The sequence below is a fragment of the Sinocyclocheilus grahami genome, unplaced genomic scaffold (genome assembly GCF_001515645.1).
Source record: "Sinocyclocheilus grahami isolate Dianchi unplaced genomic scaffold, SAMN03320097.WGS_v1.1 scaffold242.1, whole genome shotgun sequence".
NCBI lineage: Eukaryota > Metazoa > Chordata > Actinopteri > Cypriniformes > Cyprinidae > Sinocyclocheilus > Sinocyclocheilus grahami.
In genome coordinates this window covers 451341-523429 of record NW_015505421.1, presented here as the reverse complement: position 1 = coordinate 523429, position 72089 = coordinate 451341, and the positions used below count along the sequence as shown (strand labels likewise).

General features: G+C 36.5%; 5 protein-coding genes and 1 pseudogene across 11 annotated transcripts in view; 4 read left to right on the top strand and 2 right to left on the bottom strand.

Moving 5' to 3' along the window:
* Positions 1 to 194: 194 nt before the first annotated feature.
* Positions 195 to 9318, top strand: tlr18 (toll-like receptor 18). The gene is made up of 4 exons (XM_016289208.1): positions 195 to 370; positions 3501 to 4474; positions 5878 to 7054; positions 8374 to 9318. Exons 2-4 carry the CDS (start codon positions 3522 to 3524, stop codon positions 8761 to 8763), a joined length of 2520 nt encoding a protein of 839 aa, XP_016144694.1. The 5' UTR covers positions 195 to 370; positions 3501 to 3521; the 3' UTR covers positions 8764 to 9318.
* A 6806-nt stretch (positions 9319 to 16124) lies between these two features.
* On the top strand, positions 16125 to 17831 carry LOC107598020 (protein S100-A1-like). 4 transcript variants are annotated; one of them, XM_016289261.1, is made up of 3 exons: positions 16125 to 16404; positions 17353 to 17544; positions 17600 to 17831. In XM_016289261.1, exons 1-3 carry the CDS (start codon positions 16345 to 16347, stop codon positions 17747 to 17749), a joined length of 402 nt encoding a protein of 133 aa, XP_016144747.1. In that variant the 5' UTR covers positions 16125 to 16344; the 3' UTR covers positions 17750 to 17831. The 4 variants fall into 4 exon arrangements, with proteins under 4 accessions (XP_016144747.1, XP_016144748.1, XP_016144750.1 ...); XM_016289262.1 differs by having other exon boundaries at positions 16140 to 16404; positions 17353 to 17523; XM_016289264.1 differs by having other exon boundaries at positions 16396 to 16465.
* A 643-nt stretch (positions 17832 to 18474) lies between these two features.
* Positions 18475 to 23211, bottom strand: LOC107597980 (protein RRNAD1-like; annotated as a pseudogene).
* Positions 23212 to 35766: 12555 nt separating this feature from the next.
* Positions 35767 to 51162, top strand: LOC107597979 (brevican core protein-like). Of its 3 annotated transcripts, none has more exons than XM_016289206.1 (14): positions 35767 to 35912; positions 41750 to 41832; positions 42085 to 42465; positions 43082 to 43256; positions 43602 to 43729; positions 43916 to 44209; positions 44518 to 45510; positions 45902 to 46876; positions 48006 to 48113; positions 48270 to 48428; positions 49306 to 49388; positions 49525 to 49669; positions 49748 to 49930; positions 50012 to 51162. In XM_016289206.1, exons 1-14 carry the CDS (start codon positions 35908 to 35910, stop codon positions 50137 to 50139), a joined length of 3840 nt encoding a protein of 1279 aa, XP_016144692.1. In that variant the 5' UTR covers positions 35767 to 35907; the 3' UTR covers positions 50140 to 51162. The 3 variants fall into 3 exon arrangements, with proteins under 3 accessions (XP_016144692.1, XP_016144691.1, XP_016144693.1); XM_016289205.1 differs by having other exon boundaries at positions 49745 to 49930; XM_016289207.1 differs by lacking the exon at positions 35767 to 35912 and adding an exon at positions 41618 to 41656 and having other exon boundaries at positions 49745 to 49930.
* An 890-nt stretch (positions 51163 to 52052) lies between these two features.
* hapln2 (hyaluronan and proteoglycan link protein 2) lies at positions 52053 to 55125 on the bottom strand. Of its 2 annotated transcripts, XM_016289258.1 has the most exons (6): positions 55075 to 55125; positions 54895 to 54992; positions 54364 to 54723; positions 53923 to 54039; positions 53588 to 53770; positions 52053 to 52541 (listed from the first exon to the last, which is right to left on the bottom strand). In XM_016289258.1, the coding sequence occupies exons 2-6, from the start codon at positions 54986 to 54988 to the stop codon at positions 52264 to 52266; spliced, it is 1032 nt and encodes a 343-aa protein (XP_016144744.1). In that variant the 5' UTR covers positions 54989 to 54992; positions 55075 to 55125; the 3' UTR covers positions 52053 to 52263. The 2 variants fall into 2 exon arrangements, with proteins under 2 accessions (XP_016144744.1, XP_016144746.1); XM_016289260.1 differs by lacking the exon at positions 55075 to 55125 and having other exon boundaries at positions 54895 to 55062.
* A 16555-nt stretch (positions 55126 to 71680) lies between these two features.
* Positions 71681 to 72089, top strand: part of rhbg (Rh family B glycoprotein) — a 10306-nt gene continuing 9897 nt past the window's right edge. Inside the window, exon 1 of the mRNA XM_016289204.1 lies at positions 71681 to 71978. Within this exon, the coding sequence (XP_016144690.1) occupies positions 71789 to 71978 (190 nt within the window). The 5' untranslated portion in view covers positions 71681 to 71788. The remainder of the gene's footprint in view (positions 71979 to 72089) is intronic.

Genomic DNA, 72089 nt, shown 5'->3' with positions numbered 1-72089 from the left:
GTCATTCAACATTCTTCAAAATATTTTCTTTTGTGTTACACAGAAGAAGGAATTCATACAGGTTTGGAACGACATGAGGGTGAGTAAATGATGACAGAATTTCCATTGTTGGGTGAACATTAACAATGTTAACCAACCCCCCCCCCCAATAACTAAACCATTACGGGGCGGAACATCACCGCTTACACTTTTAACACAGACAGCACAACCGGGCACAGATTGAAAGAAGAAAATCTTATACGATGTGCTCGAACTTCCCCTGAACATTTTTGTTGATTCATCTAAAGTGTTCACTGCGGGAACCTCTGGACCAACTTTATGAGAGTCGACTTACAAGGTTTGAAAACTCTTTTTTTCCAGATCGACAGAGGTGAGCATGAATTTGTCTTATATACTGTATTATAAAAAGGAGCACGCTATGCTATGCCTGTTTTTGATAAATCTGCCTTCTGCAAAATTAACTACCGACTTTAAATCCATTGGTCCGTATATGTAGCTAACAGTCGCTAACTAAAAATCCACCTGTGTTTGTATTAGCTACCCGCGTGTTTGTCTTCAAACGTTTATCAAATTAATCAAATCTTAAAGACTCGTGTAGGCTACTAACGGAAGCAACTTTATAAACACCATTTTCTCCCTTCTCGTCGATTTTCTCCCTCCTGCTCGTTTTTATTAGCACAATATTTATTCTAGTGTCAGTGCAATATAACCTACCCAAATAAACGCTGAATAGCGAATTTTCGCGAGCTTGACGTCCTGAAGCACTGCTGAAGGACTCTTGAACAGGTGTGCGTGTACAAAGCTGAGTAGTGTTTTAGGCAGGGGAGAGTGGGGACGGTTGCAACAGTTTTTGCATTTCCTTCAGTTTATCAGAGACGGTTTGAATTGGAAAGCCAAAATTCTAATACATTAAAGCCACATCTGTCAGCTACCCACCTACACTGCTGAAACGTGTACATATGATAATATACATACAATGTATAGCTACTTGAATAGACAAAGTCAAATGTTGCAACTGACCCCATAACAGGGGACAGTTGCAACATTCATTAATATGTAATTAAAATCATTCTTAAATATAATTTTTCAATTTCTTTATTTTATTTGTGCACAGATATGATCTCCAATAAGTTAGACTGGCTGTATAAAAACAAAGAATAGTAAATGGGGGGGAAAAAACTTTCTAGAAACAAGTAACAACGATATTTTGGTTAATTATTACAATACGTTTGAACTACAAAATATTAATTAAATCAAAATCAAGACACTAAAATTTAATAGTAGCCTACTTCTGTGGCAGTTTACTGAACTGGGTTGCATAAACATAGCCACAATATTAAGACAGTTTGACTAACTAGCAGTTAACCAAGTGGTAATCAGTTTTACTTTTCAGATTCAAATTAGACAAATCTACCATTATTTATTAAACTGACTTTATAAGTAAGTGTGTGCGCGTGCATGTATGTGTGTGTATGTATAATGTTTGTGTGTGACAAAGAGAGGGTGAGAGAGAAGGAAATAAGTCCACATTAAACTAAATGATTAAAAAAAATTACTATTTACTAAAAAAAAAGGTGAAATACCTGATTATTGAAAGGGGTTCTTTATTAATCCATAAAATGACAATTTTGCAATTTTATGGCAAGCTTTTACATCAATGTTGTGGTAAGGAACAGCATGTTGGGACAGTTCCAACAACGTGTTTTAATTGTCCCTACACCAACAGCCATGATAAAACTTCTTATACTAGCTTGACACAAGATCTTTGACATGTCAGCTATGTCTTTACAATGCTTCACGCAAACAGCTTAGACAGTATGACAAAAAAAAAATTTACTTAAAAATTTAATTTTTTACCATGAAAATTATTTTTTGAAGAAGGAATGGTCACATGTGGCTGCTTTCTTCCAGGAAGGATAAGGGGCTAATTGAGCATGTGCAGTATGAACTGTAGATCATCCTGATTGAAGAAATAAGCCATGTTGCCCCTTGTTGCAATCATGCCCACTGTCCCCTAAATTATAAACAGAAAAATTGTTAGGTGGCAAAAAATGAAATGAAAATCCTGCTATGCAGATGAAACATTGAATCACTTAACAGAACTTGGCAAGGAACTTTTTTTTCTTTCCTGTAAAAATCCTGCTATGCCGATGAAACATTGAATCACTTAATATAATTCGGCAAGGAACCTTTTTTTCCGATAAGGAAGTAAAGACAATTATGAAGGGTCTGTTATAGAGGGCAGAGCTACTTTAGGTTAATAATTTCCTTTTTCATGTCCTTGGCAGAAATATTGATTTGCGCATTGTCACATGGCAAATAGGTGTTTAATTATTACTGTGCATAAGCATTGCACTCTCATTAGGACTCTTTAAGACATTTTGACTGACTATTCACTCTTTCCGAAAGATGAAGTTGGAAGGTTTATTGTGGATTGCTGCTTCTTCCACAAACCCAGACTTTGAAAAACTACAGGTTCTCATGTAAAAGGTAAAATATTTATTTTTTAATTTGTGGCATGCAGTATGATCTTTTATAGTGTAAAGAAAATGTAAAATAAATAAAGTATAACTATAACTATTAAACAGGATGTTTGCCATATTTTCATATTCGCATAGCAACATTAGGATTGATTTTGAGATATGCTCACATTTTCAAAAGTCAGCATTAGACATTGTTGTGAACAACTCTTTAAGACATTTTGACTGACTATTCACTCTTTCCGAAAGATGAAGTTGGAAGGTTTATTGTGGATTGCTGCTTCTTCCACAAACCCAGACTTTGAAAAACTACAGGTTCTCATGTAAAAGGTAAAATATTTATTTTTTAATTTGTGGCATGCAGTATGATCTTTTATAGTGTAAAGAAAATGTAAAATAAATAAAGTATAACTATTAAACAGGATGTTTGCCATATTTTCATATTCGCATAGCAACATTAGGATTGATTTTGAGATATGCTCACATTTTCAAAAGTCAGCATTAGATTAGTGTATTGTGAGAACATTACGTTTTTTTCCAACAACTGAAAACTGACACTGACTGATTCACGACTGAATAGAACCATTTATTGTCTGCCAACTTCTTTCTCATTTCCTCATTGTCAGCCATGCTTACATAGCTATTACATATATAAGTATGTTCCTGTGGCTCAGTGGTAGAGCATCGCGTTAGCAGCGCAAAAAAGTTTGTAGGTTCAATTCCCAGGGAACACACACACTGGTAAAAAATGTATAGCCTGGATGCACTGTAAGTCGCTTTGGATAAAAGCGTCTGCTAAATGCATAAATAATTAAGTAATAATAATTATACTGTAGTTATAATAATTTCTTATCCTTTCCAGTAAACACGGCATATTTAAGTGAATTCTGAGCTTGATTTGCTTGCTGCACCATGTCCATGTCATTAAGCATCCTTATTATTCTAACATAAATTCAAATGCTGAAACTGAAAGGTTGGGTTGCTAATAACGGAAATATTTTTCCATATCCTTTGTTTCAGATCTAAGCAAAGCCCACGAGAATGTTTGTTTCACTGGCTTTGCTTCTCAGCCTCCAGGCAGTTGTGCACATTAAACCAGCTAAAGCCAAGCTGCCCTGTACAATAACATCTGATAGGCGTTCAGCAGACTGTAAAGGTCTACGGCTGGACCATGTGCCTATAACAAATCTGCCTGCCTCTCTGGAAGAACTCGACCTGTCTTTCAATACCATACAGGTCATCAGCAAACAAGATTTTTTCAAACTTAGTCATCTGCGAGTCCTCAAGCTTAATTTCAACAACATCACTCTGATTGTGGATGATGCCTTTCAGGGAAACATTTTTTTGGAGAATCTAAACTTATTTAATAACTCTCTGACAGAAATTCCATTTAAAGCTCTTGAGCCGCTCAAAAATATGAAGGTTTTAGAAATGTCCAATAATTTGTACACTCAAGCATCTCTGGATGCTTCTTTTTTGAAGTTCACCCAGTTAAAAGTGCTGTCCATTGGTGGATCCCTGGTCAGTAGTTTGGGAAGCCGTGACATTTATGTGTTGAAGTATATCTCATTGGACAAGTTTGCTATTAAAACTGGCACTGGTTTTAAAAGTTATGAACCTGGGTATTTCAGCTACCTTAACACAAAAAACTTGTGGCTCGATATAGCGTTTGACAAAAACCCAGATATACTTCCTATGATATTGAAAGATCTGGCCAATAAGACTTTTGATGTGCTACGTTTCCGAAACCTTTTTGAATTTCAGTACTATACTGGTAAACAGGATATTTTTTATGGCCTGCGGTATGTAAAGACTCAACTCCTAACCTTCTATCGAGGTAAATTCAATGAGGGAGTTATGAGAATGGCTCTGGTAAATGTGGAAATCAGTTCAATCAAAGGCCTGGAACTGCTGCTCATCGACTTTGCTCGTTCACAGAATAGAACACAGGGATCCAGTGTGACGAACTTGACCTTGGAAAAGCTTGTGCTCTCGTAAGTTATATTAACTTCTATATTTTTCAATGTTGATTTAAAAATGCTTAAATATTTATCCTAATGTTAAGGGTTTTTTTTGTTGTTTTTGTTTTCTATTGTATGTAAGATAAAAAAAACAAACGTGTATATTTCAGGAACTGAAAACCAGATCCTTGTTAGAACCCTTTCCATTTTTCCCAAAAAACAAAAACGGGATCGAATTACGTTTGTTGTTTTTACCATTACATTGTAATAAAATACTCTACTAAGATACTGTTTTTTTTGTTGTTGTTGTTTTTTTGTGAATCATCAAATACAGTACATGCAACTTACAATTAACTGTGGGACTTAAATCAGTGAAGTCACTGACTAGTTGTTCATATGATAAAGATATACGTTATGTGGTATTTTTCAGTGGCATTTATTAAAAATAATATAATGAAATATGTTACCACATATTTCCTGGTGTATATCTTAACTAGAAGTCTTCTTAACTTTTGCAAGAAATTCTTAACCTTTATTTAACCAGGAAAACCTCTCTGAGAATAAAAATCTCTTTCATGGGAGTGTCCTGGCCAAAATGGGCAGCGATACAATTAGTTTCATCACAAATTTACAAAACAAAAACAGACCAAGAACACTTAAAACAATTACATATCATTGAGTCATCTTCCATTTGTTCGAATAACTGTTTTAAAATTATCCAAAGACAGCAAAATTTGTAATTTCAGTTGAAGAAGATTCCAGTCAGACGGAGCTGCATACATAAAAGCCTTCTTACCCAGTTCAGTTTGAACAAAAGGAACAGAGAGAGAGTATAACAATTTTGAGAACGAAGGAAATATCTCAAAATTTTTTCAGTTGTATAAAGCAACAAAGATATGGAGGCATCATCCCCAAGAAGGCTTTATAAATGATTAAATACCAGTGCATTTTTCTTCTGATAGACAAAGAAGGCCAAGCTACTCTGTTATACAAAGTACAAATTCACTTCACTTTCACTTTGTGTTGTCACAGAACTTCTTGTACAGCAAGTGGTGCAACTACAAACTCTTCTTTGCCCAACAATTAGTATATTTATTTCTTAAAAGTACAAAAATAATTGTTAATGGAACCATCAAGGAATCAGAATTATTAAGAGGAATTGGAACAGGAATGGTTTGTGTTGTCACAGAACTTCTTGTACAGCAAGTGGTGCAACTACAAACTCTTCTTTGCCCAACAGTATATTTATTTCTTAAAAGTACAAAAATAATTGTTAATGGAACCATCAAGGAATCAGAATCATTAAGAGGAATTGGAACAGGAATGATTAAATTCTTCATGATTCTCATTCCTACGTATAAATCTGTATGTATTTTTCATCAAAGAATTCTCATCGTCTTAATTGTTTTGATCTTGCTTGCTGTTTTGTTCTACAGGGACATCAGTAATCCAGATATAATGCGCTTCGACTGGAGCTTTACCTGGCTTAATCATGTCCGCCAATTCATTGTATGGAATGTGAACTTCAACAGCGTGCCGTGCGATTCGTGGCAGGAGATGAAAAGTGTTGAGCTTCTGGACATCTCTAACAACCAGCTGAGGGACAGTTATATTTATAACCCGCTATGTGACACTAGAAACACACTACACAAGCTTGAAACATTCAACGTCAGCCGTAATCGACTCACCAGCCTCAGTGACTTGGCATCTCTGACCAAAGACTTTGTCAAGCTGACTACAGTCGATATGAGCCACAACCAGCTGCAATATATGGGAAATCATGCCTGTTACTGGAGACAGACCATTACCAATGTAATCGCTCATCATAATAGTCTGACGAGTGACAGTTTTAAGTGCCTTCCCACTTCTGTAAGCTTCCTCGATCTTTCATACAGCAGCCTAGACAAGCTTGACATGGACTATTTTAATAAGGCATCCAATCTGACTGAGCTCCTCCTCAGCGGCAATAAGATCAAGTTCATCCCTTCCGGCTGGAGGAATCAATACTTGAGGACGCTCGCTTTAGATGGAAACTCTTTTGGACTTGTTAGCATGAGTTCTTTTAAGGACATGCCTAGCCTAAGTGTCCTGACCGCAGGCAACAACCCTTACCACTGTATCTGTGATCTCTATACGTTCATACAGGAAACCACAAACAAAGGCATGGTGACCATCACAGACTGGCCAAACAACTACAAGTGTTACCATCCCGAGCATCTTCTCAACACAATGGTATCTCAATACTTCCCTGGTCATTTAGCCTGTAATATTACACTCGTTATCATCATCTCTGTGTCAACAACAGTGGTCGTTGTCCTTGGTCTCATGCTTCTGTGCTACATTTTTCACATGCCATGGTACATTAAAGCTACATACCAAATCATCAGAACCAAGTACAGGGCCCATAAAGAAGGTTCAGGTCAGGCTGTGAACTACACCTTTCATGCTTTCATCTCTTACAGCCACGTGGACGCAGACTGGGTTCGAAACCAGCTGCTCCCTTGTTTAGAGAATTCTAAGCCTCCTTACCGCCTCTGCATCCATGAAAGAGACTTCACTCCAGGGAAGTGGATCATTGACAACATCATTGAAAACATTGAAGATAGTCACAAGGTGCGTCCACACACATTTATGTTCTTCAAAGATGCCTGTTTACAAAAGAAACATGCAATGTCAGCATTCTTGAAATTGTTGGAATAAGGATTATCCAAAATCACAAAAGTGTAGTTTGCATATAAATATCTAAGCCTTCGAATTATAGAAGCCTATTTCCATCTCAAAGTAAAAAAATAAAATGTTCATTATATATCTCAGAATTGCAATGTTATTTCCCATAACTATGACTTCATATCTCACAGTTGCAACATCATATACTACCAAGTGTAGTCGTTAGGATTTTAATTTTTTTTTTGAAAAAGTCTCTTATGTTCACAAAGGCTGTATTTATTTGATAAAAAATATAGCAATAAATATTGTGAAATATTATTAACATTTTAAATAATTCATATTTGATTACATTTTAAAATGTGGCTTTTTCATGTGATGGCAATGCTGAATTTTCAGAAGCCATTACTCCAGTCTTCAGTGTCACATGGTTTTTCATAAATTATTCTAATATGCTGCTTTGATGCTCATAAAACATTTTTTTATTATTATTAAGGGTAAAAACAATTGTACGGTTTAATATTTTTTTGTGGAAACCGCAAATTTTTTTTTTCAAAGGATACTTTGATGAATAGAAAGAAGTTATTTGAAATAGAAATCATTTGTACACAAATGCAAAAGTCTTTACTGTCACTTTTGATCAATTGATCCTTGCGGAATAAAAGTATTAACTTCCTTAAAAAAATCTAACTTCAAACATTTGAACAGTTGCGTGCAGTGTGATGCAACATGACTATTCATCATATCTGACACTTGTAACTTTATATCACATAGTGTAACTTTATGTCCCGGTTTCATAGACAGGGCTTAGCCTAAGCCAGGATTAGGCCATAGTTCAATTAGGACATTTAAGAAATGAAAAATGTAAAAAAAAAACATTACTGGTGTGCATCTTGAGACAAAACAAAGGCACTGATATATTTTAAGATCAGTCAGAGCAAGTTTCTTTCATTTGAAACAGCTCAGACTTACATTTTAGTCTAGGACTAGGCTTAAGCCTTGTCTGTGAAACCGGGGGTATATGTTGCAAGTGCAGCTTTATTTATATTCTTAACTTTATATTACACAATGTGACTTTATTTCATATTGTAAATTTCTCACAATTACTTTATTTTAATTTCTTTAATCTGAGGTGGAAATTAGCTTTCATATAAAATAACCCCTAAAAATAAATTAGAGAGCAAATAAATCAACAAAATAGGGAAAAAAGTGCTGAAACACTTTATAAATTCCCAAACAGCATCCTAACATGTTTTCTTGTTATTAAGGTAATCTTCGTGTTGTCACGGAACTTTGTGAACAGTGAGTGGTGCAACTACGAGCTCTACTTCGCCCAACAACGGGCCATTGGCAAGACATTCAGTGATGTCATCCTGATTCTGAAGGAGCCCATAGATCCCACTTCCCTTCCCAGTAAATACTGCAAGCTCAAAAAGATGCTCAATACCAAAACCTACCTAGAGTGGCCCCAGCAACCCACAGAACAGAGCTTTTTCTGGGTCCAGCTGAGGAGTGTTCTGGGCAAACCAAACATAGCGAGACAGCGTACGACCAGCCGACATAGCCGCCTGTCTTCAATGAGGTCTGTTTCCCTGATTGAGCTGCCACAGGACCAGAGTTCTGCAGATACTAAAGGTACAGATGAAGATGGCCACTAAATCAATGATCAGCCTTCTAATAGATGCCAACAGACTTTAAGAGAACTTGCTTGAAGGACATAAATAATATATTAGTGGCAGAGATGACCAAACAGAACATGCATCTTTTATTTTCCCGACATTCAAAATAGGACATGCATTATGGTAACTGATCTGCAATGATGTTCAGCTAAGAATCGTCTAAACCGGTTTGTCTGACACTCTGACTCATTGGTTGCGGAAAGACTGGAAAAAGATAATTCTGACTCATATTGAACATATTCAATATATGTAGGCAAAACAAACAACTAGCGAGATCTAGACAGTCATTTACTGTAGCCCATAGCATACACAACAACACACACGCTCACTCTGACAATCAATACAGCTCTATTTACTTTAGTATGCAAGTATATATACTTATCTTAATTAGGGTAGTGAACTGCAATACTGTTCCCTCACCTTATGCCAGTATCTAATTATGTCATGAAATAATGTTTTAATATATTTTAATGAAAATATTTAACATTTAAAACAAAAATTATTTTGTAAATAGACTATTTTCAGATTGTATACATCCACTTTCTTTGCCAGACTTTTAAATGTCTCTCATTTTTTTAACACACAAATGTATTTTGTATCTGTGAATTTGTGATTAAAAATGTGATACCTTCTTTTTTTGATTATTCTACATGAAATGATAAAAAACTAATGGTGTTGTCAGGACTATGAATAGATAGATAGAGAAACAGATGCTCAGAAAATCATTATATGATCAAGTTGCCATGGTAACAAAATAAAATAGTATAATTCTTGTAAAAAAAAAAATATATATATATATATATAAATCTAGGCATAATATAAATCTCAAGGCAGTTTGAATATCATTTCACTGTCATTTCATTATTCTTTATGATCTGGATTAAGCATAACCTGTGCCCCTCCCTCCAAATGTGATATCCCCATAGCTAACTTCACATTCAACTCCAGTAATGATATTTTTATGTCTGATCTATCTAGTTGTAAATCATGAATCATAAAATGTAATTTACTGAACAGATGGATCCTTGCAAATAAATAAGAAGCTATGACGCATCATGTTATCCGATTTGCAGCTTCATAAGTTTTACTTTCTCACATGATTTATTTCTCCGTGGAAACATTCAGAGTGATAAATGTGGCGGATGTTTAGTCATCACTATTTTGTGTGTGTTGGTGTGGGTGATGCTGCTTTTACTTTAGTGTTATTTTAATATCAGTGATATAGTATTACAGTTTTTGTTAATATTTTGAAGTAGTTTTTATTTTTATATTTTCTGTTTGTGCTTTACTTTTAGTAATGTAGTTGTTTTTGTAATTTTAATTCATTTTATATAATTTACATTAATTTGTATTTATAGTTTTAATTTATTTAGTTTGTTATGTTAGTACTTCAGGTTAAGCTAAATGAAAATGAAAAATGTAGCCTGAAATAAAATAATATTATAAAGTTTTTTTATATATTTAAATTGATTTTAGTTGTTTCTTTTGCTTCAATAATGGAAATGTTTTTGTTTTAAGTTTAGTTAACAATAATAACAACAATTGCAAAAAAAAAAATATTCAAAAACAAATACAGTTTTATGTCATTAATAGATTAATTCTAGTCACATTTATTAGTGTGATAATGAAACACCTTGTGCTGCCAGAAACATGCCTCACTCCACCTCATAACATTGCACAACATCAGATTCCTTTAGCCTGATATCATTTGACCTGGTTTAAACCTTAGACTGAACCAAAAAAATCTTTTAATAAAATGAAAAGTGAGTAGGCTACTTCAGGTGAGATCTGAGATCGAAGGATGCCAGGAATTCACTAGTTGGCCTCGAGAGTCATGCTTCAAGTTCCAGCACATAGGTAAGCATAGCATAGCCTCACACTTGAGTCTTTCCTGACAAATCAGCAATCATCAAAATCATAGCTTTGTGAATTCATTGTATCTTTGACTGGGTTAGTGTATTAGTCAAAGCCATGGCACCTGGTTGCACTATTGCTGCGTTTGATAAGGATCACACCGACACAGCGAGTAACATCAACTTATCGTATCTTTTTACTTAACTTCTCTGTTTCAGACCCCAGTAAACGAGCACATATATTGGTCAGGCATGACAGAATGCTTTCAGCACAATCAAACTCGATGCATCACTGAACACTAACTCGATGCATTATCAAACAACACTTGTGTGAGAACACAACCCCCCCCATGGGGTTTCAAACATGAAATGTTGACACAAAGTCCTGTAAGTGCCCTGGGCGAGAACAAATGCGGACAGGCCGTGGAGAAACACGGGGATAAGGCTGGGCAGCCTGTGATGGGCAGGCACACATCTCAGCTAGCAGGTTGATAGGCATGTCTGGAGCCTGTGCAGGAGCTATCTGAGGTGTCAGCTGAAGCTCTGGGGTGTCCTGCCAAGCTTGGGGTATGGCTTGAGGTGTGATGCCTGTTGCATGTGCCGGGGGTGGCACTTTGCGGAGGCGGCTTGCATGCCACTGTGTGCTGTCGCTGAGCAAGAAGGTGGCTGGGCCCAGCTGATGAGTAACTTGGAGAGGGGCAGACCAATATGAAGCAAGTTTGTTGTCTCTGTGGGGTCTGCGAACCCTGACCCAATCTGCGGCCTTAATGTCAGGGACCTTAACGCATGCTGAGAAATCGAATTTCTGTTTCATCCTCCTCTGCTGGCGGGTGACAGAGGCCCTGACTCTCGGTAGTGGTTCCTGAGGTAGTGCGGGGCTGAGCCTGTTGAGGGGAAAGTGGAGCTCACAGTCAAGCATGAGGAAAGCTGGAGAGACCCCCGTCGTAGAGTGTAGGGTGGCCCTATAGTGCAGCAGTGTGTGATGGATGACCCGTGAGAAGGTCCATCCCTGGAACAAGTGCGCTCTGAGAGTATTTGGAAGGCCCCAGCAGGAAAACAGAGAGTCCAGGATGTTATTTATGACCTGAGCTAGAGCTGGTGGCAATGAGCTCAGGCCATTTCAAATGCAGGTCATAGACAACCACTAGGAAGCGTTGGTGATGAGGAACTCCGTGTCTCACCACATATGTCCAGCTACAGGTGGTCCAAGGACTGTGATGGCCAAGCAAGAGGTTGTAAGGGTGGGGGGGCCTGGTGACCAGTCTTACCACTCAAGAGACGGGCAGCACAGTCTTTCACCAGGGCCTCGATTTCTTTATCTATCCCTGGCCACCAAACCCAGTCTCTGCAGTGCTGCTTCAACTTCACAATACCCAGGTGGCCCTCGTGAGCCATTGCAAAGACACGTGCACATAGGGTGCTGGGGATGACTGTGCAGAGGCTGCGTGCCACACAGGTGTCGGTTTATTCTGGAAAATGCTGCCAGCCCCTCTGGTACCTCCTGAGGCCAGCCATTCAGAATATAGACTCAGAGCTGAGAAAGGACCGGGTCCTGGTCCGATGCCTCCTTCAGTTCTTGTAACGATACGACGGCCTGGAGGGTTGTGTGTAACATCTGGACAATGTCCCGTTCCACCTGGTCCGTGTCGATGTATGTGTGTGTGGTGGGGTGTGGTGGAGCAGAGCGGGACAGTAGATCGGCCACAACATTGTCTCTGCCCGGGTTGAACTTCAGGTCAAAGTTATACTGGCGAAGACGATCGAACCAGCGGTGTAACCACATCATCCAGGTAAATGGCCATCCCCGGTATACCAGCTAACACCGACACCATGATTTTTTGGAAACAGCTGGGGGCGGAGCTGAGTCCGAACGGCATACGCGTGTAAGTTTCTGCTGTAAGGGTGGAGAGGCACTTGTAGGTAGCCCTGTCTGAGATCCAGTTTAGAGAACCATGGAACTAAGCCATGAGCTCTTCTGAGGTAGGCAGAGGGAACCTGTCTGGGATCACTGCCTTATTCTCCTCTCGCAGGCTGACACACACCCGTAGGGCCCCTGATTTCTTCTGAGCTACCACCAGGTTTGAGACCCAGGGCGACGCATCCACTGCTTCAATAATGCCAACATCCAGCAGCTGCTTAAGCTCAGCCAAGAAACCATCACAGAGAGCCAAGGGAATGCGTTGGAGTGGTTGGATGACTGGTTTAATGGCAGGGTTCAGGAGAGGTTGATGGGTAAAAGCAGTAAGGCAGCCCAAGCCTTCAAACAGGGATGGCCACTTTTGCTGCAAGGCTTCGTGTCAACTAGAGAAAATCCCAGAGCCGAGAACAAATCCAGACCCATCAAGTTGGCCCCGCGACGGGCAACATGGATGGTAAAGCTGGGCACCATCTTGTTGCCATACCCAACGGTCACTTGCAAGGAAGTCAATCTTTGAGTCGCCATAGCCACAGAGTGAAGCAGAGGGTGCCAAAAGTGGCAGTGCTCCGAAAAAAGTGCTGTATGTGTGCATATTCAGGAGACACACTGGCACCAGTGTCGAAAAGCAGTGGGATACACACATCATTTAGGTGCACTGAACATGCTTTAAACGAGACTGGTCCAGAGTAGACATCGTCAATGATAGTGGGTGTTTGGGCTTACACAGCTGGAGCGGAGCAGCAGACTGAAGCAAAATTATTGCGTTTACCACAGTTGCGGCATGTTTGGCCATGGGCTGGGCAGTTCTCTGGTGTCTTTAGCGGAACAGAAAACGTTGCAAGAGAGCACTCTGTGGGGCTGCAAAGTGTGCGGTATGTAGTTCCACGGCTGTGTCATAATCACTTGTGGATCCATCTGCAGCACCCGGCCTGGATGCTTGCGTACTCACTTTCAGATTCTGGGCCGAATCAACCGGACCAGATGCGACAGCCGTAACTTGCCGACACTGAGGCATCTAAGCCGGACTCGGCCTGTTGCGCAGCACACCAGACTTAGCACAGTTGCATTTCTATATCTACTGTACATTAATATTTCATTTAAAATTAATAACGTTACCTAAACAAAACGTTTACTTTCATTTTAATTATATAGATTATAATACATAAATAACATGACTTAACAAATCTATAAACATCTCATTATTATGAAAGCAATTTTAAAGTCCATTAAATAACTAGCTTGACCAAGCTGGCATGAGGAAAATGTATTTACAAAACAATTTATTTACAAAACCATGCAATTACAGCAAAAAAGCAGCAGTTATACAATAAGTGTAGATAAAATATTTAACACATTTTGCAAAATTACCCATGCATTTACTTGAATGAATGAGGCATTTATATGTACACTTGGACTGTAACATTTAATAAAGGTTAAAACATCAATTTAAAAGGTGTTTTGAGAAACACATTGGTAAATGGCAAAGTTTTTGAATTAAACATTTTGTACTTGGTAAAATAATTATTACCTAACTGTTACTATGAATAATTTTTAAAGGTAATCAGTGAATACTGTTCTTGGTTGTTGCTCATTGTGGGTCATTGTGCAGCATGTCTTTCCTCATCTTAGTCCAGTGAGTTCTTTGCTTGGGAGCTTTCATTTCTGCACCTGTAAAGAGTAAATAATGCACAAGTATCTATTACTAAATGTCCATCTGAATGCACCAAACTGAAAGTAAATGTATATATATTGTATCAAAGCACATGTTGTTTGAAAGACTATTTACTTATTATTTTCCCATTTAATTCTAGCACATTAAGTGGCTGTGTCCAGTATGATTGAAATGTAAAGTGTGTATCATCCTAATTAAAGAGATAGTTTACCCAAAAATGAAAATCATTTACTTCCTTTGTCGTCTACACGTGACAAACCTGTTGGTTTTGATTACCAGCATTCTTCAAAGTATCTTCCTTTGAGTTCTGCAGAAAAACAAAAGTCAGGGGTTTGAAAAAAAAATTGAGGGGGAATTGATGTAATAATGTAAATGATGACAGAATTCTGGGTTAACTATACTTTTAAGTAAATTAGTAGAAACACTTTTCACTAGTTATCACTGTGCAGAAAAATAACAGTGAATGCCACAATAAAATGCTTGAAAAATACACATTCAATAGATCCATAGCTTCCTGCTGGTCAGTTTGTCTCCTTAGTTAAGATTCCCCCAATTATTGCAGAAAACATTATATTACATAGTATAATTATGGTCAGTGCAGACATGTACTTGAACTTACTTTCTCATGGACTAACTGCTCCTTGCTAGTCCAGCCAGAGAAGTATAATAAAGATGAAGTCTACTGTCTGACTCCAAGCACTGCTCGCTGTTCACAGCTGTCTGAGGAACTACTGCCATTTCTTCTGCGATGACACTTCTCTTGGTTACTAAAAAACATTGCTAAAAGACATTTGTGGCTCATTTAAGAGAAATATTCAGTTATTCCTGTATGTTTCTACATGCTAAGTGAAGCAGCAACTAAAGTAGCAACAAAACTGTGATTCTGTGTTTTGTTGTAGTCAGTTACATGTGTTTTGGCAGTGGTGAGCACCTGAACATGTAAGTCTGCTTCCATTTAGTAACTGTAAAAGCAGGGCACAGCTACTGCATATGATCTCAGACATATTGATGCATATACATTTGATTGCAGCAGTACATTGCCATCGTAGAATCACTGCAACTAGCTTATTTAGTTAAATGAGATTATTTGAAAATAACGTTCTTCTACAGAATTATAATAGTAATAGTACAAACAGGTCCTCTTCACTCTAACATCTTTGAAGTAATTACATTCATAAAAATAAGAATGTGGAAACTAAAACTACAAACCTTTTTCCTTGTATGCGCTGGACCGTCATCCTCCTCCTCTTCTTCATCTGTTTGTTCGCGGATCGGAGTGTTGTTCGTCAAAGTTTAGTGCAGCGTAAACATTCTAGAACAGGGTTCCTCAAATCTTACCCTGGAGGTCCAACGTGCTGCAGAGTTTAGCTCCAACCCTGATCAAACTCAGCTAGCTGTGATTTTCTAATGATCCTGAAGACACTGATCAGCATGCTCAGGTGTGTTTGATTAGGGTTAGAGCTAAACTCTGCAGGAAAGTGGATCCCTGTTCTAGACTCACATAACTGTACTTAGATCAAAGATCAAAAACATCTCGTTGATTTATTAGCTTTAGGTGGAGCATAACGAAAGTTTTCTGGCAAATCAGCAGTCACGCACGCGAATTTAACCTTTTGCAAGCTTCATTATGAACTTGCTAACTAAAATGTAAACGAGAAATTTTTAATCAAAAGAATCCCATACATCCAATAATCCAGTAAATAATCCATCGTGATTTGCTGTTGTCACAGCCCAGAGCACAGCACAGCACAGCACAGCAGACTGACGGAATTGCAATTCGGTCCTACAAATGGCGGCCGCACCACTGTGTGACGTCACATGAAACCCTTGAATAGATATGTAAATGTAGATGCCTCATTAGCACTGTTTTAACCAGACGCCATTCACCATAATAATCAATGGATCTTCGAACATGCCACAATCCTAACGTCTATGGTTCCGCTCCTCTCTCGCATTCTCACCTGTTAAAAGTTATCCTGTTTCTTCGAGAATTTAAATCCCGGCGGTTTTTACACGACTGTGCAGGATTGTGGCATCTTCGAATATTCATTGATTATTATGGTGAATGACGTCAAATTGCGAGATTGCGGACAAGTCTACGTGCTTGGAGCTGTAGAATGAGGCATCTACCTATACATATCTATGGCTCCGCCTACTTGGCCATTTCCCCCGCACAGGTGAGTGGACGCTATTTAATGAATGAGAACTTCCAGCGCTAGTTGCCACTTCTTTGTCTAGGTAAGTTGATAATGTTGTTTGTTTTTGACTTACTAATGTTATGCTGATTACAAGAACTGTCTGAAAATATGGTATATACGCCATTAATTGCTAACGTAAAGTTGACAATGGTTTAAGAATAAATGCCACTTAAAGATCATTATTGACGTCAAAGGGTAATATAACGAGAGTCTTTTATTTAAGAATTATTACTTAGAATATAGATAACTCTCCGTGTAATACGAATGAGGCAGTGTTGGCATCTTAATAAGCACTACATAGGCTACTCGCATATTGTGACCAATATGAGTTATTCTTCTACCAACTTTAATAGCGCTGAAGGAAAGTTGTCGTTCATTGGCTCATTAGTGGATTGTTTTACAGTCTAAATGTTTTGATATTAATGTCTCATTCAGTGATAATGTCTGCAATATTGACCGATTCTCTATGAGACTTTAGATTTAATAGCTATCTAATATTAAATAGGCTAAGGCCTACCTGTCTTAATGGTGGATAAACGGTCTCAGAGCCTTTAGTTCATACAAAAGACCAATTGAATAATTGATGTATACCTGTCTTCCATCTCCCTCATGATTGTCATCAGCTTGCTCCCTCATATTAGATTCCTCAGTGGCTGTGTAACCTAGAGGGATGGCAGGGCCCCTGGGGTCAGCAGGTGTCTGTGCAAACAGTACATGCTTTTAAGAATCGAAAAGGGCTCAGGATTTTCACAAAACCGTAATTATGAGTACATTTTCATGCAATTATTGAATACAGACAATTAATTTAAATTAATATGAGCATATAGTCCACTAAAAACCCTGCATAGATTCTCAGGTGTTCAGATGTAGACTGTTGGACTTGGAGTGTTAGACTTATGAGATTGCAAATATATATATTTTTTCCAGAATATATTTTCTAAAGAGGAGAGCAACAACATGGTTTCTAAACTGGAAGACGCAATGGAAGGCCTGATTAAAGTGTTCCACACATACTCTTCCAAAGAAGGCGACAAGTACAAGCTAAGCAAAGCCGAGCTCAAGAGCTTACTTCAGGGAGAACTCAGTGACTTTTTAGCTGTACGTTTTAGCCATATTAAGTTAACATTGATGGCTCCCATGCATAATAGAAAAATAACTGTGTGTCCTGTTGTAGGCGAGTAAAGACCCCATGGTTGTGGAGAAGATCATGTCTGATTTGGATGAGAACCAGGATGGAGAGGTGGACTTCCAGGAGTTTGTTGTGCTGGTGGCTGCTCTCACAGTGGCGTGTAATGAATTCTTTGTACAGAGCATGAAGAATTAAATGTCTTCCATGTCTCTCTTCAGCTGTGTGAGAACATTTTGTAAATGTCATTTATTAGAAATAAAGACTCTAGTGACATGCAGACTAGTATGTGTGTGTGTGTATGGAAAAGTTTTGGAAGTGAACTGTCAAGTGTGCACAAGATGCAATGTTTTTAATTAGAGCCAGTGGTTCTTGAAGGCTGCAAGATTACTTAATGATTTACAATAAGACAAAACCAGCATTAAAAGGAGTTAAAACGCATTATCAAGATTTAAACTGACATTATATTTATTGTGTAGTTCTCTTGACCGTTTATTCTTATTTAAGAACCAGTAGGATTCCCACTGTATTGGGGAAAACCTAAATATTATGAGGGAATTTTGAAAGCGTGATTTCCAGACCTGGAAAAAAATCCTAAAAGATCTTGGAAATGTTAATGAATATAAGCTTAAGCTCTAAAATATTTTATTTGGTAAAAAAAAGTATGGTAGTATTAAAGCATGTAATTTTAAACCCTAGTAATCACAAATGACTAGAAAAGTCATGTAAATTAATTGATGTAAATCCTGAAGAACATTTCAGTTATTAATGTCAATGTAATTATGTAATAAAAATAGTTATTAAAGTTATTTAAATCGTTTTATTGAATCAATTTAATCAATACATCACCCCTTCTAGTTTATATAAAGTTTGAGAATTAGCATCTTACTAGAAATATCATGGGGCTTTCAAAAACGGTCTTCTGAAGGTTTGACCTGATTTTGTCAAGAGTGCCATCTATAGGTTAAAAAGACATGGCCTTTACATTAAACTTTTTATTTACAGATATAGCGTTCATGCACCTGCGATCATACAGTAGATTCTGTGTCTGAATGTATGTTTTTTGTAATAGAGGTGAACCATAGACGATAGCACCTTTGCCCACTGTTATATAAATCCTGTGCCTTAAAAACAATTAGAGAATTTTATGCAATAAATCCAGTCTGACAACTATGAAAAAAAACTGTTTGACTGTCATGTCTTTTTATTAAGGTTAAAAATATTAAAAGTTTAGAATTTGGAAGAAGTGTTTCCCTCTCTCCAATTCAGACAAAAAGTGACTGACAATGAGCCATTAATGAGTCCCTCTGGAAAATGAAATATCAGACCTCTAATTTCAGTTCCCAAATGTCTGATGGTCTGTGTAGCGGTTCATTTAAAGGCATTTCATTCATAATATGTTACTGTTAATCTAATTATGTGGTTGTGATTCAGAACTTGGATTCCAACATCTTGTTGCATGTTATTTCATTCAGCTCTGTGCTTATTTGGGCTCGACGGCCACCAGTACCAGGTTTCGTGGGGAAAAAGCAGCATCAAAAAGTGGGATGAGTTTACTCTGGAAACCTAAATATGAAAATACAAAGATGAATTATAATTATACAATAAGAGAATTTTGAAAGACTTATTTCTACACCTGGAAAAGTGATCATAGAAAAAAGACATTGAAACTTTGATGAGTTATGTCAAGATCTAAAATATTTTATTTGGTAGATACTGATATTTTTTAATTAAAAAAAATCCCTGTAATCACAAATGAGTAGAAACAGCATGTAAATAAATTTTAAATATTAATCATTAAGTTATTGAAACTTCTGAAACTATGGGATACTTGTATCTCTGTTAAACAATGTAAAGATAATAATATTACATATTACAGAATTACATAACCAAGCATGTCAGAAAAATACAGTTGTGTCAAAATAAGCTAATTTGGTAATTTTAATTCCCTCTCGAGTGACTGGCTCTGTTCTATGTACCTCTCTCTCCTGCAGGAAAATCATTCTGTCGAGTAACACTACAGTTTCCACCACAGGTGCAAGGAGAAGAACCAGACTGAAGTACGCCACCACTTTACCCTGGTGAGCTAGCATTGCATCCACACTGACAGGGTCAAATGGGAGATCAGTGGGTAGGCCCACCCGTGGCCATGCCAAACAAGCATACCTGTGATAAAACAAAAGATAATGTTATAATGCAGAAGTCTAGTATCTCAGATGAACTTAAAATAAGAGAGTTTAACATGTGTCATTGAGATTTATATTATTTAATTTAACTCTGTAGCAGTGGTTCCCAACCCTGGTCCTGGAGGCACCCCAACACTGCACATTTTGCATGTCTCCTTTCTCTGACACACCAATTTCAGGTCTTGGGAGTCTCTACTAATGAGCTGATGATCTGAATCAGGTGTGTTTGATTAAGGAGACATGCAAAACATGCAGTGTTGGGGTGCCTCCAGGACCAGGGTTGGGAACCACTGCTCTATAGAACTAGTTTTTATGTTCTAGGAACTGAAGCTCATCAGTGAGTCACAGATATGCCAGTCCTTTAAAGATATTATTATTCACAAATGTCGCAATAAAGACACTAACTCTGAAAATGACTGGGCTTTCCTAATAGTCTGAACTCCCGGTCTGCGCATATGAGGCCTCTCTGTTCTGATGATGCTTTCTAAGATGGCTCTGTAGCAGTGTGTTCGCAGTAAGCCGCTCTCCTCTCTCAGATGATGGAGATAGTCCTCTATTGCATGACATGCACCCTCTCATGTCTTATACGACAGCTGGTACCCTGGTAATCCATGTACCCAGTCACTCATAGGATAATCATATTCTGAACAGGAATCTGCCACTGTGTCTGAAGAAAATGGGGGCTGGAAAAGCCCTGGAGGGTTTGGGTTCTCCTTGGTTGAGATTTTCATGTAGCAGCAAGCGACAGATGTGATGACCTGAATGTGAGGGCAGTTAGCGAAATGACGCAGAAGTGTAGAGCTAAGATCTCCAGAAGCATGAAGACCTGTAAGGACAAAACTACCAGGTTGTTTGGCACCACAATCATTAACTGGTACAGTTTTACAGGTAAGCATTTCGGTTGTCGTCCCTGATGGGAAAACCCAACTGTTTATTTGTGCTACAGAGTCTAAAGTATTAATAGCAGTTTTTGAGTCGGCAGTGCATTTTGTAACTCCTCTGCTTTGGTTTGGCATGAATGCGGCTCTAGATGCAGCTCCTCCACCTGCTGTTTCTTTTCAATTGACCCAGTGGTTACTCCAATACTGTCACTTTCAGTTGCTATCACACCAAGCTGCTGAATGAAGACATCCCATGAAGCCTTTGGGTTGACCCAGCCCACCACATGACGAGGAGAATGAAGACTTTGAGCGTTTCCTGACTACAACAGAAACACTGATGAGAATTTTCACAGCACATCCAAAAAAACCTGTGGTTTACACACACACACACACACACACACACACACACACACATATATACAGTGGGTACGGAAAGTATTCAGACCCCCTTAAATTTTTCACTCTTTGTTATATTGCAGCTATTATTTATTTCTAATATATATATATATATATATATATATATATATATATATATATATATATATATATATATATATATATAGTAATCCAAAATAAAAAATGACTTCAAAGACATGGTAATAATGCAAGCTTAAAAAATGTATCAATCATTATGTAATATCAAATTATCAAAAGGATAATATTAATAGATTATTTCATAGAATAATTTATGAGGGTCATACCTTCTGATTCTCTTTGGCGAGTGTCAATAGAAGTATCAAATTTAGTAGCCATGGGAACAAGGTTAGGGTCAATTCCTGTGACATCCAGGCAGAGTCCAAAAGACAGAAACCGTGTCAAATGGCCCTGGAGGGATGGATCAAATTAAAGTGAGTAATTTGCATATTTATAATATAAAGATTGAGATATTTACAATAAGAAAATTAAGCAAGACATTACTGTACCTGCTCAGACCTAACATCAACCACACACTTACAGTTGCCTGATCACACAACTTCTTGATCAGCTAGAGACGGTTCAGCAGAAGAAACATTTTTGAAGAATCTTTAGATTATCAAATAATCTTAATGGAGTCATTTCTTTAATAATGGCATTCAGAATTTTTCCACAATGACATTACATGCAGTATAATGTACCCATACCGTGCCTAGTTGGCGGATTTCGTGCTGCTTCTTGGGCTTGACGTGTTTACGGAAAATGTGTCCTAACAAAGAACTCTGACTCTGGTTCAACTGAAACTCCTCTGCTGCTGCACCTGTGTCCTGACTGTGCCCACCTGGTGCTTTACGTGGAGACGAAAGCGCATGTGCTGCTGTCCGCAGTGCCAGTAAGGAGAGAGGCCACACAGAAGGGTACCTAAAAGACAGAATAAATACAACACCTTTCAAATTACTTCCATTGATATGTTTACAATTTAAAAGTTTTTTTTAAAACTATCATACGTTGCACTTTTTAAAAGAAAGCCACTACATACATTTCAAGGAGTTTACCTTTATACAGTATAGGGTTGTTTTAATTAAACTAAAACCATGAAAAAAAAATCTGTTACTTGTAGTAAAAACATTAACAAAAATAAAATAATATACACAACAATTGATTTTATTGCAAACCAGTCGTCTAGGAAACATTTACTTGATGTACTAAAATGACTGAAATAAAAAATATCAAAATTACAGACATAAAAAAAAAAGACAAAATTACTACAACTTTAAACTAAATTAAAATGAAAACAGAAAAAAAAAAATTCAAAATATTAATAAAACCCATAAAAGCATCTCAATGATACTAAAATAACTCTGGTACAATACGTAATTTTGGTATTGTGTTCGACCACCACTTCATGTCCAATGTAATATATTGGTCCCAAAGCCAAACTAGTTTTTGCAGACACTTTCATCCAAAGAAATTTCCTTGCATTCTAAGTATATATTTTATCACTTCATGCATTCCTATCTATCTCAAAGCTTTTTCTACAGGCAAATGCTCCTCATGGAAAGTGGATTTTGAGCAATGTCTCAAATTTCTCTTAAATTAAGGCAAGGTGATGTTAACATATAAGAGTAAACTCATTTACCGCCTGTCTTTAATCTCTTTATCCAGCAGCAGATCAGCGATCTGTGGGGGTGCAAGATCACCGAGGGCGTCCTGCCAGCTCACAGGCAGAGTATCCCACAAACTCTCACTGAAGAACTCCTGCGTGGACGGAGAAACAGATACACTTTCACATGTACATAAATATTTCAGCTGACAGAAACCCCACGGCTCAACTTTACGGATTTATTCGTTTACTGTTACACTCGCACTTGAATGCTTGACAAACATCAAAACATATAAGTTTATAATGCACAAACACTGAAATAGCAGAAGTTGTTGATTCATTACTATTATGTAGGAGTCTGATATGTGTCTGTAGGTTGACAGGAGCGAAATCAGCTTTTCAGCTAGATCTCTCTGCCCCTGCTCTGAAAAAGCCGCCACAAACATTTCTTCAACACTAAAAACACCATGCAGATTAAACTAGGTGCGCTTTAATACTCCGAGTAGCCATTTCATTCAAATTAATTAGGAACGTATTGAGACTTGTGTTTACATGTAGCGATCGACCCGTGTTCTTCTTCTGGTGTTTTATGGCGGTTTGGCAAACCAGCGAAAAAGGTGCATTACCGCCACCTACATAAATTTGGAAGAAAGAAATACAGAAGGGAAAAGAAAGAAAAGAAAAGAAAACTAGATTCTATCTATTGTTCCTATGTTTTTCAGGTATTTAAACACATTTTCTTGCACTCTTGATAGCCTCGACCCATTTCCTAACAATACTTTTAAAGAAATATTATCAACTCCCAGCCATCCTAATTCTTGAATTAATTGAAATCTCTCCCTTTCATATGCAGAACACTCAAAATGAATATGTTTCACTGTTTCTAATTCTCCACATTTGTCACACTTTCCCGATTCATGCTTACCTATTTTATAAAGACTATAGTTTAATGCTGTATGTCCGATTCTTAGTCTTGATAAGATGACATCTTTCTTCCTATTTCCGTATCTTTTCCTCTCATTTCCAACACACTCCTGAATCTGGAAAAGATGTCTTCCTTTAGACCCATTATTCCATAACTGTTGCCATTTCTTACTTACTTCAAATGATATCACTCTCTTGAATTCAGCTTTACTTAAAGCTAACTTAATTTCTATTTGTGTATGATTTAATGCTTTCTTTGCAAGCAAGTCTACTTCCTCATTTCCATCCACACCCACAAGTGCAGGCACCCAGAGGAATTTTACCTCTATCCTTAACTGCCGGAGGAATTGCTGGAATAGCAACAGAAGGAGCAATATCAAGGTCTTTCAACTCCAAGCTGTTTGCCTCCTTCCTTACTACCCAACCAAAGCTTGTAATTTCTTTGTATTCATATTCCCAACAATCTTTCAGAATTAGTTTAACTGGATGGTTTTCCAGATGTCCCTTTACACCATACCAGTACCTTAATCTCAGCTGAAACCTACGCTGTTCTAGAGGCAATTCTCCCATTTCAACTTGTAATGAAGCCACCGGAGAAGATCTAAATGCTCCACAGCAAATGCGCAAAGCTTGATTTTGTATTACCTCTACTTTTTTAAGTAAGGTTTTGTTCGCAGCACCATAAACTACATTACCATAATCTATATTTGACCTAATCACAGCACCATAAATAATTTTCAATGACTGACAGCTTGCCCCCCACTCAACTCCGGACAAGCACCTTAAGACATTTATTCCTTTTTTGCATTTTTCTATCAATTTCTGAATATTAATTTTAAAATTTAATTTAGAGTCCATCCACATACCCCAAAATCTTAGTACATTTACTTGTTCCAGCTGATAACCATACATTTTGACATTCAAATTTGGATTCTTTTTCTTTTTCGAAAAGCATATTACTTGTGTTTTTGCCACAGAAAACCGAAAACCCCAACAATTCGCCCAATTCTCCACCTCATTCACTGCTTTTTGCATTTTATTTTCTACAAATAAAACATTGCGCCCCCTTTTCCATAGTGCTCCATCATCCGCATACAATGATCTTCCTATTCCAGTATCAACGTTATGAAAGATGTCATTTATCATTAAATTAAAAAGAATAGGACTGCTCACACTTCCCTGGGGAGTTCCATTCTCAATTGGGAGAATCTGAGAAAAAGCAGTCCCTACTCTTACTTGAATTGTTCTTCCAAACAAGAAACTCAGAATCCAGTTATACATTTTTCCATCAATTCTCAAGCTTTCCAATTTCATTAAAAGCCCCTCTTTCCACAACATATCGTAAGCTTTTTCTACATCAAAAAAGACTCCCACAAGCACCTCTTTATTAATTTGAGCTTTTCGAATTTCAGCTTCCAAACACAATATTGAATCCATCGTATTTCTCCCTTTCCTAAATCCACTTTGACATGCTGAAAAAAAAATTCTACTTTCAATCACATAAGTCAACCTGTTCATAACCATCCGTTCCATAAGTTTGCATACATTTGATGTCAGCGCAATAGGTCTATAATTAATTGGCTGAGAATGGTCTTTTCCTGGTTTGGCTATTGGCACTATGACCCCATGCTTCCAATCTTCTGGCAAATTCCCTGTCTCCTATATTTTGTTAAAAGGTCTTAAAATCATACTTAATGATAATTCTGATAAGTGCTTTATCATCTCATAGCATATGTCATCCATTCCTGGAGAAGTATGTTTGACCCCTGCAAGCGCTCTCTTTAATGCATACAAAGTTAATTCTGAGTCTAACATACTTCCTGATGGATTGTTCTTTACATAAATGTGAGCATTCTCCCTAACTTTCTGTTCCCTATATCTCCTCATATTATCTGAAATATTACCCTTACTGTGCACCTTTACAAATGCTTCCACTAACATCTCTGCTTTGTCACTGTCTTTTATTGCTATTTTTCCATTATTTACTAAAACTGGAATATTGTTATTTCTCTGAATCCCTCCCATCTTCCTAATCATATTCCAAACTTCATTCATTTCAATTTCTTCCCCAACTCTATTACAGAATTCTCTCCAGAAATTTCTTTTTGCTTTCCTTACCTCCCTCCTCACTTTTGCCTGTGCTCTCTTAAAGTTAATGTACTCACTAAAGGATCCCTGTTATTACTCCTTTCACCCATTTCTTTTCTTCTTGTACTGAACAAATCACACTTTGTCCCATGATCGATTTAACTCCTAGAGCCTTCTTTTGTTGCCTACTATCCTTACAATATATTATCAATCTACCATCCCTCAACTTCTTAACACTTTCAATCAGTCCTATCACTTCCTTAATTGTTTTAGATAATTTCAGCGGATTAATGATACTGAAAGATCCGGTTTCAAGTTTCATCACTACCTTATACTCTTCCTTCTTCTTCTTGTCAGATGTGTTCCATTTTCACTGTCAGTTTCAGATGCGTTACTCCAGCTTTTCTTTTTTCGATTTTCTACTATACTCCATTCATTATTTCCATTCCCGCCTTCATCCGCGTCAAACACTTCATCCTCCATTTCCGGATCACTTCCGGAATCTACGCCACTTCCTACCATGCACTCTCCAGTCACAGATCAGCTGTTGCCAAACCGCCCCCACCAGTGAAATCAGCAACAACCGGGAAGAAGCTTCATTCCTCCCGACCCGTGTTCGCAAGCGCGCCGCCTACTAGTGATGTCTGATTCAAATCAGTGACTCGGTTGAACTGATTCACAAAACCGACATGAACGATTCGTTCACAAATGGGAGTTGAATCTTTCTCGATTACGAATAATGCAAGTGTGTGTGTGAAAATTAAAATAGAAATTTTGATATACCATAATCACCATAATAATAAAACTGGCGTCGAAAACTTAATGAACAGTAAAGAAACCTTCCCTCCCTGGATCAGGATGTTGCTCCAAACTGGATGAAAGAGCCAGGAGGAAAATGGTCAGATAAGCTACCAAGAGGTCTACAGCAACTCTGAAGCAGTTGCAGGAATTTATGACAAAGAGTGGTTATTGTGTGCATGTGACAACAATATCACAAATTCTTCACAAATGTGGCTTGTATGGGAGGGTTGAGCTTTGCCAAAATGCACCTTGAGGATTCTGAGGCCACATGTGACTAAATTTAATTATTTGGCCTCAACACTAAACGTTATGTCTGGTGGAAATCCAATACAGCTCACCATCCACATAACAGCATTCCTCCAGTAAAGCATGGAGGTGGTAATATCCTGTTATGGGGCTGTTTCTCTGCAGCAGGGACTGGAGCACTTGTCAGGATAGAAGAAAAATGGATGGGGCAAAATATCATCAAATTCTTGAGGAAAATCTGCTGGCCTCTGCCAGAAAGTTGTTCTTGAGAAGAAGGTTTACCTTCCAACATGACAATGACCCAAAGCACACAGCAAAACTGAGCACACAGTGGTTGAAGGAGAAAAGGTGAATGTCCTTGCATGAACCAGTCAGAGCCCAGACTTAAACCCCATTGAAAATCTGTGGAATGACTTGAAGACTGCAGTCCACAAACTCTCACCATCACGTTTAACTGAACTTGAGCAGTTCTGCAAAGAAGAGTGGGCAAATATTGCAAAGTTAGTAGAGACATATCCCAACAGACTAAAGGCTGTAATTAAAGCAAAAGGTGGTTAAACAAAATACTGACACAAGGGGGTGATCTTTTTCCAACTCTGATCCCGGTAGTTTTTTTGTTGTTTTTTCTGACATGTTGGTGTTATATCTTTCACTTGGAATGTTCTAAGTTGCACTGAATAAATACAGCTGTTGTTATTGTTGTTACTTGAAATAAATGCTAACTGAAATAAATTATTTAAAAAAAAAAGATCAGCATTTATCTGAAATAAAAAACTTTTGTAACATTATACACTATTCGATTCAGTATAATTTTTATTAATTTTTTGGGAAAGATTATAGAAATTAATACTTTTATTTAGCAAGGATGCTTAAAATTGATCAAAAGTGATGATAAAGGCATTTATAATGTTACAAAAGATTTCGAATTCAGATAAATAGTGTTCATATCGATATCGGGATTATATCGTATCGACCGAAATGAAGAAATATATCGTGATATCAATTTTGGCCATATCGTCCAGCCCTATGTCAAAGCAACCTTTCTCATTTCTATTTAGTTAACCTTTATGCACTAAAATACCAAAAATTGAAATAAAAAGTATTAAAAACTATATAGACAATTAAAAAAATTATTTTAAAAAAACAATAACTAATAAAAATGTCAAAAGCACAACAAAATTACTAAAACTGTAAAACTGGAAATGAAAATACAAAAATAAATATTTTTAAAAATGGTATAAATAACACTGGCGAACACTGCACACCCACAACATTTTATGAAGGCTTTGAGGCTTGAGGGTTTTTATTGTTTTGTTTTTTGTTTTGTTTTTCAGATCACATAATGTTATAATTTGTTTGTGGACATAATTATTACATAATATATGTAACATTCCCAGTGGATCAGTAAAACGATCACCATAGAAACATATACAACTGTTTAAAATCTTTTTTTTTTTCTGATTTAAAATTATAATTTGGTAGAACAATATCTTATCAGTTATCAACCAGTGTTACACATTTTTAAATTGATATTGTATACTTAATTGTTCATGCTCATTTCAATATTTTTACATTTAGGTTTCCTTTGCCATCATCCAATTCTCACTTTAAAGTTAATCATTGAATACAACTCCGTTAAATGTATCATTATATCCAAATGAGTAGGCCCTATCTATTTTCATTCTGTATGTTATTTGATGCCTAAATTCACAGCATTTAAAATGACTGATTTGAGATTTTATTGTTATTATAATTTTATTGATTTATTTTTAATTATGTAGACAAAGTATCATCATTTGTTCATTGTGCTCAAAACCAAGTAATGACAAACCAGTAATAGTCTGATTGTTTTTGTAAGTCTACTAAGCATTATTATACGTTTTGCAAACAGATTGTGAAGATAATAACAGGGAAAGTGGTTGTGGGCCATGCCATCAATAATGACTTCAAGGCCTTAAAATATTTCCATCCTGCTTGCCAAACACGAGATACGGCGCGGATTCCACTGCTAAACCAGAAAGCTGGGCTGCCTGTGAATGAAATGGTGTCTCTGAAGAGGCTCACTAAGGCTATTCTCAAAAAGGACATACAGGTGGGTTTAACTTGGCACAGAACATTGTAACGTGTCTCAGTGGATGTCAGTTTCACCTCTGCCACAAAGATCAGAGTGCTTAGAGGAGATCAGTTCAGCTGTCAGACATTTAAGAGAGGGTAAATCTGGAGTCAGTTCAAAGCAGCTCTTGGATCCTTGGATTGAAAGAGGACAAGACTATTTTTATAAAGAAAATAAAGATGGCTTTCATTTTTTTCCACTGAAAAACTCTCTCCTTATATTTTCAGACAGGGAAGAGAGGCCACTCATCAGTAGAAGATGCCAAAGCCACCATGGAACTGTACAAAGTAGTGGAAAGCATGTGGGAGCAAAAACTCTCAGCTCTCAGCTCTCAGCCTTTCAGCTAAAGCAGTGGATCTAGCTCTGAATCAAAAAGTTTTTTTAAAGATAAGATTTTTTACTTCCCACCTTTTATATCAGCTAAACATCTTAGCCATGCCTGGTTTTAAATTCTTCAAGGGGGCTCTTTAGTTTCTGTAAAAAAAGAAAAGCATTTTAAGTCAACTATTTTGGTTTGTTGGCTATTTAAAGCAATTATGTTGCAGATAATTAGACTTTATGCTAACTGTAGACATGATGTTTAGTTACGTTCAGAATCTTTACAGAAAGTGAAAAAAAAAAGCTCTCACTGTTTCACTCTCCGGCTGTCTGTCTTTCTGATGTCTGACGAACAGGACGAGTCAGCATTCCTCTTCTACTATGAATTCAACACCACCACATGAATTACTGCTCCTCCTGTATTTAACTGTCCAAATGAACAGGGCCTCAACTGCTATCCTTGAGATTATAGTTAAGCTTGTTTCCTTCCAAACCCACTCAATCATCAGTCTGTGTTTAAGAGTCCGGTCGCACCACTTTGGTGATGTTTGGGAAGCAGTTGGATGTTCCTTGCCCACCAGTTTCCCAGCAGTTGAACAAGCTTGTGATGGACTGATTTTTAGCCTTATTTGGGATTCTCTTTTGCATAATCAGAAGGTTTCAATCTAACAAGCTGTAGAACACAACCTGATACTTGCATTACATGCAGTAATCTCACTTTTTGCATCTTTTTTGTATGTTTAAGGATAAGTATTCTCTAAAATATGCAAAACTGATTTAACAGAACATTTAGGCCCACACATTTAGAATGGCTGTAAAAACCTTTAGTGCAGTCCTAAAAAGGGTTCTCTGGTGACAACTGTTATATTATCCGTGAGGTTTGCCTCAGCCTAAGGACCAGTGTCTTATTCTAAAGCATGTGTGTTTTTGACATTATAGTTCAAGTTTGTAATTTTTCTTGTTAATGTCTGTATCATACCAACATTAAGTTTGATTGTGTCACCACATTAAAAATAAACCAAATTGCCATCAGATTTGAACATGTTAATATTTATTATTGTTAAACCATGATATATCCATCCATCCAATACAGCGTGTTTATATATATATAATTCTAAAATCATTATATGTAGATTTGCTGCTCAATAAACTTTTCTTATTCATTTAGAGAACATTTGTGCTGCTTATATTTAATATAAAATTTATATGAAAACCTTGGTCATTTTTTAGGATTTTTTTTTTAAATCGAAATGTAAAAAAAAAACAAATTTGAAATATAAAAATTGTGTAAAAATCCCGTTTGATCCATTAAATTGAGATATTAAATATGACATTTCTCTTTAAATACTCTTAATGACTTGGTATATGATGAAATTTTAATTATTTTAAGTTATATACATTAATATTAGTATTTATAATTATTAGTATTTGTCTTTATAAAAGATACATTTACAGCATTTATTCATCTCGGCTAATATTAATTTATGCGTTAACATTTCAAGTTGTATAAATAAACTATAAACTAAGTATTATACACAAAGTGACATTAAATATAATTTAATATGCATAACATATATAAAAAATTAATAAATGCTGTAAATTGTTGTTTTATGATACCCATTTCATTCACTAATGTTAGTAATTTGAACTTTATTTTAAAGAGTTCCTGATTAAATCAGGCTTAATGGGATGTGCTGTAGAGAGACGGCAGTCTGCGACCTCATACTTTCCCACTTGTGGCTTGGATGTGGATGGTAGTAATGTCTGTAAAATAGTTTAAGTATTAAAATTCTCAATGGCTGGCAGGCAGAGGTAACCTTGCTCATTATTAAAGGATTACCATAATACAAGAGCCCATAAACAATGTACTGTTGCTTTTATATAAACTTAAGGCTGTTCATAATGCATATAGTCATTTACTGTAGATGTTCAGAGTGATATTACCTGATTTCTCATCTTCAGCATGTTTTAGGATTTCTGAGACTGTCATCTGTGTTGATATGTTACATTCCTCTTGTATATGACTTGAAGAATATGTGATAAGCCATATTCACCCTCCTCTCTCTGCGTGCGGAAACTATTATTTGCTTCTATCATCCAGCCTCTCATCTCTGAAAGTTTGCTACTGTTTTAACAGGAGGCTAGGCTCTGGTCTGCTGTGTCCACATGCGGTTACCTTCACAGACATGACTCAAATGGATCAGATTCAAACTTACAGATGTGAATCAGCAATGACTCATGCCTCAAAACCAATTCAAACTGGTCGTTTCTTTGAATAAGCAGTTGTCTCATCATTACTGAGTTTGAATTGGTTATTAAAGCTCACCAACCTTGACACAAATTTCTCCTAGCATTGAGAGAGTCAGCACAGCGAGTCATGGAAGGTATACACCCTTTACCCTGCTATACAGATGTGACAGAGAGTTGCACTCAGTTTCATCACTGTGTAGCTTATATTTTTATCCATTACATTTCCACGAACCGGTACTTTTCGGACAGATCGGCTCATTGAACCGGTTCAAAAAGCCGATTCATCGGTTCCTGACGTCATCAAGCAATAACGTCTCTACGCATTTCTTTTCTAACAACTCATTTTCTTATACTGAATGCAAAATTGTTCATTTATAAGCAAAAATGGCTTAAATCTCCTTTGTCTTTCCCCATTTTTCTTGTTGAATTGGACTCTCTTGTTTCATCTCTTAGACTTACTAATAACAAAAAGAGTGCCAAACTTTTGATGTATTAAGACAACTTTTCTAAAAGAATGTAAGTTTATTTTTGCACTTTTATGTATCGATAATAATTAATTTGACATGCAAATCCAGAATATTTGTTTTCTGTTCTTATTTTTAATAATTGCTTTTTGGTGGAATATATTCATGTCTCGCTTCCCTGTTTCTGTATGTTTCTACAAGTTTTGTAATAAAAAAATAAAATTTTTATTTTTTCTAACAACTCAGTGCCATGTTGTATCAATGAACAATTCAAATAAGTCATCGGAAACTATTATTTGCTTCTATCATCCAGCCTCTCATCTCTGAAAGTTTGCTACTGTTTTAACAGGAGGCTAGGCTCTGGTCTGCTGTGTCCACATGCGGTTACCTTCACAGACATGACTCAAATGGATCAGATTCAAACTTACAGATGTGAATCAGCAATGACTCATGCCTCAAAACCAATTCAAACTGGTCGTTTCTTTGAATAAGCAGTTGTCTCATCATTACTGAGTTTGAATTGGTTATTAAAGCTCACCAACCTTGACACAAATTTCTCCTAGCATTGAGAGAGTCAGCACAGCGAGTCATGGAAGGTATACACCCTTTACCCTGCTATACAGATGTGACAGAGAGTTGCACTCAGTTTCATCACTGTGTAGCTTATATTTTTATCCATTACATTTCCACGAACCGGTACTTTTCGGACAGATCGGCTCATTGAACCGGTTCAAAAAGCCGATTCATCGGTTCCTGACGTCATCAAGCAATAACGTCTCTACGCATTTCTTTTCTAACAACTCATTTTCTTATACTGAATGCAAAATTGTTCATTTATAAGCAAAAATGGCTTAAATCTCCTTTGTCTTTCCCCATTTTTCTTGTTGAATTGGACTCTCTTGTTTCATCTCTTAGACTTACTAATAACAAAAAGAGTGCCAAACTTTTGATGTATTAAGACAACTTTTCTAAAAGAATGTAAGTTTATTTTTGCACTTTTATGTATCGATAATAATTAATTTGACATGCAAATCCAGAATATTTGTTTTCTGTTCTTATTTTTAATAATTGCTTTTTGGTGGAATATATTCATGTCTCGCTTCCCTGTTTCTGTATGTTTCTACAAGTTTTGTAATAAAAAAATAAAAATTATATTTTTTTCTAACAACTCAGTGCCATGTTGTATCAATGAACAATTCAAATAAGTCATTTGTGTCGACGCATATTGAAACATTCAAAAATAAAGTTATTTGTGTGAAAGCATATTGCCAATTATTGCCATATAATTCACTTAAGTTAATGGTGTTTGTGGTCACAGTTTCATTCGCGGATCCTCAGATATGACTGACCAATATTGACTAGCCTACAACTTGGATAAGATTCCTAAAAGTTTCGCACCTACAGCACACATTACTACGGTGGCCGAGAAGTGCAAAGCAAATCACAATTCTGAAAACAAAATAACAAATTACAAATGCAAATGCAAGTCTAAAAAACTAAATAATAACAATTCAGAAAGCACAACAACAATTCAGAAAACATTATAACAAGTCAGAATGTTGTTGTCATGAGTCAGTCCCTTTTCAAATCTCGTATTAGCAATGGATTCTATTTACACTAAGTGAAAATAGCAGTATATTAAGCAATATGCTATTTACACTAAGTGCAAATACCTATTTACACTATGAGCTACTTTAATACCATCTCCGAACTTTCTACCACGACTCTGCTGTTCTTCGGCTGGTTCTTCCCTGTATACGTTGATTGACAGATGTCTCGTCCAGTCAGCGGTGAGTAATCCCAAACCAATAGCGCTGTCTCAAACTATACCTACCTCTTCCGGTTTGTCTTTGTTATTGTGTTTTCTGACTTGTTAATTTTTTTTTGGATTTGTCGTTGTGTTTTCTGACTTGTTATTTTGTTTTCGAATTTGTCATTGTGTTTTCTGACTTGTTATAATGTTTTCTGAATTGTTGTTGTGCTTTCTGAATTGTTATTTTGTTTTTTAGACTTGCATTTGCGTTTGTAATTTGTTATTTTGTTTTCAGAATTGTAATGTGGTTTGCACTTCTCGGCCACCGTACATTACAGACATTGATGCACAAACGCGGATATGTTCTACATGTCTACGTGGATTTGTCGTTGTGTTTTCTGACTTGTTATTTTGTTTTCGAATTTGTCATTGTGTTTTCTGACTTGTTATAATGTTTTCTGAATTGTTGTTGTGCTTTCTGAATTGTTATTTTGTTTTTTAGACTTGCATTTGCGTTTGTAATTTGTTATTTTGTTTTCAGAATTGTAATGTGGTTTGCACTTCTCGGCCACCGTACATTACAGACATTGATGCACAAACGCGGATATGTTCTACATGTCTACGTTTAAAGAATGAATAAAAAAAAGCCTTATAAACTCCTTGATTTCGCTTAAGCAACTTTAAATATAATATGCATGCACAATAAACTATTATAAAATTTATTTGCATCACTCGACAGAAAGGTTTTTGCAGGTTTTAATAAAATGTAAATTAATAGCCTAACAGTCATAATAAACAAGCATATTTATCGTACGCCCCTCAGGCTTGCACAGTATCGTCAACTCACTCATCAGAATCTTCGGTAATCCTCGGCTAACTTCGCCACGGCTCATGCGTCCTGCGTTATTAACCCGGAATTAAAGTTCGATTCAGTTCGATTTGTGAACCGGCTCAACCGGTTACGTCCTGAGAACCGGCTCAAAAGAACGATTCGTTCAAGAACCTAATATCACTAAACCAAAGTATGTATGTTATAGACTTTTCATTAAGACCTAAAGAATCATATCAACTTGTGGAAAATAGGCATCCGATGACCCCTTTAAACAATGGGTAAATTCACAGAGAGTGAAAGTTTCCTCAAGATGTTTATCCATGTAACAAAATGATTACCCTACATTACTAAGACTACGAGAACTTGTTGGCACAGTTTTCATTCTGGAATATTTCTGGAATGCATATATCTGGAACAAACATTAAGACAACCCAGAAATTAAAGTTTTTGAATACACTTTGTTGGAGAAATAATTCACCCAAAAATGAAACTTGCTAAAAATGTACTCACCCTCAGGCCATTATTTATTAAAAACATGCAGCTTTTGTTACTTGAATGTTAATTGAAAGACCGGAGTCATGTTGATTACTTGTGGATTATTGTGATGCTTTTATCAGCTGTTTGGACTCATTCTGATGGCACCCATTCACTGGATCCATTGGTGAGCAAGTGGTGTAATGCTAAATATCTCTAAATCTCTTGCAATGAAAAAACAAACTCATCTACATCTTAGATGATCTCAGGGTGAGTACATTTTCAGCAAATTTTCATGTTTTTTTTTGTTTCTGATGTGTCAATTTGATCTTTCTTTCTTTTTTTTAACCATAGAAAAATTGTCTGCTGTCTTCACCTCGACAGGTTTTAATCCTTTAATGCCTTGACAGAATCAGCAAATGTCGGTCAAGAAGATTCCCAGTTATGAACCAGCAATGAACTCAAACGATGCCTGGAGCTATCTCTCATTTTTGTTCTTTTAAGCATGGCAAGCTTTTCTTTTTTTTTTTGAGAAAAAAAATGAAGAACTGTATGCTGTATGAAGAACAGAAGTGCTCATATCAAATCAATTTTCAGTCACTTGTCATTTTGAAACAATATTACATGCATTAACTTCTGGGTTTACCCTCTTTTATAGGACAATAACAGGGCATCGAGCAACATTTCAGGTGTGTATGATACTTAATTAATAGCGTGTTCTCTCTCTCTCTCTCAGCTCATTCTAATTTAGGACATTTTAACTTTTCCTCCGTCCCTTCCCACTTTTTTCATCGTGCCAGGGACAAATAGGAAAATGAACTCTGTTGGTTAAAGAGAGTGGGTTGATCGCAGATCCTTCCTGCGCCTTTATTCCTCCACTCTCTGTCATCCTCTCTCTTTCTTCTCCTCCTCTGGACGAGCTCACAGCATCCATCATCAGCCTGCACTCTATGAGACTCTATACAATCCTCCATCTGCACGGGGGCTTTTCAAGAGGAATCCAAGAGGAATGAGGTATGTGCCTTTGAATGCATTTAAATTGCCTATAATGATTCTGTAAAAGTAACTGCAACTTAGCAAATTGATTTCATGGCTTTTGGATTTTGACATTTTGGGCATCATTTTTAAGGTAAGTGAATTCTGTCTATGCGTTTTTAAGTTTGAGAGCACAGTATGAGATGTTATGGAGGGCATTACTGTGCTGAATATGCATGTTGCATCAGCCCATGTTATTTGGCCATTAGTCTGGTACAGACTATTATGCAGAGTACTATCCATTCAGATTATTATTATATTAGCATTATTATAACATAGCACCATTTAATAACTGTTCTTTGATAAACTGTGTCTTAGTAACCAGTGCATAATATTCTAAATAACTGGTGAATAAAAAGTTTTTGTGAAACGAAAAAGACTCTCCTATGGCATCAGACAGCAGGAATCATTATTTTGGCTGCAAATGGTTCTTTGGAGATTAACATTTCTTGATGTTACATTATAGGCTCTTCAGATCAGTCTATTTGTATCTGGATTTTTAAAGCACCAGCACATCTTTTTCTAAGCAACTGAAGCATAAAAAGTTGTTCTTTTTTTAATGAAACTAAAAAGGCTCTCTCTGTAAAGCTCTTTTCATGTGGATCTGTTATTGCTGAGAACATCTATTCCCGGAGTCTTTGAACTGAGAATTAATTTTAGAATTTGTTTAGAATGTGTTTGAAAGGTTGTCAGTGTTGGATGGTGCGTAAGTGCTTTATACAGACTGAGCCTTCAAAGAGAAGACACCTGTTCTTGACACTTCTAAATGAATGCATGCCCTATATATGCATGAGCAGAAACTGCAGTTGAGATAAATGAATTTGCAGCAAACTTCGCAAACACTCATCTTGTAATCGTTTATTTTTATCTCCATTACCTAAATATACAATTACTGCAGAACAACGGCAAGTTATTTAACTCTGAAAATAATACTTTTAAGATTACTGAGTGTTGCAAAGGCTTGCCAAACACCAATTCCAGTTGCAGAATCTATTCCTGTACTGGTGATGGAATTGAATTGGTGAAAAATAAAATAATATTAGTGTGCTGAGTTTAGCTCTTTATATATCTGAATATTGCTCCTGAGACTAAAGGCTTTGTAGACACAAATATTAGAGGTTTTTGAGCAAGTGAGGAAAAGACGTCTGCAACACAGCTGCTGGATGATTTTGCTTTGTGGTACAAACTAAGCAGAAATCCAGGTGCCAAATGTAGCATGAGAGACATGATTCATGAACACCTGTTTGGTCTGCAGTTATTCCAATGCTTATGTGAGTCAACTTAATTCTATTGAGACACGGAGCGTTAATATCTGCATTGTGTTTTCAGCTGTAAAATTGCAACACTTTATTGCTTGTAGTGCCACAGCAACCATTCGTCTTCACAGTGGCTCAGCATGTTTCTAAACCCATCGCTCAAAAAGGTGAGGCAGAGCAGAAGTAAGTCGATGTGTGAGTGTTTTTCAAGCAGTTATAAGATAAAGATCAGGCGAAGATAAAGATCAGATAAAGAAGAGGCGTCTTGAAACAAAACTAAAAAACATTTATGTCTTAATTATATCCTGAATAAAAGAAACTATTTGGTCATTTCCTCTCAAATTAATAAGATGTCTTCTCTTTCAATCACCACAGCCAAAATACTTGCATGAACCCCTGCAGGACACATCTGACCTAATTTAACTGTGCAGCAGTCATGCCCAGTCCTGATCACCCCAATGTGAAGAGTAAAGGGTCTCTCGTGATAATCTTAATACTTTTAATCTATTAGCAGCCAAGGATGCATTCAATCAAAAGTCAACAAGATAAAAAGAAACAGTAAAGACATTTGTAATGTAATCATTTCAATTTCATGTAAATGCTATTCTTTAGAATTTTCTATTCATTAAAGAATCCTGAAAAAAGTATCATGATTTCAAGAAAAAAAAATATTAAGCAGCACAACTGTTTTCAGCATTGATGATAATAAGAACTGTTTTAAAAACCAGCATATTAGAATGATTTCTGATGGATCATGTGACACTGAAGACTAAAATAATACTGTGGCTGCTGAAAACTCAGCATTGTCATCACAGGAATAAAATAAAAACAATTAAATAAAATATTACATTTTACAATATATTCCAATAGAAAACATTACTTTTAAACTAATAATATTTCACAACATTATTTTTTACTCTATTTTTTTGATCAAATAAATGCAGGCTTGGTGAACATTAAAAAAAAATTACAGACCCCAAACATTTGAACGGTAGTGAATACTCCATTTATATTATTATTACATTAATGTGTTAAGTTTTTCTTTCAAACTTATACTCATGCATGTGACTTCAATTTGTATATTATATTATATTGTTATATTATATTATTACATAGATTTTTGTATAGCTTTTATGCATCTACGTTAATGGTTATATACAATATACAATGTTGTTCATTTATAAGTTTGTGAGGTTCAGTCCCTATTCAGATCCATTCTCAGCAGGTTCTTACAGAGCTCAGAGAATGGCTGTATGCTTGGCTAGCCAGATCTACCACAGGCTGCTCGGCTAATAACACCTCAGACCTCTGCAGCATGGGTGAATTACCCTCTCTGTCTCTCTCTGTGTGAGTTCCGGCCGGTCTGTATTTCTGAGGACAGTGCTGGTTGCCCCGGGTGATGGACGAAGTCACAGAGAGTCATGCAAGGTTAGAAAGGGCTTGAGTTGAGGGTGGGTGTGGCACTGAAAGAGAAGAAAAGCGAGGGAAGAGTCCATGACCAAGCTTACAGACAACGCAGAGAAAAATAAAGAACAAAATATGGTCAAAATGCAAAACGGAGCAGCATTCCACAGAGAACGGTGTGCATGGGAAAGTTTTTCTTCTTTCTTTTACCATCCCTTGTCTGTCTGACAGTTTATCCAGCATTGGCATAATATGGCAAACTAAAACCAAATCTTCAGCAAGAAATAGTGAGCCTCTTAAATGGTCTGTAAAATCACTGCTGTGATGTAAGCGAAATAGACCGCCTCCTTCCCCATTTCCCTTCCAAATTAAGTCATTCTGTATTCCAGACAGCAGGCATCCGTGGAGATGCCTGCCTAAGCACTCTTGAGGTTGCTGGGCCCCGTCCTCCATGTTTGCCCTTATAGCAATCTGGCTTTACTTTTGGCTTATGGAAATGTGGCTGTGTCTGTTGGTAATGTTCTCAAGAACAGGATACAAGATAAGAGAAGTGAAGTGACATGAGGCATTTAACCCATCCAAGTGCACACACCCGGAGCAGTGGGCAGCCATATTGCTGCAGAGCCCAGGGAGCAGTTGGGGGTTCAGTGCCTTGCTTAAGGGTCTCTCCTCAGTCGTGGTATTGAAGGTGGAATTATTCACTCCCCCCACCTACAATCCCTGCCGGACCTGAGACTCGAACCCGCAACCTTTGGTTTACAAGTCCAACTCTCTAACCATTAGGTCACGACTGCCCCAGAGAGAGCAGAGAGACAGATCAAATACATACAGTTAAACAGCAAGGCAGCTTTGTTCAGTCTTCTCGGTATTATAGTTCTTGATAGTCCTCTTACTTTTAGAGGAGGTACAGTGAAAACACACCCCTACTTCTCCATGGCAGTAGTCTTTAATACACATTCATGTATCCAGCTTCAGGTCAACCAGTTCATGCCAGTTTCCATCCATCCATCTCTCTCTCTCTCTCTCTCTCTCTCTCTCTCTCTCTCATCCTCTCACATTGATAATAATTTCTTAAGAAACTTAAGAAAAAACCCCCGTCAAAACACTGTATTGGTGTTGGGACTGGTTGTTTGTTAATTTATACATTTATTTATACATTGTAATACATTTATTTTATTTCTTTTAATTTTAAATGAGTCCATATGGAAGGTTTGCTGTTAAGAATTTGGTGTTTTTGCAGTTCATTTGTCCAAAAGTCCAAACCCAGAGCAGCAGTACACAGATGAATTGTTCAGAAGATTAAAAAAAACTCCTGTTCCAGGGCACTTCCATGACGGTTTCATTGATTAAAACTCACACTGCATTAGTAATGTCCACTTCATCAGCCTGTGCTCTATTAGGTAACATTACACATCAGGAATGAGGGTCTTTCTTTAGGGATTGTAGTCTGTAATTTCACATCTGGTTGGTTGTAAAAGATTTCATGTAAACAGAGAAGAGTAACAATTAGATACTTAAGGACCCCTTATTTTGCACAGACATTACCGTAAACATCCTGTCATTAAAATGACTTAAAGTCAATGATATGTTATCATCTAAAATTGATGTAATCAACTCATTACCATCCACTTCATTTAAATGGTGCCTGGACTCCTGCATAAGAATTGCTTATGCTGTTGCTGAAACTTACTCAGATTTATTTGTAAGGGTTTTAAAAAGTCACAGGGATATTTAAAATTGATATTTAAAATCACTGGACCACTGTTATGTCTATACTTCCTTTTCTGGCTCATTCTTTGAGGCATGACAATTCAGTTCATTCTGTCTTTACAAGCTGTATTTCAGTGGATCTAGCAGGTGGTCTTTTATTTATTTATTTCAGCCTGTCTCACTTAGAAACCATCTAGCCACTAAAACATTCCTTTTCACTGGGCCGTTTAGCTAAACACAGTCTATATTGTGCTCTGTGTGTAGTTTTTAGGACTGCACAGAGACAGGTGCATAAAGATGACCTTAGTGGAGATGGATGTACTGGTAAAGAGATGCTCATGTTTAGAAAAGGATAGTTAGTCTGTTCGGTGACTCGTCAGAATTCTGAGCACATACAAGAGCTCCCAAAGATCATGCCAGCTGGACGTAGCACAGGGTTGCCAAATGCTCTATTCAGGAAACTCTTGACTAACCTCTGATTCAGAAAGCTTGTGAAAATGCAAAGCCACACATAAAGCTAAATAAAACAAATAAAAATTTTATTCAACACAAATTATAAGTCTGTGAAGTCTTCTCGTGTAAAGAATAAACACACCCTCTAAAGACTGTGCTGTCTGCAGTGAAAATTAGTTTACTGCGCTGTTTGAGCATTTTGTTGCTCCTTTCCAAAGAACTACAGGCAAGCCTTTCTGTTTTGTTCTATTCAGTCTTATGCCTTTAAAACCAGGGTTTTCAACCAGAGGTCTACAAAAAGGATCTGTGGAGAAGATGTAAAAAAAATACACATGCATATATATATACTGTATATATATAAAATCTTCTTTAAAAGTGTTAAATATTTGTTAATTGGTTAACTTATATAACCTAAATATATTCTTATGGGACATTTCATATAACTGTATTGTAAATCTAAACGTTCTAATAAATGATTAAACTGTATACCTCTTAGCGGGGGTCCCTGGTTCTGAAAAGGTTGACAACCCCTTTTTTTAAAAGCAATTTTCTTTTCTTCACTTGAACAGACTAAAATTCACTTAATTTGGTGACTTAATGCTATTGCAATAGCTATTCAAATTTTGCAGTCAAACAGTTTGATTTCAAAAGGCTCAAAAAATTCAGTGATAGTGTGAAGTCACACAATCTGGCAACAGCAGAGGCACAAATAACTTTCTCTCCCTCTTTCTCATTTTCTCGCTTTCTCACACACGGCAGTGTGTCATTTCCCCCTATGAATATCCATGAAGTTACACTGGAACAGAATGCAGTTTAATTAAATGACATAAATTAACTAAATTGCTGTACTGGAAATAAATGTTTGCATCTTTCATTTCAACACAACGATCTTATGTTGTGGTATGTCACAGTGTCCCTTTGACTTTTATAATGCTGTTCTTTGACTTGGTTTCTATATATTGTCTCATTCTCTCCCTCTCTGTTTGGTCTCAGATCAGCGATGTTCCTGCATATTCTGCTGTGTGCCATCTGCCTCTTTGTCTTGTCATCTTCTGCCGTCCTCAGTCATGCAGCAGGTGTGTCTCACCTCTACCGTTCAACACACAGGATATAATTAATGATAAATAACAGTAAAGGTCACAGACAGCTCTTAGAGTGAATTTACAGTGTGTGTTAAAACACTTTTATTGCTTTTTAGTAATACAAAGTCTAAAAAGGCACACTAAAATTAAATTCAAAGCTTTGAATATTAAAAATTTAAATCCAATTCAGGTCAGTATTAAACTGTCAGTTGATTAGCATCTCAATCATTCTTGTCTTTTTCTCAGATGAGACCACATTCTTACAAGTGACCATTCCTGATAGCTCCCCAGTGTCTGCAAATTTGGGGGGCTCCCTGACTCTGCCCTGTCTGGTTAGTCTCTCCCGGACCACATCTTTGGGCCGACATGCTGTACTGAGCCAGCCACGAGTCAAATGGAGCTTTCTTTCATCAAACAGAGAGACAGAAATCTTGGTGGCCCGTGGTGAGCGGGTAAAGGTGAGTGAGTTGTATAAAGGCAGGGCATCACTGCTGAATTATGCTGCCTCTTCAGTTGATCTCACCCTCAGACTGGATGGACTGATACACAACGATACAGGCTTCTACCGTTGTGAAGTCCAGCATGGCTTGGAGGATGCTCATGACCAGGCACAAGTCAAAGTAAAAGGTGATTATTATTTAAACTACTTTACGTGCAAAAATCATTGGCGGCCCCAGATTGTCTGTGACAAAACTTTAGATCTTGCCACATTTAGACAAAAGTGTTTTGAACCCAATTCATTAATAAGATTTGGAAGAAATTCCTGCTTATATAAGCAGGAAATTCATATAATTAAGAACATATCATTAAAAAATTATATATATATATATACTGTATATATATATATATACACACACACACACACACATTATACACATACATACATACTACCATTCAAAAGTTTAGGATCAGAAAGATTTGTAATGCTTTTGAAAGAAATCTCTTATGCTCGCCAAGACTGCATTTATCAAAAATACAGTAAAAACAGTAATATTGAGAAATATTATTAAAACTTAAAATAATTTTTTCTTTTGAATAAATTGTAAAATGTCATTTATTCTTGCTGTTTTCATCAGCAATTACTCCAGTCTTCAGTGTCACATGATCCTTCAGAAATCATTGTAATATGCTGATTTGGTGCTCAAGAAACATTTATTGTCCAGACCAGTAAATGTCAAATAGCACTTCATAACAGGTCAAAAGCTATGATATATGAGAACAGTGACATGCTGTGTGTTCTTAGGTGTCGTCTTCCACTACCGCCATACATCAAGTCGCTATGCCTTCACGTTTGATGAGGCCAAAGACGCGTGTGAGGACATTGGAGCTCAGATTGCTTCTCCAGAACAGCTGCTGGCTGCGTACCACAGCGGTTATGAGCAGTGTGACGCCGGCTGGCTTTCAGATCACTCTGTTAGGTGAGTGGACAGATACATCAAATAACCAACTACTAAGCATATCTTGTAGATACTTGCAGTATATTTGCAGTAGATGTGATGCAGTAGATGTGATACAGACAACTTTCTAGCTGCTAGCAATTTTTCTATTCACATGTAAAGCAACTAAATCACAGTCTGTCAGAACATATTTGCCATTTAATATTTGGAATACATTGTCCTGTTGCATTGCTTAGGATATAAAAACAAAATAAGAAATTAGATTGGTTAATGGGGTTAAGCTTAGTTGGTTTTGACTAATAACAACAATACAAGTATCTTTAGAATTCATTCAAATGTTTTTATACCATGCCTTTGCCTTCTTAGATACCCAATCCAGATGCCACGTGAAGGGTGTTTTGGAGACATGGATGGATTACCAGGCATTCGAAACTATGGCATGGTGGATAATGATGAATTATATGACGTGTATTGCTATGTGGAGAACATTCATGGTAAACCACTCCCATATTGCTAATATTACACTTTTGCAATGCAATGCTAACTGTGCTACAAACTATTGATATTAGCAAGCAGTCCATGTTCAAAGAATGCACTCTGTTTACGATGACTTGTTTGTGATGGTCAGTCTTTTAAAAGCAAAAATTGGTTGATCATTCATTGATGTAACCTTTTTTTAGGAGAGGTTTTTCATGGGTCATCCCCACAGCGCTTCAGCTTGATGGAGGCTAAGACATACTGTGAGCAGCAGGGGGCTCAGCTAGCCACAACTGGTCAACTGTATGCCGCATGGAATGATGGTCTGAACCACTGCAGTCCAGGCTGGCTTGCTGATGGAAGCGTTCGATACCCCATTGTGACACCTCGTGAACGATGTGGGGGTTCTGAACCTGGTGTCAAGACAGTTTATCGTTTTATCAGTCAAACAGGTTTCCCTGAACCACACACTCGCCATGACACTTACTGCTTCAGAGGTATTTACAGATATGTTTGAATTTGAGTTTTTCTAAAGGTTTACAAAACTGTCTTAAGTTAACCAAGGTTCAAACTGTAGTCCAGGGACGCCCCAAGGGGGCGCAAAGGGGTGCCAGGGGGTCTGTGATAAAATTTGAGGGGGGGGGGAGCATTTTTAGGGCTGTGTACTAAAGATGTGATAATATTTTTCATAAATGGATTTACATGAAAGAAAGGGATTCCCTCCAAATGATATCATTGGGATCCTTGGCATCAAAAAGTCAGTCCCCCTTTGGTTATTGGTATCTCTTCTACTCTTCCTCTGCAGCTAACAGCAACTCTCAGACAGTCTTACCTATAGATCATATGGCAACAGAGCCAGAGGACACCGAGCAGCATATTATGTCTTTAGCAGATCGCCTAGAGGAGTACAATTTGGATCAGATCACTCAAGAGTCAGAAAATGAAGCTCAAGGGGCTGTTGAGTCCTTCTCCATTTACAGCACACAGACTACTTCAGAACCTGAGGAACACAAGCACAACACAAGCCCTCAGTTACATGTCACTGCTAGCACCTATAGAGACTCCACCATCCCAACCAGCACAGAGAGATCCTCTGAGGTCACCTGGCAAAAAGTTGAGTCTATTCCAGATATTTACATGGATCCAAAACACAATGATTTCATACAAGAAGGAGAACCAGATATAAAGGCTTCAGCAATGGATGGTGTTGAGAGCAGCAATCATAGACACTACCAACCAATGCCAGATACCAACCTACAGCCAGGAGAGCCTATCGACTTCATCCCTTTTACAGAGGCTCAGCCAGAGACAACAGAGGAACCGCCCTCCCAACCGAAGGAGATAGATGGGTCCAAACACTTCCAACCCATGCCAAACACCAACCTGGAGGATGAGGATAAAGATCATGTGACTAGTAAGATCTCCATGACCACTAAGGGTACAACACCGGAATATGACTCAAGCAGTGCCACCACAACTCAGGATGCTTCAGTCCAGTCAAGTCTCTCAACATACCTACCTGAAGGTGCTACAGTAAAAGAAAATGCAGGAAACAGCACAGAAATTCCAGAGCCAGATGAAGACCTGGCTCTTTTTACCCACACAACTCAGTCCACCTCAATAAGACCATCCAGCACTGAAGGTTGGTTGGAGGGTTCCGGTGAGGATTTGACCTTGTTATTCACACAAAAAGCCGAACATTTGGTCACCTCGCATAAATCAGAGACATATGGAGCATCTACGCCTGAGACTATGACAGAGAGCTTCTCATTAACACATCTGAACAGTATTAGTCCAAGTAAGTAAGAGAAAAAGAAACAATCTACTTATGCAGTGTATCAGCAAATAATGCTTTTTTGTGTGCTTTTTAATAATCACAAATATACCGAAATCAGGGTTGTGTGCCATTCAGAACTGAATTGAGAATGCCTCAAAAAAGTTACAATTTATTGAAATTCAAAGAGATCCATATTTGAAAAGTTTTATGAAAAAGCCTTGAACTTTGAAGGTTTATAGTCCTTATAGACAGAGAGAATGATTTAAACGATGGATGGATGGAAATAAAAATTGTGATTAAATTTCCATAGATAAACTGTAAATCACCAGCTGTTAAGAAAATTCCATATCCTAATCATGGTTTGCCTTATAAATTACAATGAAGTTGTTGTGTTTGATTTGTTCATTTGCAGATTTTAAATCCAGACTCCAAGACAGTTCTGCAGACCATCACAATGCTGAAGAGACCTCAACTGAGACTCTTCCTGTGTCTCTTGGTGCAGTTGATGATGCCAGTGATTATTCAACTGGGAGCACAACACCGAAGGAAACTGAATCTTCTGAAGGTTCTGCCGATCATGATGACATCCTGCCAGTCACACTGTTGACCACTCCTATGCCTCATCTGTTGGGCACATCAACCACACATGGGCATGTACAGGTAGAAATCAATTCTCCACAGGAAATGGAAGGAGTCTTTTCTGAAAGCACCACTCCATCTGGCCTTGGGATTGTGGAAGAAGAACTGGAGATGGTGGAACAGGAAGGGCTTGGAGAGGAATCTAATCAAAGAGCCACCATATCCAGTGTGCTTAATAATTCTACTGTAACTTTCAGTGTTGATGGCAGTGGTGAGGATGTCTCTTCCGGAGAAAGAGAACTTCCAGGAAACGGGTCTTCAGTTATTAAGCATCCATACTCAAATGTGGCCACCATCACTCCCTCTAATCTGACAGATATGCAAGACCTTATTGAAACAAATAGTGATAATGATGATAATCAGGCCAGCACTGTGGGACCCACAAAAAGTCTGGAGGTTACTTTTCTTCCTCATGGGACCCAAAGTCCCATCTGGCAAACTGTGGCCTCTTCCACAAACCCAGGAGAGTTCAGAGCAGATGTTGAATTCAGTGGGGAAGTGGCGCTTACCACAGATGGCATCAAAGCCTTAGATGAATCCGACTCCACCAATGCAGCCACCAATGAGCAAACAACGCAAACCCAAAAACCATCCACTACGACAGCCAACAATGAAGATAATGATGACGATGATAATGATTATGAACTCATGATAATGATTATGAAGAATGATGTCAAAACCACACTGTCTTCCACTCTACCTGCCAGACCTACCCAGAGAGTGTTGGTCAGGACAGGCTACATTTCAGGTAAACATATTGTTGTATGTATTGTCTCATCTTCCAAGCTGCAATTTGTATTTTAAAAACTGCTTGTCTGTCTGTGTTGTAGTAGATATCCATGCATTTACAATGGGGAAGAGAAGTTTCTTAATGTGGGCATTTAAGGAGAAAAAAAAAACTTGCCCAAAATTATTTCAGTGCTATTTAATGATGAATAACTATTCATCTATTAAATTAGTTTAAAAAGTACATGGTCAGGCCCCTTAAATCAGTTATTTTAGTATTATTTATATATTATTATAGTACATATTTTAAATGACCTTTTTTCAGTTTTCTTTTTAATTTGTTTAATTTTTTTGTCATTTTGTTTATATATATATATATATATATATATAGTTTATTTTTATTTCAGTTTTAGTTTTAGTCATTATAATAATTCAGCTTATTTTATTTCAATTAGTTGACAAGGCAACATTTCTAATTTGCATTTAATTCTTTCTAAATTTTTTTCTTGTAATATTTAGATTTGTCATCTAATTCATATATTTCCGCTTTATTTCAAATTACCCAATCAGATAATATTTTTTAATAATTTTAGTTTAAGTTAATAACAACACTACCGTGTAATTTCTTGAGCAAAACATGTGCTCTCAAAAGGGGGCGCTGTTTCCCTCCGAACACTGGCAGATACATCTCTTTAAAATATCTGGAAACTTTATATCTGATATGCACTAATCTGTAACAACTGAGTAGCGCGTCTTTCAAATAGTACAGTGCAGACAGAGAGACAGAAATAATTTATCAGAATTGTTTAACCCCCATCACAACAAATAGTTTCAGTCGTGCATGAAGGAAGAGTTTGGTTTAGTGGGGCCGTGATGACTAGAAAGTGATAAGAGAACAATTGGAAAGAAACGTCAATGTGTCCGGTGCTGATATGGCATGTTTTATGTAGCTAGAGGTTAACAGAACCGTTCAGGGGTCTAGATTTAGCCTGTTTTTTTAGCTGTGGTCAACAAATTTTGTGCCATACTCTCAGTGCAGCTGCGTAGTAGAACCACCTTGTGTTTAGTATAATCATGCTTTATTTCAAATCCTTCACTTGTGTCCAATATTTGTATTAGTGTGCTATAAAAACATGTGAATGGCCTTTTAGATGCATGTCTGGAGAACCCTTGTAAAAATGGAGGCACATGTGTGGACAATGGAGAAGGTCATAGGTGTCTCTGTCTACCCACTTATGGAGGAGACATTTGTGAGACAGGTGAGTTACCTGCATTGTACTTCTACACTGGAAAAAGTGGAGCAATTGTTCCAGAACTTTTAAAAAAAAATCTTTTAAATGTTTTTTTTTTTTTTTTTGTTACCTAATGTTGATTCTGTTTTGATTTCTTTAATATTTTTACATCTCCCAACAAAGATCTAGAGCACTGTGAACCAGGCTGGGAAAAGTTCCAAGGGTTTTGTTTCAAACATTTCACCAAACGGCAGAAATGGGAGGTGGCAGAGCAGCACTGTCGCATGTGCGGAGGTCACCTGGTCTCTGTTATGTCACCTGAGGAACAGGAGTTTATCAATGGTATGTCTGAACAAGTGCTTGTAGGTGGCCCTTTCCTGTTGATCTAATCATTTTGATTTCTTATCATATGTTAAAAATTTTAACTTGATGGAACCTGATTTGAACCTGATGGAATATGTTTAACAAGGTGTCATGAGACAGGCTGTTAGCCTTTGCAAGTGTGTTTATTTTTCCGGAACTCTTTCTGCCAGTAGGTGGTGCAGAAGTGAGTGTCTTTATGAGTGAATTATCATTTGTTTAACCAATTTGTTAGATTCATTCAGGTTCAGACCAAATAAAGTCTTTATTATGAGTGAGCCGTTGAATTATATACTTAACCAATTATTCAGGAAGAAACTGCATTAAGGTATGTTTACTCAGAGATGTGCACCGTTTAAATCTGCGTTGGCTTCATTTGAAACTATTTTTATTGGTGAAGAGCAAAAATAGACAAATTAAAATGCCAATAATTTCTCCAAACTGTAAGTTAGCTTACTCAATACTAACTTCTTGCTTATTGAACTGTTGTATATCTGAAAAAAAGCAGTACTCTTGTTCGATATTGCTCAAACTAAAAGTCAAAAAGAGTGTCAAGCTACTGAAGCGATTTAGCTTACAGTACATAAAGGAATTCATAAAAGACCAGGTTTGTTGATATAACATTGAGAGGCCCTGCATTTTGTTCTGCATTTCTATGCAATCATCAAAACGGTGAAGGGCTTTGAACGTGTCACCTTATTCATGTGAGTGAATGAGGGTTGTGTTAAAAGGTCCTGTGCATGTCTGTCATATACAGTATGATGCATCCGGGTGTTAAACTCGAAATGGAGTCTATGTTGTGTCTTACTGACAATGTATGCTGGTTCTTTGGCATTTCTGTGTTTTTTTCTTTCATTAGATAAATACAGGGAGTATCAGTGGACGGGTCTCAATGACAAGACCATTGAGGGAGATTTTCGTTGGTCAGATGGGAACCCTCTGGTGAGTCTACTGATTGGACTTTCTGTGGTTTAAAAAAAACAAAAAACATCACGTGTTTCTTCAGGGGTTTTCCAAACTGGAACTCCAAGGGGTTCGTGACTTGCTGAAAAACTTTTGACCTCTCTCTCTGTATCAGTTGTATGAGAACTGGTATCGTGGACAACCAGACAGCTACTTCCTGTCTGGGGAGGATTGTGTTGTCATGGTATGGTACGATGATGGGCGTTGGAGTGATATCCCTTGCAACTACCAGCTGTCCTACACCTGCAAGAAAGGCATTGGTGAGTACGTCACCATTTGTGGGAGTGCTGGGGCCCAGGAAGAGCAAAAGTTCACCATGGTTTGTTTATCTTTAGCAGCGTTCTGTGGCCAGCCCCCTCTCGTGCTGCACGCTAAGATATTTGGACATCGTCAACTAAAGTACAGGGCCAATTCACAGGTGCGCTACTACTGTGAGCCAGGCTTCATCCAGAGACAAAACCCTATTATCACATGTCAGAGCAACGGACAGTGGGAGGAACCTAAGATCACTTGTTCACCAGGTGTATATTATATTATATTATATTATATTATATTATATTATATTATATTATTAGTGTTCATTTCATGTATTTTGCTCACAGTGGGACCAGCATACTCAAATGGAGAACTGGTAACATGGCCCACAGGTCAGAGCAAGGAAATAATCATCAAAGAAACAACAACAAAAACAACAACACCTGAATATTTGGATATAAAATGGAACTTTTAAAACAAGCACATGGCATAGTAGCATTTCATTATTTCTTTTACCCTCCTGTTTATCATGTCATCCCTTAGTTCATCCTCCTTAAAAACATCCATCGATCAACTCTACAAAGTTCTTTATATAACAGCAATTGTTATATAAAAAACGGTCCCACTTAACTTTTTTTAAATGGTACTTCCAATTGGATAACAGTTTAAATACACCAAACATTTATAACAGGATACTTAAATTAGACTAAAGAGTTATTAATGTTTGTTTTTCTTCTCTTGGCTCTTTCCTTTTACATTTTTCTCTGTGTAGACCATGACACTGAATTACATTTTGTAATTCTAAGTTACCGTAAAAGCACACTTGATAAAATGCAACTTCCAAACAAAGCTTGTAACCATTTGGACCAGACACCTGTTCTGTTTCATTTCATCCTTTTTTATTTTTAAATAAATTATGAGATAAACCTATGAATGAATGCTCTCTAACATCAGCTGGTATGAATCATTTTGTTTTATATTGTGGTCCTGTAGTGACTAAATATGTCTGCCTTTAGCAGTATTAATGATCCATTCTTAAACATTTAGTGTCCTGTGTTTTTCCTCGCTTAGGATTGTCTGCCAACTTGAGATCAAGAACTCTTAGACTAACAATGACCCAACGTTGTCATAAACTAACAGTAATTCCTTGATAAACACAACAGGAATATTTTTATGCTTGTTTTTGGCTTTAAAATACTCTGGAAACAATTTTTTGAAAAGAAACTTCTGTAAACTTTGTGAACTCAATCAAGTCAGTTGAGGCATATCAATCCATCCTTTGTGTTAATGTTGGGTCAGCAAAGCTTTATGAAGCAGGGACAATTCCTTATGCACTCCACAAATATTTGTGATTTCCAGGCCCACAGTTGGTCATTCTGCGACTTGGTGCTCAGATTTTCAGGTCTGTATTGTACTCTGGAGGATGGCCATTTTCAATAGACTACTGTCAGTTTCATTTGTTTCAGAGATGCATCACTAACAAAACCATATTTTAGTTTTTGATAGCCTGAAACCAGAGCGTATTTATCAAAACATGAAATGAAATACATTCCAAGCAATTAGAGCAATCACAATAAAAAAAGTTATCAGAAATGTTAATGAATTTTCTTGCATTATGTGAATATGTGTGGATCCTTAAGTGTTGTTAAGAATTAGTTTAACAAATCTGTGGTTAATATTCTAAGCATTACTAGTAGTTCACCTGTGGTTTGTGAGGCAATTTGAAAATAATATTTTATGGAAATTTGTCTTTTGAGTTGATTACTGTTTGCTGTAGTTTTGAAACACTGTGCATGTGTATGTAACTTTCACTGCACTTTATGACTGTCACAAAAAAATTAGTGTATGTTTATACAGATTTCATATTTTTATTGGTAATTTTATTCACACATTTTACAATCTTACTATTTTGTTTATTGTTAAAATAAATAAATAAAAATCCAACTATAAGGCACCATCCAGTACATGGTGCTAAGCAATGTAACATTAATACATAAGAACATAAGGATAATTTGTTCCCTTTGTACAAGTTTACGGAAAAAGCTACAACATTAATTTAAGTACATCTCTTTTTAAAGATAGAAGTTTGTGGAATCTGCATATGTTGTTATAAATACATTGATTGAATAATTGTTAGACTTGGTTGACATTTTGTTCTTGCTGCTATATATTTAATGCCTGTGCAGCTGCAATTTACAGCACAGCTTTAGTCAAAGCTATCAAGCTTTTCAAGCTACAGTAGCAGCTATTCAAGCAGGAGTAAAGCCTTTGTGTCAATCCACTCTTAATTTGAAAGTGATGTATTCCCAGCAGGACCCAAAATGTTCTGCTTTTTAAAAAAAAAACTTAACTGATATATAACACAGATGGATGTGAATGCTAGCTTTAATCCAGAAATCTAACTGTATAGCTCATACATTCCCTTTTACCTGCACCTTTTGGCAACTGAAGAGAGCCTCTAGTGGTGCTCATACCGTTATGTTCCACAAATGAAGGATACATTCTGCACCTCTTTAGGTACTTCACATTTAGGCCAGTGTGCCATGTATGTGCAGACATTCTGTAGCAGAAATTAACCAGGCAGCAAAACATGGAACAGTTATCTGTAGCAATAAGCCCCATAAAGCCGCAAACTTTTGCCGAGATACCCCAAGCTACGAACCCCTGGTTCTGCAATCCCTCCACAGCGCTCCCTCGGGTGGATGATGGGGAATCGTACACTGCCATCCTGCAGCCAGCCTCCATCACAGTGGTCAAGCTGCTGAAACTTCCAAGATGAGTAGATCTGACCAACCTTCGCTAGACTGGCACCATCCCGTCTGCAGGCACGTTCAGCCTCGGCAGAACTGAATGGCCCTGGAATGAAGAACACAGAGCCTGGAAAAGCAAAAAGTGAGGTATCTTTTAAACATTTATGTATTTATAAGTGCAACATAGATATAATAACACTATATGTAAAATAATTACATTTAGTGAACAGCTGTGATCTGCACAACAAACTGCACTGTTTTCTAGGAGTAATTCCTGTATCTCTGTTATTGACATTCAATTAGTGCCGTATTCAACAGTCTCATGTGGGCATAATAGGAGCTCAAATGTCACTCTACAGAGTAACGGACTCTTTGTCTTTCCTAAATACAAACACAACAGAGCTGATTGGCTGTGTCACTTCTAGTCTATTTGGGGAACAAACAGTGAATGTGTTTCTAATGACCTTTTGTTTCAAGCAGAAACATTTTAGTAGGGACGATGCCTCCTATAAATCTCTGTATCAGTTTACCTACATACCAATGTAACAATTATTCTTTCAGGAAAGGACCGTGGATCACCGGATACACATGTTTGGGAAAAACATAATTTACACTACTTTGTTTGGGGTTTTATTTATTTTTTATTTTATTATTTTATTTTTAAAAAAAAAAGTCTCCTATGATCACCAAGGCTGCATTTATTTGATAAATACAGTAAATATAGTAATATTGTGATTTATTATTGCAATTTAAAATAACTTTTCTATTTTAATATATTTTGCAAAATGTTCTGCATCATTACTCCAGTCTTCAGTGTCACATGATTCTTCAGAAATCATTTGGTGCTCAAAAAACATTTATTTTTATTATCAGTGCTGAAAGCAGTTTTTTGTGTAAACTAATCTTTTGTAACATTATAAATGTCTTTACTGTCATTTTTGATCAATTTAATGCATCCCTGTTAACTAAAAGTATTAATTTCTTAAAAAAAAAAAAAAAAACGTACTAACCCCAAACTTCAGAATAGTAGTTTCTAAACTATTTAACATACAGTATGTGGGACAACCTCTGTCCTAACATTACTAACAGTTTTTGTAATATGTGTGAAATATTTTTTGTCATCATCTGAATCCCATTCTAATCTCAATCACAGCAGAATCCCTATTCACTGACCTTTAGTTGTCGAGGTGAAGCAGAAAGCATCGTAGTGGTCCCGTGTTTTGTGACGGGGCCCGTAACTTCGGATGCCTGATAGAAGATCCCCTCCACAAGCCGGCCGTGGTTGCAGGACTGGGTAATTGACAGTTCCATCGCTCAGCCAACCTGCATTGCACCAGTCCAACCCTTCAGTCCAGGCTGTTAAGATCGATCATCATAAGAGTATCACAGAATTAATATAGGTAAGCACCAAACATATAACAGTCTTTGGGAATTTAAATACACTTTTGGCAAAATTGTTCAAAGGTATGTTAAAGTAAGCAATCTAGGTGTGTAAATATTATCATTACCCCTGTAAAGCTGCTTGTAAGTGGCAAGTGTGGCATCCTGTTCAGCACAAGCTTCTTTAGCATCAAAGAATGTAAATCTGTACCGACCATGGTGGCTCTGATAAGGAAATACAACTCCTGAAATACATGGCCAATTATAATTAATGTGTTAAAATGTATTAATGTATATGAATATATTTAATATATGTAAAATATTATGGATTGAGCATTTTAAATGATTAAATAATAATAATAATAATTAGTTATCAATATCAACATCATCATCATCATTATCATTATCAATGTAAAAGCCCTCTGCATTTACTAATTATTTAAGAAGAAGACAAGAAATAATAATAATTATAATAATTAATATTATTATTATTTACTGTTGTTCAGTGTCACCATGTGTGCACAAAATTAAAATCTAAATGATCATGACTGGTTGTCAGCTTGTCCTACCTTCAATTCTCAGAGTAATAATGACACTTTCATCCTCAATTCCGTTGATCAGTTCACAGCGGTAGCTGCCGTCATCTTCCAGCTCCAGGTCAATAAGACGCAGGGAAACATCCAGGTTATGTGCACGCAGGAGAGACGCCCGGGGCCCGACTGAGCCATACTGCTTATCTGCGTGTCCGTTTGTTATAAGCACTATGTTTTCCACTCCTTGACTAGGGGGTTCGATTTTAGTCCACTTTACTCTGTAGTGTGATGGTTTGAATCTCATCACACAGGGCAAAACAACTGTGTGTCCACGGCGAGCAATGACCTCAGCATATACCAGAGGTTCCAAGAGGTATTTTAGCTCTTTGTCCTCGTCTAGAAAAAAATATATAAAAATAAAAAAAGATAAATAAATAAAAACGTGTTGTGAAAGCATTGTGTAATTTAATATTATGTGTTAAAATATCTTGTAGGGGCTTTCAAGTCATGTTTATATTGTAATTACAAAGTCTCTCATATCAACTCAATTTTTTCAAATGATATTACCTTGATTATGGTGGTGGTATTTTGCAGAGTTCCAAGAGAAGAAACAGGCTGAAATCACTAGCAAAGCAGTAAAGTTCATTGTGGATTTCACCATTTCCCTAAACAACAAAATAATGATGATGATAGTTTCACTGATATTTGATTCAAACAGAAAGCTGTAAGGAAAGAAAAAAGTCTCACCTTAGTCTTCAGCCTTCTTCCTCAATTTAAAAAGGACATCCAGAAAAAGTCCATGACAGTGATCTTGTTTTCTTCTGCTCTGGTTGCAGTGGAGAAACACACCGATCAGGGTCATCTGACAAGTGTTGGATGTGTACGCATGCTTTTTCTCCTCTGCTCCAGATGTTAATGAGTATCACACTGACTCTCATTGTTCCTTTCAGCGACTCTTCTCTGACAGACAGACCAGCGACGCCTGAAACCTGGAACCCTCAGATGATGGAGGCAACTTCACATTTTTGTTGTAGTCATAAAAGGTGCTGAGGTTAAAATATGTAATTTTCAAGCCCACACAGTGTGTTTTTGAGAAAACAGAAGAATTAAGGTGATTAAGCATGTTGTCTGCCAGAAACCAGACAACGGATGTGCAGTGACCCTCCTTTTTTGTACACTCAAGTGACATTTAAACATGTTGAAAAATGTGGTATCTACAAACTAATTTCACTTTTCTGTCATTGTGTGTCCTAGCAGAAAAACCACAGGTGTACTTCATTACATAATCTATGAACATGATCCACTAACATTTGATAATGACAGTGTCCAAATACTTTTTTGTCTCAATTTTGAACAAATCATTTTTTTGTGAAGAATTTTGTTGTAAAAGTGTTTTTGCAATATATAATACATATTTTTTTAAATGTTTATATTCATTTTTAATATTATGTGCATTTATATTATTCATGTAATATATTTTATTTTACACAGAATTTTTTTCTTAAAGGTAATCAAAACATTCTGAGAAAAGAAAATGACATACCAGTATTATTTCAGTATCACTGAAATACTTTACAATTATAGTTTTTATTAATAATTTTTACATTTTCTGTTTTCATTTTCATTTTAATTAAAGTTAAATTAAAGTTTAGTTTTTAACTCAAATTAAATTTTAATTTTCATTCATTTTTATTTTAGTTTACTTATTTTAGTAAATCAAGTTAAACTTAATGAAAATGAGAAATGTTTCATTGTTTCCAACTGGCTGAAATAAAATGAAAAAAAATAATAATAATAAATAATCATTAAAAATAATAATAATAAAATAAGTTTAAGTTTTTGTATATTTTATTTCACTTAACATTTATTTCATTTTAAGTAACACATTTTTATTATTTTAGCTTTAGTTAAGAATAACAACCCTGTTTCCAGACACTACATGGTTATTTTAAGAGGTCATATAATTAATGCAATCTGACTAGACTGTTCAGGTTGTGCAGTCATAAATGTTTGCATGACCAGTCAGTTTTAGCCATAGCTGACCAGGCCAGAACAGAAAGAGGAAGTGGAATGGGCCATAGTTTGTGCTCTCTTTCTCTCTGTCTCTCTCTAACCTGCGAGCACAATGAAAGCTTTTGTCACTAAACTCCCCAGCACTGACCCACGGGCAGCAACGAGCATGCAAACACGAAAAGGAATCAAACAGTTGGAGGAAAAGCGGTATAATGGGATTCAAGCGTTTGTCAGTACTTTGCATTGTGCTGCTCCATCAATGGCACTTTTTGTCATCTTCCAATGTTTGTGCACGCAAAGGCATGTCTAGATGACCTTTGTCTCACTCTGTCTATATTCATCTCTTTCACTCACTCCCTGTCTTCTATATTAGTTCTAAACTTCAAAACCTATTAAATATATTATTGTTATTTACTGACTTCTTTAAGGGGAGACACTGCAGGCAAAAACACAATTTTTTCATGCACCTGTCAATTTTGAGATTTTGGGCTTTTTGGCTTTTCATAAAGTGTTGTTAAAGACTAGTAGAAAGCAAACATCCAAAAGGCACTGTTAAGTGCTTATTTTATAGCACTTTATCTATTTGTGTCAATAGATTTCAATTACAATACATATTTTTAAAGGCCGTTTTCTCAAAATGAGTTTTTTCTCTTACACACTGAGCCATAAATCTCCACTTCAGTAGCACTTACACACACCACACTTTACATTTTTAGTCCTGTCTATATTCTGAAGATTTTTACAGAGGGATTTGTTCATATATATAACTTGCTTGATTGTATACAACATTTTATTCCCCCCAAAATTGTGAAAATATATTGTTTTCTGGCTGTTCAAAGATTTTTCTGAATTATGGAGTGACAAAAAGAGATGCCCAAAATTCCCTCTGTAAAAACATTTGATTCTAATATGTACAAAAAAAATTAAACAAGAATTTTGAAACTGACTTCATCCAGTGTTCAGGTTTTTGTACTAGAAATGTATGCAAATTAGCGCATATTTCATGAAATAATGCTTCATTTGCATATTTAAACATAATATATGTTGTAACTTGTAATACAAAATTTTTTTGCAATTATCAATGTAATCAATCAACTGGGTAAGTATGTGATAACTATTAGTTCATATTTTTTCACCTGCAGTGTCTTTAGGGAATCTAGCATGTATAGTTGATCAGTGACGACCCTCTCCCACCCCTAAACTGCACATGCACATACACACATACCCAGGCTCACTCTTTAACCTCATGTTAACCCAGCCCCTGGGAAAGTGGGGTTTGACTCAAGGTTGTGTGATGCATGTGCTCTCAGTTACAAATGATAGACTCGCCCCAGAGGATAACCGTTTTGCCTAACTCTGATGTCAAGCCCAGGCTTGCTGTTTTCTTGTGGCTCAGCCCCCACACTGCCACCTTCATATATCATTTTGCTTTGGGTCCTATATCTTTTGAACCATCAAACAAGTTCTAGCAGTATCATATTGCTGTGTGTTCGTGGAAATCTGATTAACTGAAAGAATAGTTCCCATATACTGTTTTAAGGGAAGTTAATGCTTTTATTCAGCATTAAACTGATCAAAAGTGACTAGTAAAGACTTGCTTGTTGCATATTTTGTTATAGATTGTTACAAAAGTAAACAGAATTCTTTTGAAGTTTTCAAAGAATCCTGAAAAGACAAAATGTATCACTGTTTCCACAAAAATAAATAAATAAATAAAATTTAAGCAGCAACAGTTTTTAACATTGATAATAATAAGAAATCTTTCTTGAGCATCAAATCAGATATTAGAATGATTTCTAAATGATCATGTGACATTAAAGACTGAAGTAATGCCTGCTGAAATTCAGCTTTTTAATCCCAGGAATATATATTTTTAATATATTAAAATAGAAAACATTTATGTTAAATTGTAATAATATTTCACAGTATTATTGTTTCAACACTAAAGAAATCTGTAAAAATAGGGCACAATGTATTAATTTGAAATAATTTTTCAGTATTTATTTATATAGTGTTTTATTTTGAATTTCGCAATTTCATTGCATTCTGTAAAATTAATGGATAATGTCCTGGTAATGAGCTGCCAGTACTTTTCCTGTTATTTTACAGATTTATTTCTTACACTGTTCTGTATTTTTGATCAAATAAATGTAGTCTTTGTGAGAATAAGAGATTTCTTTTAAAAACATTAAAACATTAAACAAAATTTTACCAACGCAAACTTTTGAACGGTAGTGTAGCTGTCATGAATTCGGTCCATGAACTTCTGTTTATTCACCACCAGAGGTCACCCTTTCCATTACATTGACTCTCGCACAACAAACTGTTGCATAGCACCCCAGACTACATATCCCATCATTCATTGCATGGTTTGCACACTGCACTGATTGCACTCAGCTGTTTCTTATCAACTCACTCACTATATAACACCCACTCAAACCACCATTCTCTGCTGAGTATTGTTTAGCCTTTATCCCTTTCCGAGTCTCTGTGTTTTCCTTGTTTTGCCTTGCCTGGTTTCCTGGATTTTTCCCTCTCGTCTCGCCCCTGTGATTCTGTCTGCCGATCGGTGACCAACGCTAGCCCTAGGACTATTCTTGTGTTTTGCCCGCCATATACCTGTTTGCCATTGTTTGACCCTGCCTGTTTACCACGTCTCTTTAATAAAAGCTTGCAGATGGATCCACACATCTCGTCAGCCCCGTTACAGTAGCTAGACTTTTATGGTGTTTTTTTGTATGTTCCATGGAGGTTTCTTACCATTATCAACACCATACCTGATCATGTGTACAGTATGTGGGTCTATCATAACCCAACATATTACTTCTCTCTCCATGTATGGACAGTAGCAGGTTAGTCAGGCTTTTTGAGTCAACATGAACTTCATAAAGTGTGACAATGTGTACAGTGCAAAGCAGGTTCAGTCTAGTTGGAGTCAGACTCCAAGTCAAACATTACAGATTCAACAATGTGAGAGCTCTTCAGGTGTCCATGTGGCCTATTCTTTATTATGTCATTTGTATAGAAGCTAAATGCTGAGTTTCAAGAGATAAGTGGAGTTATACATTTATTCTCTTTCATGCCTGCAAAAAAATGCAGTAAGATCATTTGGTGTCAGACAAAAAGCAATGTAAAATTCAGATAAATCTGCAAGAGAGCTGGTTTTCTATCATGTATTTATGTTGTTTGTATGTATTTTTCCATTATGTTTATTATTAAACTTTTATTTTACTGTATTTACTCACTGAATCATTTTTGTATTTTCATTAGTTATGAGCATGAAATAATTCTCTTTCTCACTTTCTTTGAGTTACAGCAGTTGACAACTCCTTACAGGAACATCTCTGGGCAGTTTTACACCCCTTTTAACAGCAGGAATTCTATTCTTGCTAAAGAGTCTGCAGTCCCTGATGGGCTGGCTGATAAGACTGGTTATCTTCACACATTCCTCTATGAATAGCCATTTCATTCTTTTTGGTCAGATGTTCATTGTCTGCCACTAGTTTGAGATTCTTATAGCAGATTGGCGCTGACTTCAGATCAGATAAAGGTCTGGAGAGGGACTGTGTCATTCACTCGCATGCGAAGTCTGCAGTGTACGAACACACCTGTTCAGGTGTTACCAGCACAAAATGTTCTGCATCACTAATTTATATTGCTCTGAACACACTGGACTAATTACAGTTTTTTTCTGCATGTGCTGCATTTTACATATGCAAGCAAATTACATAATGAAACCATCAAAATAAATCTACAAGAAATAATAAAATACAATGAAGTAAAAAAAAAATCAAAATAAAAAAAAACAATTAAATGAAAACATGAAAATAAATTATTATATAATAAAATTAAACAACGTAAATGAAACATGAAATTAAGTTAAAAAAATATAAAAAAAATGCAACCAATTAAAAAAATATTTGCAATTTAATTAAATTCAACTTTAACCTTACAATCTATGTAAATTATCTTTCAGTATATGTTTATAGAATGGCATGGGTTTGTGCAGTTTTTGTAACACTTTAAAATAAGGTTTATTAGCATTAGTTAATTAGTTAATATGAACAATACTTATGCAGCATTTATTAATCTTAATTAATGCAAAGTTCTCCATTTACTAATACATTATGAAAATCAAAGTTGTATCTGTTAACATTAGTTAATGCACTTAAAGTAAATTGTTTTAATGCACAGTTAAATAAATTTTATTAACTAACATTAACAAAGGTTAATAAATGCTGTAAAACCTATTGTTCATTATTAGTTTATGTTAGTTAATGCATTATTTTTATTTATTTATTTATTTATTTATTTATTTATTATTTGTATTTGTATTTATTTATTTATATATTTATTTTTTGAGTGTATTCATGCTGGGTTTTAAGGTTTCTCCACAGCACTAAAACAGCACCTACAGTCCTTTGGCTCACATGTAAAACTAATGAATCAGCCAAACAAACGAAAATTAATACATTTTAATGATCAAGTTCAAGCTCAAGTTCATTTATTTATAAAGCACATTTAAAAACAGCCACAAGACTGACCAAAGTGCTGTACATTAAAATCAAACCATGAACACATAAAACAGAAAGAATAAAACATATTAATTTAAAACCAAAGGAATGACAGATAAACAAGACCATAATACAATGTAATAAGAATGGGATATTAATAGGCCAGATCAAACAAGTGTGTTTTTAAAAGAGACTTAAAAATGGATAGGGAAGGTGCCACTCTAATCTCAAGCGGCAGATTGTTCCATAACCGAGGCCCAACCACAGAAAAAGCTCGATCCCCTCTACGTTTTAGTTTGGACTGAGAAACTAAAAGGAGATTCTGATCACTGGATCTTAGACAGTGGGAGTATAAAAAACTAGGGGTTATGTAAAAATGTATACACTAGTAAGATAACTTTAAAATCAATTCTAAATTGAATAGGCAGCCAATGGAGGGCCCTCAGTATGGGGGTGATGTGGTCACATTTGCGATTATTTTGAAGAAATCTAGCAGCAGTGTTTTGGACCAATTGTAGGCAACTAATTTGAGACTTTGAAATACCGCAATATAGTGAGTTGCAGTAATCTAATCGTGAAGTAATAAAAGTGTGGACAGCCATATCTAACGTCATAGCATTTAAAAAGTGTTTGATTTTAGACAGCAAGCGGAGTTGGTAAAAACTGGAACCAATTACAGAAGAGATATGTTTGTCCAATTTTAATGACTGATCAAGAAGGACACCCAGATTTCGCACTGGGGACACCCAGATTTCGAGAAGATCTGAAGGCCGATAAGCTGCCCAGATCTAGGCTGGTAGCCTGAGAATGATCAGTAGGACTGAAAACAATCACCTTTGTTTTATCTTCATTTAACGTTAAAATTTTTTGAGCTAGCCAGATTTTGACCTCGTCTAAGCACCCTAGTAAGGTACTAAGTGCTGAAGGATAATTTCTCTTAATAGGTAAATAAATCTGGGTATCGTCAGCATAGAAATGAAAAGACACCCCATGCCTTCTTAGAATGGAACCCAGAGGACGCATGTACAGGGAAAAAAGGAAGGGTGCCAATATCGAGCCTTGAGGGAGGCCACAGGTGAGAGGAGCAACAGAGGAAGAGAAGTAATTATGGTTACAGTGTTGCAGTTATCATTATCCTGTAAATTCTTTTTTATCCTCTCTATCCAAGACATCAATGTCTTTAAAATTGCTGATGACTGACATTTTTGCAGAGAATTTTTTGGGCACGTGTTTCCACGTGACAGTCACACATCTACAGTAGATAGACATCTCTTTCTCTCTCGCTCACACATGCAAGGAATCTCACTCACACACATCTCAGCGCTCACCTATAGCTCCCTGAAGCGATCCTCATTCAGAGGGCCTGCAGAATGCACATGACCAGGTCAAGATTGAGCAACTGTGTGAAAAAAAGAACATCTGTTAAAAGGTTAAAAATACTGTGTTTATAGAGAAATGCTACTGATTTTATATTTAATGCATAATAAGCACTCTCTCCTTTTCTCCCTTTTTGCTATATATTCAGTGCCTGTTGATTTCTATTTGAAGCTATGTGCGTCTGTTATGTAATGGCAGGTCTTGTCATGTTCTTATCTTGTGGGATCTTGGCTGGCGTCTCCTGAAGCTGCTTCTGTTACCTATATGTTGCTCAGTTTGCTCATCGCACCCCCCCATGTATACTCACTGATCATTTGATTGTGTTATCAGACAGAGATGAAGTGGAATGATCAAGTGACACAAACACACACTTCACAGCAATCTATTGCATGCATGGCATGCTTGTGGCGGTTTTAGCAAGAATTTTTTTTATGTGGGATGAAGGGTGGGGAGGGGGTCTTATGCAACGTTTGTTTTTGCATTTAAAATGATATTTATGTAATGTTGAAATCTTACATTTGTTTATACTGTACAAAACTAAAATATATATATATATATATATATATATATATATAATAATTGACTGAAATAAATTTGTGAGTCAAATGATGGTACCCGTCGGTAAAGAGGTGTGTCTCTGTGTTTAAGATTTAAAGAACTCGTGATTATTAGGTTTTTACGCTTCACTATTGTTTGGAATGACTGAGATGTTCAGATCTTTCCTAGACACACAGTTGATCACAGATCATGCAAAGCTTTTCATTTGCAACATCAGAGCTTTTTCACACTGTGGTGATGCATTTCCACAGTTACAATAAACACTGTAAATCATTGAAAACCTATTTTTTATTTCAGCTTTGTTTTAAAATCATGTAAACCTACATTTATAACACTGTGCTTGTGTTTTATTACCTTGGCATTAAATTACAGTTATTTATTTATTTAATCTTTTGTAAAGTCATAAAAACACTCTTGTGGGTTTTTTTCTTTCACGGTTAGCGCAAATTTCCATTCCATTTACCAAACTTTGACAGCTTGCTTCTGTGAATCCCGTAAATGTGACAAGGGTCCATTGTAGAAAAATGCACAATTCACATTCAGACATGGATTTTTTCCCTCCCAACAAGTTAAAATGTCATGATATGAGGTGACCTGACCCGCTGCATGTAATATAAAAACAGATTTTACTAGGGTATTAAAATGAATCAAGTGGTCACACTTTGTGTAACACTTTTACTCTTTGTAAAAAAATTACTCACTGCACCTCAAAGCAAAAAGTGGCCATGAAAGAAAAACATTTAATAAAATAAATACATTTAACAGGATTTATACTGGGGAAAAACTTCTCATGTAAACTTATTTTTATATATAAAAAAAATAACGATATTGATTTCACTCATAACTACGGAAGTTCTAAGCGACCATGCATTTTTTTTTTCCCCTTCTTGTTTTCTCGTTATAACGACTTATTTTCTCGTTATGTCGATATAACGAGAAAATTAAGTCGTTATAACGAGAAAACAACTCTCCTTATGTCGCTATAACGAGAAAATTAAGTCGTTATAACGAGAAAACAACTCTCCTTATGTCGCTATAACGAGAAAATTAAGTCGTTATAACGAGAAAACAACTCTCCTTATGTCGCTATAACGAGAAAATTAAGTCGTTATAACGAGAAAACAACTCTCCTTATGTCGCTATAACGAGAAAATTAAGTCGTTATAACGAGAAAACAACTCTCCTTATGTCGCTATAACGAGAAAATTAAGTCGTTATAACGAGAAAACAACTCTCCTTATGTCGCTATAACGAGAAAATTAAGTCGTTATAACGAGAAAACAACTCTCCTTATGTCGCTATAACGAGAAAATTAAGTCGTTATAACGAGAAAACAACTCTCCTTATGTCGCTATAACGAGAAAATTAAGTCGTTATAACGAGAAAACAACTCTCCTTATGTCGCTATAACGAGAAAATTAAGTCGTTATAACGAGAAAACAACTCTCCTTATGTCGCTATAACGAGAAAATTAAGTCGTTATAACGAGAAAACAACTCTCCTTATGTCGCTATAACGAGAAAATTAAGTCGTTATAACGAGAAAACAACTCTCCTTATGTCGCTATAACGAGAAAATTAAGTCGTTATAACGAGAAAACAACTCTCCTTATGTCGCTATAACGAGAAAATTAAGTCGTTATAACGAGAAAACAACTCTCCTTATGTCGCTATAACGAGAAAATTAAGTCGTTATAACGAGAAAACAACTCTCCTTATGTCGCTATAACGAGAAAATTAAGTCGTTATAACGAGAAAACAACTCTCCTTATGTCGCTATAACGAGAAAATTAAGTCGTTATAACGAGAAAACAACTCTCCTTATGTCGCTATAACGAGAAAATTAAGTCGTTATAACGAGAAAACAACTCTCCTTATGTCGCTATAACGAGAAAATTAAGTCGTTATAACGAGAAAATAAGTCGTTATAACGAGAAAACAAGAAGGAAAAAAAACATAATGCATGGCCGCTTAGAACTTCCGTACACAACAGCCTATTTTGTTTCTCAGTAGTTTTCGTGTAGCGCGCCCCTCCCCCACCGACACCCAGGTAGGTAGGTACTCGCCAGCCCCTTTTGAAGAAAGCTAACGTCTTCTTCCCTCCAGTCAAGTATGCAACGTGTAAAACAACGGTTATATAATCCATACCTTATTGTAATCGTGTGCAAATTGTACATAAACGTGTATTGTAAATTTCATGCATGTTTTAGCAGGCTGGTTTAGAAACGCCGAGATTTAAAGTTTAAAATCTCCTCACTGTAACCTTTAACCCGATCTGATTAATTTATTACTGAATGTACCAGGATGGGGTCTAGTCCTTTTATATATTTATTTGAGGCATATATTGTATTTCAAATTTGTATGGTTAGCATCTTGAAGTTTGATAAGAATTATTGTGTATTATTTAATTGCTAATTACTGTAGCGCTAACGTTGTGGATGTCAATGTACTGTATCCTGTGGGACAGATAGTGGTCTTCCTCTAGGGGTGCATGGGAGCTTTCAGACGCATTCAAATCTCCGGAGGATTTGTTCATAACAACGATTGCTCACTTTTTTACCCAACAAAAATAAATCTGCAGTAGCAATCTCTATGCAATGTTCAATGAGAAAATGTGGAACCATCCTACCCAACACAGAGTATAGCTATATAATTTGGAATAAAACATATGGTGTAGATGCTGCTAACATAGTTATCCTTACAGTTATTGTTCTTGGTGTGAACAGGCCTTTACAGTGTAGTCTGAAACTCTTATGTGCACTGAATATATGAAGTGAAAATTTTAAATATGAAAATCATTAAGCAGACCTATCCTAAAATAAACTGAAATATATTTATATGTGTTGCTTGATCTCATATATTATGTACCTATGACAGGATCACATGTCCAAGACTTCCATAGCATAAAATTATTGTGTGCAAACATTTTATGTTAAAGGGATAGTTCACTCAAAAATGAAAATGTGATGTTTATCTGCTTACCCCCAGGGCATCCGAGATGTAGGTGACTTTGTTTCTTCAGTAGAACACAAACAAAGATTTTTAACTCAAACTTGCAGTCTGTCAGTCATATAATGTAAGTGAATGGGAATCACGGCTTTGCGAGAGGAAAACATACACAAACAAAACCAAATTAAACCCTGTGGCTCGTGACGATACATTGAAGTGTAAAGACACGAAACGATCGCTCTGTGCAAGAAACTGAACAGTTTTTATATCGTTTTTAATCTTTGATTCACGCAATGTCCAAACTGTCCTTAGCGCGGCCTGCGCGCGTCCTCAACAGGCGGCGCGTTACGCGTCTTCTTCTTCTTGCTTCATGGTGGTTCGCAGACTTATAAGTGCATTATCCCCACCTATCTCTCAAATGGACCATTGACACTATCTACAATCTCAATTAGGAGTGTCACGAGCCGCATGGTTTAATTTGGTTTTGTTTGTGTAGGGCTGGGCGATAATTCGATAACGATAATTATCGCAATATAATTTTCCTCGATAAAACGATATGAAGAGTTCGATAGATGTTCGATATAACGTTTATGTGCCAAAAGCGGAACGAAACAGTGGGACTCATTTGAATTGCGCTATACGGACCGTTTATCCGCTCGGACCAATGTTCAAAATGGCCGCGCGGTGTGAGCTCACTAGAGCAGATGCGTTTACTCGCTCACGCGAGCTCTAAGCAGCGCTGTGAGATCCAGTGTGAAGCGCTTAAACTCAGCGATGAACACAAATGACTCGGTGATTTAAACTAGTTCAAAGCCAAAGAGGAGAAACACTGTGTGCACGAACGAACCTACACATCGCCATCATTTACCATGGATTTACTGTAGTAACACTCAATACCATGCATCATGGTACTGTGGCACAAATGTCGGATATTCACATTGAATTTCATTACAGGAGTAATGGTATATAATTATAGTATGTATTTGTGATTAAGCTATAGCATGTGTGCATTTATACTGAATGTTTTTAGACTACTGTTTTTCCTACAGACAGGCTACCTAAAAACCATATAGTTATATTTCTACCATGGTATTGAGGTGCTATATGTGTGGTTTTTACTGTTTATCATGATTTAAATGTATGCTACTATGGAAGACCAATGCTTAATTTAAAAAAAACAGTCAGAATAAATGTAACCATATAAAACTGAGGTTGCTACAATTTTTACAGATGTTACTGATTTTGATAATGAACTAAAAGTTACCTCTGCGTTCTAGCTCAAGCTACTATCAATGAGATAGAGAAAGTGAGCTGAGATTCTCGACATGAAATGTTCAAGGTGTCTGAATAAATTTTGGTTTGACTGTACATAATACATTTTTAAGCCCCCCCTCAAGTCATTATAATCAGTAATTATGTCCCCACTGGATGCAACAAATGCTTCGTTTGGCTACTATGGAAGACCAATGCTTAATTTAAAAAAAACAGTCAGAATAAATGTAACCATATAAAACTGAGGTTGCTACAATTTTTACAGATGTTACTGATTTTGATAATGAACTAAAAGTTACCTCTGCGTTCTAGCTCAAGCTACTATCAATGAGATAGAGAAAGTGAGCTGAGATTCTCGACATGAAATGTTCAAGGTGTCTGAATAAATTTAGGTTTGACTGTACATAATACATTTTTAAGTGCTGTGCTTTGTAAAAATCGACGCGTTTCAAAAAGGCGGGTCATAGAGGAGAAACAATAATGTACAGTATGTGGAAAATAATGTGTGTTTTTTTACTTTAAAGTGCATAAACACATTTCATTACACCAAATACACAAAATAATGTTCTTTTTAGCAGCATCATATGACCCCTTTAAAGACTGAGTTTAAAGAGACGAGGTGAAATGACTTGTCATGCCCTGGTAACAGTCCTGTCCTTACCCTCAGGCTGCTCTCTGACTCAAAGAGGGGCACTTAGGCTTCTTGTTTGTTTACTGTCAATATAAGACATTTGTTGATGTTTCTAAACACTTTTACGAGGTAACTCACTCCCAGTTAATACATAATGTAATGGGTTCAGATATGACTTCTGTAATTTTTAAGGATAAAGACCTTCCTATCAGTAGCTGTTAAAATAATTGGATTACTAACAATATTTTAATAAGACATTTCAAATCGATCTTCACAATTGTACTGCAATGATGCAACACAATCATTTTTGTCTGCTTCCTTAATGGTTGCTGCAGCTCTTCATCATTGGATATAGAATGTTATTTTTCCCCCCCTTTGTCAGAAAGAGAACACTTGGCGTTCCTTCATGCCAGTTATATAAAAGTATACATTCAGTTTCTGAAAGACATTTAGCGGTTCACTGGTTATAGTTTAAGTTAACTGTTTTCTCTCGTACAATATCAGATGATGAATGTATGTGTGTACCAGGGCCTGTAGCTGCATGTAAAGGAATTCTGGAGTACGGGATCTCGAGATCTTTCAACAGACCCCACTGGGCAGTAGCTTTGTTGATGGCAAAGAGAATCTCTTGGAAGTGGCGTTATCTTGTACGGATTTAGCTACAGGCCTTTACCACCATGTTCACCTCTTTGAACACTCAATAATTGTTCAGTTTTGTCTTTTGCACCCAAAGCAGTGACAGACTTTAGTGGGAGTGCAGGTTTGACTTGATTTTTCCTGCACCATGAATTTCCTTCTGGTGTACAATGTGCTGGTTCACACGGAGAATATTTGTCTTGTTAAAACTTCTGTTCATGAGAGCTACACTGCTTCTTTTGATTGGTTTTGTCGTGTTATTTTTTTCTCGCTCCTTTAAAAGCACTTCAGACAGGAGAGAGTGCACTTATCATATTATTATTTCCTACAAACGTATCCAAGACACTTTTTCTGAGCTTGAAACATTGGTACCTGAGATATCAGCGTTCTCACAAGGCTTCAGTCTGAAAGGGAAAAGTGAGATTTGAGAAAGGACTTGTAAACACAGCTGTTTGTAAACCCAGCATTCTTCAGCTACTTATAGATAAAAGCAGAGGTGAAAGAGATGGTGAAAGGTCAAGCACTGTTGACCAGAAGGGTCAAAGTGACACTTGATGGGTGTAGCTTTCGGGTTAGTCCAGAAAGCTGTGCCTAAATAGTTCTTAGTTAATTTTTGGTGAAGCTGTTTTAACATTTTGTCAGCTTGTTAAAGGCCGCATTAAATCAAAACTGACCCTATTTTCTTTATTAGCACACATTACTAGTTTTGTGGTTAATCTGTGCAAGTTAATCCACAGAAAAAATAAAAAAAATTTAAATTTGATTCTTAGTTGAAATATGAAAGTTTGCTTCCCTTTTGGAATGATGATCCTTCTCTGATGATGTCAGTTTGGCGGTTTGGGGAGTAACACATTCACACAAAAAGGTAACACTCAAAAGTTTCTTGTTCGTTTATTTTGTTTCCAAAGCGTGTAGAATTACTTCTCATCCTCTTATCATACTTCAGCCACAAGAGTGCAAGGAGGGATTAAACCCTCTTTTTTTGTATGGTTTCCTTTAATTTGCCCTTGTCAGCCAGAGTGCTGGATTTGTAGATTTCCTTTGTAGGCCTTTATCAACGGTATTGTATAAACATCACAGTGTAAATGATTCCTGTGAATTTAGAAACAGTTTAAACCAGCCAGTGGGATGTTTGCTGGATTCGACAATGCCATGTTACATTTTCTAGTGTTACTCCTGCCTACACACATGTACGCTTACTAATATTTTTGCACTATTATTTAATATATATAGACACTACCATTCAAAAGATTGGGGCCAGAATATTAGAATGATTTCTGAAGGATTACATGACACTGAAGACTGGAGTAATGGCTGGTGAAACTTAATCACAGGAATAAATTACATTAAAAAAAATATATAAACTTAATTTAAATTGTAATAATATTTCCCAATATAACCATTTTTACTTTATTTTTGATCCAAAATATATGGGAGACTTCTTTCAAAAACATTAAAAATCTTACCAACCCAAACTTTTGTGTGTGAGTGGATATATACAGTGGTGTGAAAAAGTGTTGGCCCCCTTCCTGATTTCTTATTTTTTTGCATGTTTGTCACACTTTAATGTTTCAGATCATCAAACAAATTATATTACACAAAGATAATGCAAGTAAATACAAAATGCAGTTTTTAAATGATGATTTCATTTATTAAGGGGAAAAAGCTGTCCAAACTTACGTGGCCCTACGTGAAAAATGAATTGCCCCCTCCTGTTAAATCATGAAAGAACTGCAATAAACCACATTATTTTAGAAAGCTTAGTTAAATTTCACTAGCCACACCCAGGCCTGATTACTGCCAGACCTGTTGAATCAAGAAATCACTTAAATAGAACCTGTCTGACAAAGTGAAGCATGCTTAAAGAGCAACACATCATGCCGCGATCTAAAGAAATTCAAGAACAGATGAGAATCAAAACAGTTGACATGTATCAGTCTGGAAAGGATTATAAAGCCATTTCTAAGGCTTTGGGACTCCAGCGAACCATGGTCAGAGCCATTATCCACAAATTGAGAAAACTTGGAACAATGGTGAACCTTCCCAGGAGTTGCCGGCCAGCCAAATGATGGAATCATGAATTCTGCACTCTATCAGAAAATCCTGAAGGAGAATGTCCGGCCGTCAGTTTGTGACCTCAAGCTCAAGCGCACTTGGGTTATGCAGCTGGACAATGATCCCAAACACACCAGCAAGTCCACCTCTGAATGGCTCAAGAAAAACTAAATTAAGGTTTTGGAGTGGCCAAATCAAAGTCCGGACTTAAATCCGATTGAGATGCTTAAACAGTCCATTCATGCTCGAAAATCCTCCAATGTGGCTGAATTAAAACAATTCTGCAAAGAAGAGTGGGCCAAAATTCCTCCACAGCGATGTGAAAGACTCATTGCCAGTTATCGCAAACACTTGATTGCAGTTGTTGCTGCAAAGTGTGGCACAACCAGTTATTAGATTTAGGGGGCAATTACTTTTTCACATAGGGCAAGGCAGGTTTGGACAGCTTTTTTCCCTTAATAAAATAAATAATCATTTAAAAACTGCATTTTGTATTTACTTGCATTATCTTTGTGTAATATTAAAATTGTTTGATGATCTGAATTTTAAGTGTGACAAATATGCAAAAAATAAAAAAAAACAGGAAGGGGGCCAACACTTTTTCACACCACTGTGTATATATATATATATGAGAGTTGAATTGTAAAGCAGTTTTTCATTGTATATCTGAGGCAAACAGTTCAGGTCATTACATCACTTGCAGTTTCATATTCAGTCTCTAGCTGAAATGCCACCTGTCACAAAGACAGATACTATTCATCAATCAGTACCAATACTGAAGGTTTTGAGTTCATGTCCTTGTCAATTCAAAATGTATGTGTTGGTTGTGGAATGTGTTTGAAAGTGAATCCTGGGGAAAAAAGTTATTGTGGGGGAAAAAATGTGTATTTGTAATTGTTAGGTTTAACTGCTTTAAATGTGGATAAAACATATGCCACCATGTTCAAATATGAGGCATGCCTCACCTTTGACTTCTATTTACATCCCACACTGGCAATATTAATGGCACACTAGTGATCATTATTGGCCTCAATACACTGAACCCATTTACACTTAGCCACTTAATGCCTCCCATATCCAGTGAAAAATCCAGAAATTCATTTTTCACCTTTCCACACAAATCTTTTGCGATCTCTTTGATCTTTCTGTTAAAAAAATCGCTCTGTTATAATAGCATTGCTCACATTTTACTTGAATATTCTCATTGGCCCAAAATATACTCCTCGTGCACCTCATGAGCAAAAAGGTGAGGGAGGAGTTCAGAACTGCTCCAAATCAGCAGACTTGAGAGAGCAGGTGGGCGTTACCAAGATCATCAAGTGGCCAAACTAACAATAAAAAGACTTGTGTGAGCTAATGTTCTCTTGCACTCTGCCTCCAGACCCATCAGAGCCTGTGCCCTGCTCCAGAAACCTCTGGGGGAAAAGGGGAAAGAGAGTGAGCAAAGGGGAAGCACCATGGCTGAGTCTACTAACATGAGGCTACGGCTGCCGCTGTTATGCATCATCTTGGAAGTCATCCTCATCATCCTCTTTGGAGCGCTGGTGGAGTATAACGATGACACACATGCCAAGATGTGGAATGCAAACAAAAGCCATAGTGCTACTAGAGATGATTATGAGAATGAGTTCTACTATCGTTATCCCAGTAAGTGACACTTTTAATTGAAAAAATAGGGCTGGGTTTTATATTCAATTCTCATTGTTGAGAACATATTAAGATATATAACTATAATGATCATGCAGTTGGGTAATTATT

Bases quoted from the DNA above. Each gene is read 5' to 3' on its own strand.
- tlr18 (XM_016289208.1), top strand. From the start codon at position 3,522: ATGTTTGTTTCACTGGCTTTGCTTCTCAGCCTCCAGGCAGTTGTGCAC. The intron at 4,475-5,877 runs GTAAGTTATATT...TTTGTTCTACAG, and splicing joins TTGGAAAAGCTTGTGCTCTC to GGACATCAGTAATCCAGATA. The intron at 7,055-8,373 runs GTGCGTCCACAC...CTTGTTATTAAG, and splicing joins ACATTGAAGATAGTCACAAG to GTAATCTTCGTGTTGTCACG.
- LOC107598020 (XM_016289261.1), top strand. From the start codon at position 16,345: ATGAGGCATCTACCTATACATATCTATGGCTCCGCCTACTTGGCCATT. The intron at 16,405-17,352 runs GTGAGTGGACGC...TATTTTTTCCAG, and splicing joins TGGCCATTTCCCCCGCACAG to AATATATTTTCTAAAGAGGA. The intron at 17,545-17,599 runs TTAACATTGATG...GTCCTGTTGTAG, and splicing joins TACGTTTTAGCCATATTAAG to GCGAGTAAAGACCCCATGGT.
- LOC107597979 (XM_016289205.1), top strand. The intron at 45,511-45,901 runs GTAAGTAAGAGA...GTTCATTTGCAG, and splicing joins TCTGAACAGTATTAGTCCAA to ATTTTAAATCCAGACTCCAA. The intron at 49,670-49,744 runs GTGAGTACGTCA...GTTTATCTTTAG, and splicing joins CACCTGCAAGAAAGGCATTG to CAGCGTTCTGTGGCCAGCCC.
- hapln2 (XM_016289258.1), bottom strand. From the start codon at position 54,988: ATGGTGAAATCCACAATGAACTTTACTGCTTTGCTAGTGATTTCAGCC. The intron at 54,040-54,363 runs GTAGGACAAGCT...CATGTATTTCAG, and splicing joins TATTACTCTGAGAATTGAAG to GAGTTGTATTTCCTTATCAG. The intron at 53,771-53,922 runs GTAATGATAATA...CGATCTTAACAG, and splicing joins TTACAAGCAGCTTTACAGGG to CCTGGACTGAAGGGTTGGAC.